General features: G+C 45.8%; 1 protein-coding gene across 1 annotated transcript; it reads right to left on the reverse strand.

Annotated features, from left to right (window-relative positions):
• Positions 1-11,825: 11,825 nt before the first annotated feature.
• LOC121838299 (Golgi-associated plant pathogenesis-related protein 1-like) lies at positions 11,826-46,581 on the reverse strand. The gene is made up of 5 exons (XM_042294466.1): positions 46,521-46,581; positions 45,919-45,971; positions 38,103-38,198; positions 32,116-32,245; positions 11,826-12,052 (listed from the first exon to the last, which is right to left on the reverse strand). The coding sequence occupies exons 1-5, from the start codon at positions 46,579-46,581 to the stop codon at positions 11,826-11,828; spliced, it is 567 nt and encodes a 188-aa protein (XP_042150400.1).
• Between the last annotated feature and the right edge of the window lie 25,508 nt (positions 46,582-72,089).

Consider the following 72,089-nt stretch of genomic DNA (forward strand, 5'->3'; position numbering starts at 1 on the left):
TGAACTGTTGCTCAAGCGGTGCTCTGCGTTATCACGCGGATTTCACGCTTCTGTGGTTCGCAGACTCCGCATCTCGACGACCTCGGGCATCGCCGGGCGTCGCTCCTTCGTGGGCTCTGACCGTCATGCTTAAAGTGTAACGCCAATGCAACAGGGACACAAGGATAAAGGCAAACAGGACGAGGCGCCTCGTCCTGTCTGCATTTATCATAGACCCTTTCCGAAATTCAGTCTGGCCACTTCAATAGCTATCATCATTGTCATCTTGACGGTGCTCAAAGGGGCGGCTGGCCACATTGTACGAGGTAGACGCCGCCAACACCGCCATAAGCATGTACGGCATCGCGAGTACGAGCACTGCTGCTGCTGGCAGTCTAGCAGTCTCGTGGACCACATGTTTGTCGCCCATTTCAGACTTTCAGCCCGGTCGAGGACTGCGCCGGTGGCAGCATTAACGCAGTCGTCGATGTTACAATCGTTCACTACGCTGTCTTCAGTTGCGACTGCGTGGCACATGAAGTCAGCGGTGAACTCTTCCATAGCGTTGACAGTGACGATTTCGCCGCTTGCATTCTTCTGGCTCGACGCCCCAGGTTCCGCGTGTCCACCGGTCAAGGCCCATACGCACATTCGCGTTTGAGCGCGGTGCGTTCCGTAGCGGCAAGCGGACGCGTTGCGTTGCGAAGACCGCTTGCGCCAAACTTGTACGCACAGTTGTGTTGACACGCAGTCAACCGGATTTAAGAGCCAATAATAACGCGCTATCGTCGCTAGTGGCTCACCAATAGTAAGCGAAATCGAAGGCAACATGGCGGCGCACAGCGACAGCGTCGAAGTGTTCGATCTTGGGACAATCTCGCCGGCTTCCCCGACGTTTAGTCAAGCTTGAACCATCGCAGCTTTGGAGAATACAGTCCCCACCGCTCCCCAAAAAGAAAAAGCAAGCACTGCGACCGGCGAACCGGATACGTCTCGCCGAGTCGGCCGGGTGGGGCGAGCGAACACGTCACCCCCTCTCTTTTTTCGGCTTCTGATTGGTCGAACGCACCCCAACGCACCGCAACGCTTCGGAAAGTTGAGCGAGTCTACTCGCTTGCGTCGCGCTACCGAGCGTTGCGGGAAGTCGCGCGTCGCTCCGCAAGCGACCGCGCCTGGCCGCAAGGACTCCGCAACGCACTCAAACGCGTTCAAACGCCAATGTGCGTATGGACCTTCAGAATGACGAATGCGTAGCTTGCCCCTTCACTAGCGAGTTCGCTCACCGCGTCTTGACTGCTCGGATCGGCAATTGCGTCATTCGTCACTCCGGCATCAGCTGCGGAAAACTTCGTCGTTGACGGCGGCGCCTGTCGTACTCGTGGTTTCTTCCTGGGCGGCCTTTTCGCGACGTTGAAAGCGAAGATGCTCGGCACTGCTTCCTGTCTGAGGTAGCGACGTTTACTAGCGACGTTCGGAATGTAGTCACCCTCTCCGAAGTGTCCTGAGCAAATCTTAGTGTACTTCGTAATAGAGAAGTGCTTGCCTTCGTCCCCTTTTTATCGCAACAATCCATTTTTCTCGGAGAGCGGGGTCGGATGGGATGGCGAACAAAGATACCTCTAAAGAAAAAAGTATACAAATTCGCGAGAGGTCACACGAAATGCCCGAATGTTAACGTTATCTCAATACCCCAAGCCCAGCAACATCGCTTCTGTTTACAAAAAGAAAAAGGTGCAGGTGCATGCTCCCTTCCGTCACGCTAGCGCTTGAGAAGCAGCACGAGACGGCTTATATCATTGCATGGTACTAATCTGGCGGGATCTCTTCCGTTTCGATCGTCGCAGCGGTCGCGTGCGTGCACCGCCCAACCGCGAGCCAGAGGCATCCTTGAGTCCTTTTTGCTTACACAGCGGCACACAGCAATGAAAAGGCATTGAAGAAGCAGCGTCTGGCAAAGTATCAGCCGCGCAACACCTTCTGTGGCCGCAGTGGTGTCGGTGGTGTAGCGCACGTTGAGCAAGCGCCGATGCGACCATACATGCTTATGGCGGACGCACGCCGCGCCACGCCCACCTGCGAAGCTTCGCAACCGTTCCGGTAGATGGCGCTGAATTTGTAAAAGGGTCTATTGTATTCATGTTGTTTTGGCGCCTAACTTCAAACACGAACAACCATCTAGCCCAACGCCCATCAGTTTTGACAACTTCATCACTCGTAAATCCCACCGAACGACATCGAATTTGATAGTATGCCGCCAACCCGGGCCGACTTTTTTTTTATAACTAGGCTTAAAAAAAATCACGTGATGCCATCCCCCTATTGGCGGCGTGGGTACGTAGGATTGGATTAGATTGAAATAACATTCTGCCTAGTTTACATTAGTAGTATTATTGCTCAAAATATTTTTAAAACATTTAAAATGATAAAAAAATTACCATGGTAAGTTAATTTCTTGTTAAAAAAAATATTGTTTGCCCGGCGTTGGTTGTTATCTTCTAGTCTGACTTGCAGCTACGAAATCCAATCCAATCCGATGTGAAATAGACCGAAACCGAATCTACCGCGGTACAGGGCTCAAAGCTATGCTGATAAGCAAACTCCCGTTTATCTCGGCTTCGCTTCCCATGGATTTGATTTCCGCATTTTATGACTTTATATATCCATGCCATAAAATGGATGAGTTTGATAGCTGAAACAGTTAAATTTGAAATGGCCCAATATGCGATTTTCTGATTCAAATTCTTTATTAAAAAAATGATCACAGTTTAGTTTCGCGGTGCGCGCGTTGCCGTAGAGGTCCGATAATTTCTGATCGAGTTAAATGTTGTATACCGGTAGAGCCAGTACGAGGTTACCGACCGCCGGTTTAAGTTTCGGCGCCGGTAAGTTATTACCGATCGCTCCGATACGTGGTTGCTGGTGACTGCGCATCTATTACTGGCCACCGGTACGTTATTATGGCCCACCAGTGTGGCGTACCGGCTTCGGCTGCACGTGTTCACTCGCCGCCTGTAGATGATATGGGCAGCCGGTACGGCGTATCGGCTTCGCCAGTACGTGGTTACCGGTTACCGGAATGGCGCACCGGCTTTGCCAGTACGTGTTTACCGGCCGTCTGTACACGGCGTGGGCAGCCGGTACGGCGTATCGGCTTCGCCAGTACGTGCGTACAGGTCGCTGGTACAGAGCTACCGGTTGCGGATAAGAGAATACAGGACTCCGGTATGAACCGGTATAGACCGGTATACATTTGTAAAGGATTTTTCAGTAGGGAGATATATCGCAGTGAATCCCCCGTAAGAATTCTGTGCTAAAAAGGGGGGAAAAGGGGACTCTAAATTTCGCGTTTCGATGTTTCTTTTGGGAAGGCCATATTTCCGCTGATTGAAACGAACCTCGTTGGTCGTAATAAAATAAACCAATTTCGCCTATTTCTCCATAGCGAAACGCTGTACTTTCTTTCCTGGCGTTTGATTAGCACGTCCAGCATGCTGAGGCTCAATGTGCTGCCGCATCTGTCGAACGATATATTGTTCAGTCCGTGACCTTTTTTTTTTTGAGGCATTCTGAGACGACCAGATCACTTTCAGCAAGCGTGTATTGTATGTTTGGATGAATTACTGAATTAATGGTATCGGCTATACATTTTGTATCGGGCAGTAGCTTGCGCCACCTTGCCTATAAACATTTACTTCACTCCTCTTGAAATTTTATAATAAATTCTGTATTTCGCTAAATCATCCAGCCTACAAATTTTGGGTGTTCTTTCCCTTTTCTAGGGTCCTTCTAGCAAGCTTAAAAGCTCATTTTGTTAGTGTAAGTTTGTGTTAATTTGTTTTTTAATCCTCACCAGCAAAACCCAGAGTTTTAGTCAAATCCCTTACCCTTTCAGGAAGGACAGAAAAAACCTCCGTGCTCTTCAAAATCACATGATGGACGTTTCACTGTCCCAACGGGATATGGCATATATGCGTCTATTCTTTAAAATTTGGCCTTTATATATTGGACCTTAACACTCCCGTTATCGCCTGAAATAGTAAAGAGATTTCCCGTGAAGTATCACACATCTCTTCTTTTTATGTCCTCTTATTGTAACCTGATTAATAAAGCTGATTTCTCTTGCAATCTCCCTCCCCCCCCCCCTGATTGATTTTACTATATTTGTCGAAAAACTAGTCTGTTCAGCCCCATTACTAGTGTTTAGATGTGTATATGGTTGTTGTCGGATCGGGTTCGTCTATTTCGTGTTCACATTTCTTAAGGTGTGATTGTTTGTATAGATTCCGTTCCTACAACGTATCCTTCATTTAAGTCGCGCCTTCGGTTAAAATTTTAATGCACTAATTGCCTTCCTCCGCCTAAAGGACGAGCCGCCCATGTTCCTTTGTACGACATCATATAGTGCGCCCCCATCTGCTCTCTGGCCTGGTGCAAAATAGCTCTGGCCTCATTCACAGTATCCCATTTACAAAATTTTATCTTGGCACTATCGTTATTTTCGTGCAATCCTGACCACTTTATATTGTCACGAATGACAAGTGATGAGGCGACGAAAACTGAAGTAAACTAAACATTTAATGGGGCGAACTTGTGCCCTAACTAATAAAAGAAAAAGGAAACAGAAGAAAGCAGGAGAGCGTCGCGGGCGTCGATGTCGGCGAAACCGCAGGATCAAGCGCTGGGGTAAGACTGACTGTGGCTCTCTACGCGGAGCCCCTATGTACATGCGTGAGCTTCTGGAATAATTGGCGTAGAATGTTCGACGCGTAGAACATTAGGACCTCGGACAAGCAACAGGATTCTCGAATTTGCCAGAAAAATAAAATTCCAGGAATAACAAAAATGCGTCGCTCCCAGGAATCGAACCCTGACTTTGCGCGTGGGAGGCAGGCGCCATAACCATTAGGCCACGCGCGCACCGCAGCAGTGATGCCAAAGCCACGTGCTGGTTCATAGTGACTGGCACAAGCTGAGAACTACAAGGCATCTCTATAAATCGCCAGGCCTCCAGCACGCGGACGTTGCCTTTCACCGTCCTCTGGAGCCGTGTGCAACCTCGAGGCTCACGAGACGTCGATGCATTATCAGAGATAGAACGTACGCTCTACCTTAGATATCCGATCACAAACATTCAAATAAAGTGGATACCACTTTAATTCACTGGCATTCGTCCCTTCGATTGGTGGTAGTAGTAGTGGTAGTAGTAATGGTCATTTTTTTTTATTTTCGCTTGATTTTACAAACATCTGAATCCGTCTCCCGAAAGAACTTTTGCGCTTGTGTGAGTACGGGCAGTACACCGGAGTAGACTTGACCAAAACAAGAAACTACAACGGCCACATCAAAATAAAATACGCAAAACGGGGCAGCTGCACCGTCGAAATGATACAATCAAGTGTCATTGACACTGAACGGGGCAAAGTATTTCGGAACAAAAACATACATGAAATTTTTATAACATTGCGAAATCAAAAAGAACATGATGGAAGCACTAGGAATTAATGTTTTGGAAAGTCGTAAATAAATTAGCAACAGATTGTTGGTATGTATATGCGCGTGAATTGACAGCATTTGATTATTCATGTTTTTGCTATTTTAAACCACGGAAGGTTCTGCAGATTTTACGGCAGTTCATAAAATAGGTCAGTCGATTCAGCAGTTGACTGTACAGCAGTGTGCAAAGTGTACAAGATAAGTCAAAAAGGTCGATGGCTGTTTGAAGGGACAGCATAGATCTGTTTCTGAACGTATTGAGCTACGATGTTACACACAGGTGACCGAAGAACGCGCATTAAGGGTATACAAGTACTTACTTACCGAGTACAAAGTTGGAAATTAAAAACTTGCAATCTGTAGCTACGACGGCTGTGTGCTAATTGATTGGCGCAACAGGCGAGAGATGGCGGCACGTGAGATGGCATGCGGCCACGACGGGCGCTTCCGATGACCTCGGCAATAGCAGACAACATTTTCTGAACCAAAGGCGATGTTCTCTTTCACTGCACGAATTGTCAGCATATGATTATTTTATTCTACCAGTAAAACACCAAAAATGAAGATTAAACGAAAACAACAGAACATATGTTATTGTGCTTTGGTTTTTTTTCCTAATTTATTTCTGCTGCATGTCGTCGTCTGATTTGCATTTCCTAATTGCTACCTCGCCTCTTTTCTTTTTTTCAACATTTGCCCGTGCTATTATGGCGTGCAAGTCATCTCCATTGTGCACTGAGCTCCCAAAGAGTGAGTGAAGGCTGCTCTCTGGAACGGGGAGTGCCAGACGACGAAAGAGGTCCGCCGTGGTTTTCGGGCGGAGCTTCGAGGGCGACCTCCGGGCTCCCCTACAATTATACTCTGGGTGAGGCTCCTCAACGAGAAGGGAATCATCCAAAAGAAGCCACCGGCAAAAGTGGTGTCATCACCGAAGCTCCCGTAGAAAAAGGCAGCACTCGGTGCCTCCTGTCGACGCGGAGAGCGCTGATGACATCAGTCGACTGTTAAGCCAATCAGACACCTTTGGTTAGCATGGCCGCTGCAGGTGGGAACTTCGAGTTTTTCATTTCTCACTTTTTCCTGGGGTAAAATGGTTCAGTGTAATTTTGATACCTGTAATTCACGTTTGCCGGCCACCTCTGTAAAAAACTTTAGCATGATATATAAAGAAACCGATTTATGCCATATGTTCAAACGGCCATTGATCCCTTTTACTCTCCCTGTATAATAGTGAGGACGCAAAGCGGGATGGACGCTGCGACGCAATCGTCCTGAAAACATTCTATTGGCGCGCCCCTAAGTAGATTCAGCCAACCCCGTAAAAGCGCGTCCAGCTCATTGGAACTAAGAAGCATCTGGGGTTAACGAGTATAGAGCCGTCTACGCACAGACTTGCCCAATCGAGCGCACGGACGTTGTTTATACAAACACACAAAAACGGAGGCACCATACTGAACGGCGAGAACAGCACATGACACAAAGCAGACAGCAATCGCTGAAACAAGCGTCGTGTACACGCTCCGACTAGCCCGAAATGCCGATTCCTGATGGGGTGATGAGGCACCCGCGCGAAGGGTTATCTGAGCAGCACTCAATCACCTTGTTGTGCTAGAAGTACTAGGTTGAATGCGCGCCGGCTGGTTTGGAAGGTTCCGTAAAGGGGAAGCGGGCGGGTCTTGGTTGTCATTTTTTTTTGCTTCTGCACATTTCAAATATATCTTTGTCAATTTTATATTTCTATCCCTCAATAGAAACGATTCCTTTAAAAAATAACGATGGATTAGACTGCATAAAAAGAATCATGACAAAATGGTTAACGGTAACGTCACTGGTCGCGCGTTTTCTACACTTTCTGTCGCCATCGATTATTATTTCGTGGCTGCTATACTCGTTTCCTGATTAGCGCAAAGCACTAATGAGATGATAAAATAAATATTAATAAATAAATAATAAATAAGAAGCTGAAACGTCATTAGAGGGTGCCTTTGAAGGCAGCAAGAAGCAATAGCATTCAGGCGGTCTGGTGTAGAAACATCTAAACCCTGAGACAAGGGCAAATAAAACCGACAAGGGGATCTGAAATCTCGAACAGAGCTGGGTTTATTTGAAACTGAAGAGCTATAAACAAGGTGTTTCAGCTCAGGCTTTAAAACAATTACTAAAGATAGGGGGGTTCACAAAAAAGAAAACTCTCTACGGAAACAAACTGCCCTCGATGGCGGACGTCAGGAATTGCCAAATATTACTAAATAGCTAAACAATCACCTAGAATTTACTAATCAACATTTTAGTTAGGAAAAATAAAGCACTATTGAAAGCTACTAAATTTACTCATTTTATAAATGCAGAAGACAGGGAGACCGTTTTAAGGCGTTTAAAGAAAACGTAAAATTCGGAGGCACATCTGGTTTCCGGTATCCTAACGGAGCTCATCTTTGTTTCAGCGGTCTTGCTCCTTGGCGACCAGGGAGCAAGACCCTGAAACCTTCCTCTGCAGTGAGCCCTGCTTCTGCGAACCAGGAGCCACCACAGAGGCAGTAAAACCTGCCTCTGCAGTGAGTCCGGATTGTGTCCTGGAGGATTTTTGCTCGGCAGGTACCTCCGCCTTAGAGTAGATGGCGCGGCGGCATACGGAAGACGATGGACTCGTGTTTGTTTGAAACTCTTCGAAAGAACGTAACAAGTCAGCGATACTCTTTGATTTTAAGTGTAATTTATTAAATCCTGGAGAAATAAAATTAGCAGACAATAATTTACCGAAATTTTCCTTAACTCTGATGCATTTTGGAGACCGCGTCAGAGGCTGGCAATCTGAATTTCTCTGCGAAACATCTGCTTCATGTTCGTTTTTCGTCGTGTTCGTTTAGCTCTCGAACGCGCTTGGAGCGGACGAATTTGGCGGTAGCAGACGAAATCGGCGTAATTAGTCAAGTTTTGACGCCTGGGGACGGCCAAGACTCTTGAGGTATGGGCGCTAGCTTTGTGTTCCGAAGCGGAGATAATTAACACGGGCGATGTTCAGTTCGGATGTCTCTGTCACCCGAACTCAACATCGCCCGTGTTAAATATCTCCGCTTTTTCCTTCTTCAAACTGCGACCGCAGTGTAGTGTAACGGGGTAGCGCTGGCTTCAAATCACGTCGAAACTAAAACTTACCTTTCTTGGTCCTAAACAGTGGAAACTTAAAAGCTACATCGCCGAACAAATCTTTTCGCGGAATGCAATCGACGCCGTCCAGGCATTTAGGACACCCCTCAGCTTACTTCTCAGGTCGCCTTAGTGTATCTGTGTTGCGTGCACTCTCGGTTGTTTTAACTTGTAATGGAAAACTACAGGCAAAACAGAACCTACATCATGAATATATTGTTACTTTGCTCGACTAAACTTGCGTGGTTTATGCAGAGTTTACAAAATAAATTGCCAGCGGGTCGTGTTGCCTGCAAAATGAATAAAGATATTTTGTATCCCGATTCTTTTTTGCGTGGCGCCATCTATGTGGAGTGTCACAAACCTGCCTGAAGTGGGGACACAATCGGGTCGCCCAATCGGCTGCCGTTTCCCCGCCTGGGGAAACGGCAGCCGATTCCTGCTGATGACTGAGACGCGCAACTCACGTGCGCTACGCACAGAAAAGAGATTAATGTCGTATTTGTTTCTTACAGTAAGCCTATTTGAAAAAAATGGTGTTTGGTATAATTTTTGTATAATTACTTTCTAGTAAATCACTTTTTTAATTCATAAATTTAAAGCTTTTACTTGGGTCTAAACCTTACTAAATACAGCCGAATGCAACTGAAGAAACCACTTTAAAAGCTATATTTACGTAAGTTTGTTTCGTCGTTTATAAAGAAACGCTAAATTTATATGCACTTCCGTTTTCCAATTTGCGCCAGTAGTCACGCTCCCCTTCGTTTATGCGCGCCACTAGCGTTCGTTGCTGCGCATTTTTTGACTGATGGAGGTGAACCGAAGGATCAAAGCTTATTTTTGCAATGCTATTCTAATAGCACATTGCTTCCTTTTGTCGGCAGGCGCCACCTTTTAACCCACTTTCGAGCGAGGCGAGTCGTGTTTCCGTATTTAACAACACGGAGCAGGTCCGCTGGCGCGGAGATAAATTCTGGTAAAAAATCAAAGTTTAAAAACGTCCGAATCGAGCGTTCTTTTTTTTTTTTTTTTTGCTTTTCAAAAAGGCCGGAAAATGTGGTGGGGTCTTATGTTGTGGCATTGATTATTGCCTAGATGTTTTCAGTTTTAGCCATATCTTTCTATGTTCAATATTAAAAGTTAATTATTCAAGTGTAATTTATAACCTAATTATATCAATAGTCTTTAATATTTTAAACCACCACCTTTAGCAGAACCATTAAGAATCCAAATTTTCTGTGTGACATATTCTTTTCGCAGGGACGATTTGGCCAGCGTTTCGAGAAATACCCTGTATATTAAAGATTTAATTAACCATACAATTTATGTTTAAATCGCTGCTATTGCTATCCGGATTCTCGACGACATCTGTTATCATTTAGCGGAGATATTCCGACTCGGCGAGAGATGGAAATTCCAACCTCGCAACGGTGCCCGTACTGTTCTGCTAGAAGAGCCAGTCTGTTCTCTAGGCGCTGGTGGTTTCGCATGCAGTAACCACATTTTCCTTCGATCGCAGCCTGCGTTCCGCATACTGTTGTCTTTGAAGAGACAATCTTTCCTATCGAGTGTCAGCGTCATTTGAAGTGTGAGAAAATTATCTTTCCTTTTTGTAAGAGGGAAAATGGACATAATGAGTGAAAGGGCGGAGCAAAAGAGAGGGGTGGGAACCACGACGCGGCCTCACAAAACCATCCAGTCCAGTCCAATCAACAACCGTCCAAAAGGAAGACGACTGCATGCACAAAGGCAATAAATACAAAGGAATGAAAAATAAACTTGAACTCAATAATTTATTTTTGCTTCGTTTCTTCTTTTAGTACAGCAAGGGTGAATGAAACGCGGCAAAAGTAACAGGTTTATTTTTATATAAGGGCTATTTATTTTTGTGGAAGGGCAATTATAGCCATACCTGATTACAATTTTACCTTGATTTATTGTAAATGCCACTACTTACGTTTTTTAGCAAAGTGTACACGTCTCTGTGGGACGCCATCTTGCAGGAAGCTGCAGTAATTTGCCTCACCCTCTCATTGAGCAGCCATCATGCATCCTGGTATGCATGTACAAATTTGCCAGGCTACAACTGAGCTAAATCTTGAGAAAAAAGGGATTACGTCAACGCGCTCCATAGGTGGACAAGTCCAGGGGTTTACGTTTGCCCTGTACTAATTTTTATTATCACGGGTATTTTGGACGACCTATGATTTACAGCTAACTAGAACTCGTCCTGTTCGTCTTTTTATTAAAAACCGTGATTCAAAGATGAGATGCTTACGGAGATTTTTGAGACTGTTTTTAAAAGTGCACTTTCCATCAATTATCAATAGCATACTCGTGGACTATATAATAATGTCCAGGTGACCGCGTGAATCTGAAGATCTATAATGCTATATAACGAGAAAAAGAGCTGAGCTATAATAGAGATTATTGTGTAAACAAGTGACATTTCAGCGGCTCTTCGAGTTTTGTCTTTATCCCTCACTTGGTCGGGTCGACAGACGATTGCTGAGTCAACTCTTATAATAATTGTGATCGGTGATATAAATAAAAAAATGCTCATCGTCAGTTATTCTGCGAACTTACTACCAAACGCCCGAAAACGGATTGTTCAACCTTCTGTAACAATGGATCCATATTTGCTAGATTTTGCCTTTGGCGGCGTAACGCATCCTTATTCGGCAAAATCAGCATTAAATTAACTGCAGCTTGTCCAGCGGGCGTCGACGTTGAAACCTGAATCGTCGCTGTAGCCTTAATAATGGTTCAGATTTCTTCTGGTAGGTAGCTCAGCAGGCATTGTAAGCCACTCGCTCCACTGGGCGGTTTAATATTGTCTGCGACTGTAGACTAGAAAAACAATGCAGGATTACATATTTCTCATAAATTTCGATTTTGTATTTGTACCTCGGATTAATTCTTGAGATATATGTGCGCTAGTCAACATTAACTGCTGTTTAAAATATATTTTATACTATATATCACTATACCATAATTCTATAGATGCTTTATTTGTACTGTTGTTTCGCGTATATTTTGTTTTACTGAACGATGGGCAAGATGAATATCTGTCTTTAAATATGTCGGGAAAACTCTGAGGAGAATCAAAGAACACACACGCCTGAATGTTAAAACAGATCGCTTCAAGCACATTTATTGTTATAACTGGATATATTACTTGATGACCTGGCGGTGACTCAATATTTTCAAGGCCGGAGGACGTTCCTCTGGTATTCATCAGGGATGTTTCCTTGGGGAGAGTACTTGCAAACGACAAAACATGTTTGGGACCTGGACACGGCGTAGCCACATCCAACATGGGTTGTTGATTTCCACACCAACTGTGTGTAGTGAGCTGTACTTGGGGAAAAACCACCCCTTTGGTAATCGTACAATTTATTTTCATCATACCAGAGTTGTACTGCCTCTGCAGCTGCAAAAGAAATTGAAGGGTATAATAATGTATATATCGAGGACTGTCAGAAAAATAAATTTATGAGGTTCCCCACATACGGTGCAAGTTTTGTGGTAAATGTGCGGGTTACATTTACATTTTATTTAGTCAGGGCGCTCCTATTTGCTGAACGTGAGGGCGTCCGTTCTCCCACGTTCAAGAATGACTTCTTAGGATTCTACTAGCGCTATATAAGTGATATAATTTTATTGTTAGGCCACTGCATTCCGTAACTAAAAGAAAAAGGTCCTGGGTTGTACAGCGGCAGTTGCAAAATGTCTCAACGCTTAATGCTTCCAAGGGATGTCTCCTTTAACGTGAAATCTTTATAGGCTAGGTTTTCAGGTGAAGTGGAGCCTCAAAAGCGTAACTTCGAATTTACCCGCTAAATTTAGCGAGGAAAATCACGTCACATGGCCTAATGTCACGCAAACTATACACAAATTTCGTTTTCTTGCTAAATGTAGCTGAAAAAACGACGTCACGGGCGACGATGTCACGAGACCTCAACGCGAATTTATTTTTCCTCCAAGTTTAGCGGGGAAATGATCTCGTATGACTTTATGTCACGTGACCTAGATACAAATCCAGTTTCCTCAATAAATTTAGCGGGGATATTGACACCATGTGACCTTGACACCAATTAAACTTCCACGCCAGATTTAGCTGGAAATTTACATTACGTGACACCGATTGCATATCCGTGCAGTCACAAGGTGCAGCTGCTCCTAGTGTACAAGCTGGGATAGCAAATTCTGTCACGCATACGTGAAAGTCAGAGTACAACTAAATGTTTCTGTGATCTTGGTATTCCACGTTAAACTGCCGATAACTGCCAAGGCGGTTTATTGGAGTACGAAAAAATTTAAAAACTTTGTATTAGAGCTTCCTTGAAAAACAAACAAGGCTCTATGATAAAAATATTTATGAGCAGTTCTTGTTGACCTATAAAAGAACAAGAACTAAACGTTCTGCAAGACTGGTTTCCTCCGCGAAAACCAAACCCGTTGTTTTTACTAAAGTCAAAATTGATACATTTCACAGGTATTTAGGTCTCGCGTGCTTTATCTGAAAGTTGAGCAAATTCAGTTGTGTGTCTTAATTTCTAAACATAAGCCCCATAAACACTTATTATGTTTCGTATATCAAGGATGACGAAAACACATTTGTGAAAAAATAAATACGAAAAAACATCCCCAAGTTTGAAGCAAAAGCATGAAACATCCCCAAGTTTGAAGCAAAAGTATGAAACATCCCCAAGTTTGAAGCAGATAAAGCATGAAAAGTCTAAAATGAATGAACATTGCAAAAAAAAACTATTCTTTGTGAAATCCAGGGTACTTCAAAACACTTGACTAGGTAATATTGCGTTCATTTGATTTATATGTAGTACCTATTTGATACAATATATATCTGAATTTAATTCTAGACAGAATAAAGTCACCGGGAAAACAAAACTCTTAAAAAAATGCTCACGTTCAATGCTTTTGTTGTGATAACATAGTTCAATTAAAGAATTATTCACAGCGCGAGTAACACGCCAATACAAATATGTAACTACCTATCACTCCTAGGAAAAGCCCATGAGGCTGGCTTATCTTTGAATTGCGGGCCTCGTGGCTATGCACTGAGCGTATAAATTGTACAAAATGCACCAAAATATTGAATAAATGCCTTCACGTGATGTCCGATTTTACATAATTGAGAACAAAAGATACAATGTGTTACAATCTTAAAGGGAAGCTGATGAGCTTCTCGAAAAAAAAAAAAAGAGTTAATAGTTAATTCTGACGTGTTTGTGCCTGCTGAGTCCAAATATCGCAACAATTTGACCCAAAATAACCCAGAAACGCGAAAGAAAAATGAATAAAAGAGAAGCGATCGCCGCAGCGGCACGCCATTGGCTAGTCACGCGTGACGCGCCGACGCGCCACTACGTCATAAAAGGACCATCTCGATTCACGTTTGCTCCGTCGCCTGCGGATGTAGCCGTGCGCCGGTTCTTCTGCTCTTGTAAATCGGGTTCGGCTTCTGATTTTTCGAAATCTTTCGGTGGATCCGAAAGAGGAATGTGTCCAGACGACCCTCGACGGGACATACTACGCGTTTCAGCCATCGGCAAAGTAGGGAAATGACCCCCTGCAGTAATAAACGCAGACACAAGGAACCGCTTGCGCGGACGCGACATGGCCGGCTTTATACCTTCCGAAACGTACTAACTGCTACTTATTGTAACCTAAAACGTTGACAATAAACGGAGTGCTATTGACGGGACGCGGCAAGCCGGAATAGCGTTACCGTCCCCAAAACGGTCGTCAGAGGACAAGATTTCTGCACACATTGGCCTTCGTGCTTGCCAGCTGCTGGACACGTGAGCGTGCAGGCTGCATTGTTCACCAAGGCTGAAGTGGCTTGAATGGATAGTATAATCGGCTTCGGGCGACGGGAGAGCTTTCCCTGAGATGAGACGGGTGATAAGACAGTGTCGCCGTTCTGCTACAGCCATGTCCTTGCGCACTCTGCGAATAACTGCGCAGAAGGTCCATCTTTGTGATAGCGGTACCCTCTGTTTTTTAAGCTTGTTTTCCACCAACTATTACGCCATTATAGCTTTAGGAAAAGTAGAGATATGTGCCCGGCAGCCATTAATTTGATGTCAAATTCGTGAAAGCTTCGTGTGCCTCTACATTCGCATACTTCTACCAAGATTTGTCGACTGCATCACACCACCACTAGGCATTTTCATCGTCCAATCGCATTTGTACACGGTTAGCAAAAATAACACGCCCAGACGTGCAAACCGTTGTCCCATAGCGGACACGTCGAAACGTGTTCGTTTTACACGAGGCCATCTGTGTTTTTCGTCTACACATGAGGTGATGTGTAAACTTAACACGCTACACCGTGTCTGCCTTCCGCAAAACCGTTTCGAGCGTGTTCCTTATGAAACATGGCGGCCAGCGGCCGAGAACAGACGAGAGACGAGCCCAGCGAGCCGCGCGCCTTTCAGCCGAATTGAAAGCACACAGGGCGCGTTAGTTCTCGTTCGATGTCTTTTATACACAGTAAAGTCTCCAAGCGGCGGACGTAGCTACTTGTAAAGGTACGTACGAGCGTTGTCGGCGGTCGGCGGCGTCAATAGCTTCAACAAACCGCTAAACAAAAAAAAAAACAAAAAAACGAATGCCGAATTTATATGGATAAATATCTTGAGCAAACTATTTAGAATCGGGCGGTAACTTGCGCCACCTATCGAGATTTCTAGCAGCCTGCTTTTAAAGCAAAAGACGAGTCTGTTAACACTGCGAACGACCACGACTACACAGCAACCCTACATACAACGCAGGCAACACAGCACACAGCTACACAGCACCGATATGTACACAAACACAACAACCGACACTACGCCCGACACTTCCTACTCGATATCCGTTTCTCCCCGCGGCGCATATAAGCTTGACATGTGCGGGTGAGCTCTTTGGTCGCTGACCCTTACAGGTTTATAGAAGAATACACAAAACACGGCGCAATGGACAGCCGTGTGTTAGAACTGTTTGCATTTAAAAAGTATGGAGGCAAAATCTATATTGTTAGTCCGTTGCGATAAATAACGATATGTTAACAATAAATCTTAAACCGGTCATGAAAAAGTTCAATATTTTGTTATTTTCTTGCTTGACCAGTGTTATGAGCAGTCCGACTAGCTTGAATCAGATAGGAAAACAAATTATTGGGATTTTGTCATTACGTATACAATAATAAATGAAAATGATCCTTGCGCAAAGCATTTTTTTATATATTTTTGTGAAGGACATCCGGACATCCGCCCAACACTTCACTTCCGCTAGTTGCAGCAGTTGCAGTACGGGAGCAGACGCCTTCACTTTTGGGGCGTTTTGATGCAGTTTGTTGTCGTATGTCGTGTCGGTGTCGAGAAGAGCGGTGGAACTTGGGAGTTTGTGACCGGTGTTATTCGTGAACACTGGTGTGGGGCGCTGATGCGTCTTTTCTTTATACTGCCACCACCCCGAACTCTGAAGATACACGGGCCCGTCGCAGTGTATTATGCTGAATCGCGAGCTCCTTCTCTGTTGACGTCGCTTTCCTGGTACCACTCGTGGATACTGCAAGCGTTTAAACAGTGTGCACCGTCTCGCCTACATCCCCGGTGACGTACTCGACCTGTTGAAACTTATTGCTTCCGTCATTTTAGAGTACGCAAGGCAGTTATCTCGTTGGTCAGGTTTCGGTTATAAAAGCAAGGCAAAACGCTCGTAGTTCCCGCCCTTAGTACACGTTGGACATCTTTCACACTTTGACACCGGATAACTGAATGAACGAGGATTTACATTCACTTCCGAGGTTACTCTCGCCGCTTCCTCACCGTTGAGCAGCAGGATGAGCTGGCGACAAACCGCGGATGAAAGACTTGAGCATCAACAGCCCAAGCGCACTCGGTGCCGATGCGGGCGACGCGGGTTTCTGTCAACCGGGAGGCCAGCACAAACCGTGACCGTTCCAGCTCTTCGTCATGACACGGTGTTGCAGAGAGCAGGGTAAAATACAGCTACACGGATCATCCCAGTAGCTGTAGTAGTTGTAGTAGATCATCTTATTCGTTTTGCTGGAGAGACGCAAACGACGGGCATAACAAAATCGTTTGCATATTCCGCATATCTCACAAAAGCATTTACCCTGTCACCTTGCGAAAAGCGCGAAATACAGAGTCCGCACCGTCCTAAGCTTCCCGTTTTTTACCTGCTTTAGAGCAGTTTGTACCTGCTAGTAGATATGCCTACTGAAACCGAAACAGGGCAGTGCCAGAGAGAAAGAGACAAAGTTGGGAAAGCTTGCTCGCTCTCCAAATTCTCAACTCTCAAGTGATTGTACCATAATAAATGCACCAACGCGTCTTCCAAAATAAAGAAAGAGCACTACGTTCACGACATTAAAAATGGTCTGAGTACATGCATCTATGGGCAGGTAGGAAACCTTGCCCTGATTTATTCACGCCGCATGATTGGCGCAACAAACTCGTTGCAGGACCGAATCATCTACTCGAGCGGTGTGCGTCGCTATGCAAACACAGTCCAACACGAAGCATAAAAAACGGCAGATTTAAGACAACAATCCGGAGTCCATTATTCAATTAAAACAACGTAATTTTGTTGAAAACGCCCGTGCTTCTTACTCACGGTATGTGTCGGGATACTTCCACAGTTTGAAACGGAACGAAGGAAGATTTACTTTTAAAAACGCTCGCTGCGTCCTCCCGGACCAGCTGGACCAGATCAGCTGACGACGACGGGACTGTACCCGTTGAACCTCCACCACACAACAAACAATTTGCGCTCCGTGTTAAAAGCGTGGTTCAAACAGACCCGGAATACAAAGCACCGCACCACACACGACGAATGTTTTAGCTCTTATTCGCATCGCCGGGTTGCACCAAACAGAACGAGATCGCCGAAGTCAACGCCGCGCTGTCGTGAACCTTGGCTTGTGGTTGCGAACTCGTGGACCCTGTGACTCCCTTTGCTTTCAAAACACACACGACGATTACGAATGCTGATTTCCGTCTTCCAGGAACATCACAGGGGCACTTCTCTGGTCACGTCTTCACTACGTGCTCGCAATCTCCGAAGCTCTATCAGCTCTATGCGAAGCTTCTCGCGTCCCGTCAAACCAAAACAGTAGCGGCGCCATGCGTACTTGCCAGATTTTCTCCGGTCAAACAAAAACAACGAAAGCCAACCGGCGCTTGCTTCCAGCGTACATCGGCGTTGCGCTTGCGCCGTGGCCAGATCGCTTGCAGTTGAAGGTTGAAGCAAAAACGAAACCAACTGCAATGTCACGTGTTCACATCGAGGACACGCTTTTTATATCCATTTTAACTGTTTGGAACGAATGATTAGACCCGTGACTTTATTTGTGGTGTCTAAGAAACTTATCAGGATCCCTAAACTAAATACAAACATGGGCGACATGAGGGAAGCCGCGTTGCCATCGACCAGAAGATGGCGGCGAGCACGGTAAGCGCGGGTTTCGCCAACGTCCTGCGACATGGCGCAATTGCTTTTGGTGCATATCTGTCTCCGAGACATGTTTCTTTCCACGGCATTTGTCTCGACGGTCCTTTCTAACTGTGTCCCCAAGCATTCCGGTGCTTCGATAGCCGGCAATGCCGCGGTCGTCGCCGGGGGCGATGCGTGTTATTGAGGTCGGCTACACGGTTATGCGTGTATGACCGAACCAAAACACGTTTTTTACAACCTCGCATGATTTCCGAACGAATTAGCCGTTACTCATCGTGTAAATTTATGGTAATTTGTGTAAATAGCGTGTTTTTCACCCCAAATATTCGCCAAATACACGGGACTTGCTAACAGTGTACGGCACGAAGAACCATTGCATGACACAAACGTTATACGGAAAACACTGTGTAACTCGTAAAAAAAAAAAACTCAATTCAGAATAAAAGGTTACATGCTTTGTATTTCTAAAAAGCTCTCCTGAAGAGAATATGAACCTATGGAAGGAAAATTTAACAAAATTTATGTTTACGTTTAAGAAATATATAACCTCAAATATTATCAGCAACTGTAAAAAAAATGTTTATGCTAAGAAAAGGGTCACCGTGAAAGTCTCTTTATGAACTGCATAACCACTTATTAGAGAAAGCCTTCCTCTCCCAAGTGACTGGGTAGCGGAGTAGATTAAAAGCAGAAGAAAATAATCTTGGGCTACCCAAGATTTGTTTCTTTGTTTCCCAGATTCCCCGGACCGAAGTCGGTCTGGAAAATAGGGTCACTTCAACAATATAAGAAACCAACACTAAAACACTAATATAAGGTGGTTGACTCAAGAGAGCCAGTGGAGACCCGCTATTTTGCTACATGATTGCGGCTTTTCTAGTACACTGCACAGCTCTAATAACGTAATAGCTTTTTTCTAGAACAGTCGGCCTAAAAATCCTACCCAGTTACGTTTCTTCTTTGCTCGTGACTTTTAATGCGCTGAATTGCCTTCTTACGTTCAAAGATTGTCGGCAGAGCGTCGGGTTCGCATTCTTTCGACCCAAACCCATACGTACATAGTTTTCATATGCGCCGTCCGAAACACGTTTCGGCGAAAGAACGGTGTACTTGCTCAAACCCAGCCACCCCTTTAAAATTTTGGTGTCGGAGTGGAAACGACGGTAAGCGGGAAGAACTGCGACGAGCGCTGTTGGTGCAAGCTGGCGGCTACACATGAGTACGGCATCGTGCAACAGCATGAGTCAGTTGGTTCGGTGCCACGAGAACTCTACAAACACGTGAACAAACAAGAGAACAATCAACACGTCAGGCGATTGAGTCAATAGCACGACCGCTCAACGCAAAAAAAAAGCAAGCGCTTTCCGGCGGTAGAACGACGACGGCTCGAAATTTACCAGTAGAGCAGCCTTTGAGGGAAGCGCGGCCGGCCTCGGCGAGGTCCCCCAGCCGGTCCTTTTGTGACGTCGGCTGGCGGGCTTCCTCCTCTCTCCCCTTTCTCTTTGCTTCGGAGGGGCGTGGCTTCGGCGCTACTTTGAATGCGCTTTTCCGGTTAATCCGTGCAGAAAATGACCAAACGAATTGGATATTCGTGATGGTTGATGACTAATTAACCAGGCTCGGGCGTTTTTTCTCACATATAAAACCGCTTCAGCTTCCCTTTAAGTTGAGGTAGCTGGTGCATGTTAAGTACAGACGTCATCTCGAACATAAACAGGAAAATACAAATGATAGAAAGGGGGCGAACACACCTCTGACTACCGACTAGGTTAAGTTTCCTCTTTTTCGTCCTTAACCCTATGTACTCCTCTTGAAGGAGCTTTCACGGGATCGACATTATTGTAAATAAGTTCGAAGTTCAAACTAATTCGAACTGCGCATTCGAAATACAACTCACGAAGGCTTGAAGCACTGCATTTATTGTTTTTCTTGGTATTGGATGCAATCGAGGTTTTCCTTACACATTATTCAGCTTTTTCTTCTATCGCAAGTGCCTCACGCATCTCGCGTGCATTCGGATTCTTGATTCGTGCAAGCACTGTTATGTTGTTGAGTACTGGTCTGTATTTACACTCAGGGCCATGAACGTATAACTGCCCTGTTGCTATGGTCTTCACAGATGCTGCGTAGTCTCCTGTCCTTTCATTAATGCAGCCGCCCGTCTTGCGAATATGGCAGCTACCGAACGATAAGGGCAGTAAATGTTATAGCGACAAACTCACCCTGGTACAAACCATCGCATCCCAATATCTGGATAAAAAGGCTTCGCGGATGCTATTGACTGCCTCGCGGGCCAAAGAAGTTCAGCTACAACAAGGATGAGTTTCTGCTCTGCTGTGCAAGAGCTACGAAGCAAAGATCTCAAGCTCTGCGTATAAACTAAAAAATGTGGTTTTGCTATTGATTATGGCACCTAGTGAGAAAAAGCTTCTGCTGCGATGGCAATGAAAAGTTGGTAATCGCACCTTTCAACCTTTTTGCCAAACCAACTGGCCCTGGGAGCGTCGAAAGAACACTTGGTAAAAAAGCAATCCACTAGAATTATATATGGCATACTAAAAGTATGATTTTAACAGTGCCACCTACTAAGTGCATATTTTCAGCATACAAAGTGTCTACTTGCATGCAGTACTAACAGTACACTCGTCAATACAAAATTATCAGATGTACTTGAGCATACTTGAAATGCATTGAAATTGTATTATCAATGTAATAGGAATGAGTGCGAAGGTATATTTATAGTATACATTTGTAAGGATTCAGTAAATAAATTTATGTTCACTTTAATATTATGCTAAGTTAATTTATAGCGCATAGAGTATGTATACGAACTCCAGTAAGTCACTTGACAATTACTGAAGGTACATACCGCGTCGACAAACAGTGAATCCTGTATTTGTGCTGTTCTGTTGTTTTTTTAATGCGAAAAGGCGAGTCTGCAGAGGTTTGGGTCTGCACCAAGTGTATCCAAATTAGTTAATTACATGTGTGATTTCAACGTTTCTTTAAAAATAGAGCAGCAAAATATAACTCATTTACAATACACCATTTTTTTACAGAACCCACTGCAACAAAACAAGTTTTATATTTGTATTGGCATTTCTGAACAGTAATGACGAGCAGATCGCAAAGCCCAGTTATAAAAAAAACATTTGTTTTATTTTGTACCGCATCTGCCTTCTATGGGTTGTGATCACTTTGTATCACAAAGTGATAAAAAAAGGTTTACATATTATGGGGCAGTTTTCCAGAGATTATAGAGTTTTCCAGAGACATAAAAAGGGGGGACCGGCAGTTAGCGGCACAAACTGTAAGGCTTTGAGATTACTTTGCGGCGCATTTGAGCTCACTGGGTGGCTCTCCCCATGTGTTTCCGAGGTTTGTGTTTACGCCGGCAACTGTAAAGGGGGGGGGGGGACGGGAAGGGGGTATATCTGTGTGCTGTGCTTGTACGATTCGTCGGCGGGGGTCAAGGAAGCGTTACGAGGGAGTGGGAGATTAGCAGTGGTGACAGTGGAGGGTGAGAAGTCAACTGCGTGGACGTTCTCATCGACTCTGTGGCGCCTAGGGCATGTGGATGGCTGTGTGTGCGAGAAGGGCTGCTGACGTGGACTGGATGGGAGGAAGCGGCTTGACCTTCGGGACTGTGGATGTCGGGTGGGGGCACCCGGGGGGGCTCGCCTTTTTAAACGAGGGTCTGAAAAATAAACGTTCAGCTGTGTTTGAGACGTTGTGTTGTGTTCGTCCCCCTCTGTGTTCCTGAGTCTCGGGTTTTATTACCATGAATCATCACCAGCTCGCTTGTTTTTTAAGTATTATTTCAATTATAAGCCTGGTTTGTCCGCGGCGTTTTTTTTTTTTAAATGGCGATATTCATGGCCGGCATTACGCAACGTGTGGGACCGAGTAAAACAAAAGGCGATTAAAAAAAGGTAAAACAAGAGCTTATAAAATGCCAATATCCGAGGAAGTTAGCACAGTACAGATTAGAGCAATCATACAAGGCGTCGTGTGTACTGAGAGTTCGTTGTGTTCAAGGAATAAGCGTGGTTCGTGAAGCCCTTCTGAGCAGCCGTGCCCGTTACGACAGTAAAAGAGGTCTCCATTGGACCAGCCAGGTTTAGCCGCCTGGCCACTGGGTTGGCAGGCTGTTAACGCGCCTGCCAAAGTGGCCGCGAACTCGTATACAAGTGGTTCGTACTGCTGCCTTTTTCGGAGTGATAACAGACAGGGTCCAAGCGGGTGCTCAGCACGTAGTAGCGTTCCAGGAGCAACGGAAGTGCTCGCGGAGCCGACGAAGCAGCGCTGAACTTGGTCTGCGGAAGTGGTGTGGGGCGATAACGAGGAAGCGTCAATTCGGCTGACCCAGAGTGCAGGTCCGGTGTCGGAGGTGATGGCGGGCCCAGCTGCCTTCAGACTGTGAAGTCACCTACAGCCTTTCTGGTCCTTGTTTGCGAGAGACACTGACAGACGTTGGGTTCGCGACTCGGGAGCTGCGAGATGGGTAGTCTATATGAATTCTACCTCGCTTCGTCTCAAGCTTTGTCGAGTTATATTCCAAAGAGTTGACTTTGATTGTGTTATGCGAAGCCTGCATTAGGAGTTCGCTGATTTCACCGCAAGTACGCCACCGGGTTTTATTTGCGATTCACAGTCGTCTGCTTATTGTGGGACGAAACGCTTTGCGATGAGTGGGATCACAAGGCAAGTTCTTTAAATTAAATTGGTTTCTTAGTTTTGCTCGCTGGTTACACTGGTTGTTAAAATAAATTGATTTTTTCTTCCGCTATTTTGCCGCTTTAGCACATTTGTTACTCGGAGGAGTTCAAGTGGCCCATATTAACGCGAGACATGAAAGGCATATGAAGGCTGGACTAATGTAATTGGATCCTGGGAAAGTAGCTCGAAACTATCCTTATGGCTGTCATTTGGGTTCATGAGATTAGCAGTTTCTACGTGACCTCTTTATACTTGGTGAGCCAATCTAAATTCGCTGTTGACGGGTAGCTTTATAGATACGTTTCTTTGAATACCGAGATTGTCTGATCCACACCCCTGCAGGGCGCACCTTCGTCAGTAGGTGTTTGATGAGCGGCGTCGCTACGGTTCCCGAGAGAGCCATATGGGTTCACCCACCCAGGTCTGGCTGTGCGTGGCATTCCAGCGTCCGGCGGAAAGGGCATCCTCGTGGTTGAGTCGAGCAGTCGAGCGCGGAATAGGTTTGGACCCTTCGTTACCCCCCAGGTGAGGTAATACACCATTTTGGCCATGGCTTCTCGTAGATGGGATTCCTGGTATGGCCCAGCCAGAATGATCCAGCCAGTCGCCAATTCTTTTACTGTCGCCTCTTGTCTTTCAGATTTCTTTCACCCGTTTCCGAGTTTAGCGGCGTCGATGTTGCCGTCGGCGTAACTGTGCTAAATATAACGGGAAAATGAAAGAGGTTTACAATCCTTAGTAGCGCCGAATTAAAGCGCAGCTCTTGAGGAGGGGGAAGGGGAGGTAGGGAGAGGAGGGTATGCCCGTCCTCATCCGTACCCTTCCCTCCTCTTCTCCTCGCCTTCCCTTTTGGGGGTAAATTTCCGCTAAATTGAGCGTAGAATTTTTCCCGGGGAAATGTTTTCCGCTAAACTTAGCGGGAAAAGTTTCTCGCTAAATTTAGCGGGGAAATTTTTTCGCTAAATTTGGCGGGGGAAATTTTCCGCTAAATATAGCGGGAAATTTTTTCTGTTGAATTTAAATTCAGCGGGGAGAGATTTTCGGCAAATTTAGCGTGGAATTTTTTCCGCTAAATGTAGCGCATAATTTTGTCCGATAAATTTAGTGGGGAAACTTTTCTGCTAAATTTAGAGGAGTAAAATTTCCGATAAATTTAGCGGCGAATTTTTTTTTTCTAAATTTAACAGGGAAATTTTTCCTCTAAATTTAGCTCGAAAAATTTCCTCTAACTGTAGCGAGGAATCTTTTGCGCTAAATATAGCGGGGACCTTTTCCCATTAAATTTAGCGGGAAAATATTCCCGCCAAATTTAGCGTGGAAATTTACCCATAATGCAACGCACGGTGACGTCACGAATGACGTCACTGGTTACCTTCGTGACGTCTCGTGTGACGTCATGCTGAATAACGTCCAATAATGCACCACGCGATTACGCTCACGGCAACGGCGACGCCACTCAGGCCGGAAACGGGCGCCAAAGAGCTGCGCTCTAAAATTGACATCACACTAGAATTTCTCCGCAAGATTTAGCGGACAAATTCAGTTTCTCCGCTAGAGTTAGCGGGAAAGGTGACGTCACGTGACCTCAACACCAATTCATGAACGAAATGTTTTTATAGGTGACGTGACACCAAGTAATGTGATGTCATTTTCCCCACTAAATTTAATGGAAAAACTGAATTGAAGAAAAAGAGGAGAAAAGGGGACGGCGGAGGATGAGGAGAAGAGGAGGGGAGGAAGAACGTAGAAGAAAATACGGAAGAGAAGGAGGGGCATATACTCCCCCTCCGTACCCTCCCCTCCTCTTCCGCAATGCTGCGCTCAAATTTCGCATTACAGAGATTTGTAAAGGTCTTACATTTGTTCCCCTTCCTTTACTTTCTTCTTTAGTAGCTAGGGCCAACCTTGGCTGGCAGTCGATTTTTTTAATCTAGAGCCAAATTTGGATATAATATGCAGGCAAGCGCTGGGAGAGTAGCATTGTCTTGTGAGGTACTACCTATCCACTCGTTCGGCTCAATGAGGGATGGCGCATCGCAGACACTGAAGATCTTCCAATTTCTTATAGGTTCCAAGCAAAATAAAAACCTGATCGGCCCTTTAAGAGGGGCTGGACAGAAGCAACAATACCTGATTTGTCATCTCCAGTCCAGAATAGTTTTACTCGTTTCTTCGTGATGCATTCCTAACAAGCTGGAAAACACTTGACAAAGCTCTCAACATTCCTTATTTCAAAGACTCTTGAAAGCCTAATCGGCAAGAACGTAAAAGCCAAAAACTGTCATCTTGTGACTTGCTAGTGGAGGTTGAAAACGACGTCCAAAATGATGTCCTCCTTCAGCTGAACAAAATCTCAGACTGCAAGGTGTCTGTCACCCCGCACCGTACGTTGAATTCTTGTCAGGAAATTATCTCTGTGAACGACCTACTTGAGTCCATTGACCAGGAAATCTTGAAAGGCCTGTCTAATTAAGAAGTCACTGGAGAGCGCCAAATTTCGTTCCTGAGAGATGAAACCGAGAGACCTACGAAGCAGGTGATCCTCATACTTTCTTCTACCGTGTAATCCCAGAGCATGAAGGCTGACTATCACCACTGTAAGGTTAGTCCCTACATACCAAACACTGAACTTTGCTTTAAATGACAACAATATGCCGATAGTTCGGTTGCCTGCCGAAGAAAACATGTGCAAAGTGTAGAAGCAGAGAGCACTCAGCTAACACGTGCGGAAGTACTTGACTCAAGTGTGTCAACTGTTCCGATGCCTATTCTACCTACTCTTGATCTTGCCTGAAGTTTCAGGAAGAGAAGATTTGAACCTTAAAATTATTGAGAACCTGTCGTGCCCGTAAGGACGAAGACGCTTTTCACTCCTCGAAGGAGGCGCGTATGCCGAGGCGGCTGCCAGGGGGGCTTCACCGCCATCCAAGGCATTAGTGGGCACTGAATACAGTCCTCAAGATTTTAAATTCTCACTCAGCCCCCAACCGCCAGCGAGGTTTCTGTGGGTTCTCAAGCTCCAGTGGCCCCGGCTAAACACCCACATGTCAAGACGACATCCCATCGTCTTGGCCCTAATCCTCGAGTGGTGCTGGACACCACACGGTTCCAGAGCACCATGGGGTACCCTCCTTCCACTTCCAGCGAACGGAGGAGGCCATGAAGGTGTACGTCGACCCGACAGAACCGCCTCTAACTGCCAACGGCAAGAAAAGACAGACCCTTGAAAAGGGCCATCAGAAGAAAAAAGCTCCAAAGCACCGACCCATGTGATTTAGCTTGCGAGCAGTTAGTTACTCCACTGAACCCCACATTTCTGAATTTATTTGAACTCAGCTGTACTATGGCCATCTCGGTTTCATGCAATGAAACGGTTAGGCTCGCCTACATGATATTGGTAATATCAATTACTTTCTCAGTGAATGACATCCAATAACTCTATCATTACAGAAGTTTCATTTGATTTCCAGAAATGAACAGGTTTTACGGAACTATCGTATTTTCTGTAAAGATCGAGCGTCACCTCACTCATCCGGTGGCGTGTGAGCTGCGGCGAAGAGGGGAGTGGCGTGTTCTGAGGTCCCTCTTGACACGCCGCTCGAGGCTGTGGCTGCGCAAGTTCTTACTGACTGTCTAAACATTGTTGTATCGCTGTATTTCCAACCGCATTACCCCATACACATCAATATTTAACCTACAGAAGCTCATCGCCCAACTTTCACAACCTTTCTTAATATTGGGCGATTTTAATGCTCATACACACTGTGGGGAGTGCATGGGTTGATTCTCGTGGAGGAGTCATTGAACAGATTTCTTTATCATCTAATTCATGTATTTTAAACACCAAGAAATTCACATTTTTTGTTGAGCACATAACACATTTACCAGCATTGATTTTATTAACCATGTTGAATTAACCTGAGAGTGAGTTAGAGAAGAAAATGAAAGCCGTTTACAATTCCCTGTAACGCCGGTTAGAGCGCAGCTCTTGAAGAGGAAGATGGAAGCGTACTGAGGGATTGGTGACTCCTTGAGGTCACGCGACCTCAAGGGGGTCACGTGACCTCCGGGGGTCACGTGACCTCCGGGGGTCACGTGACCTGAAGGGGTCACATGACCTTATTGGGTCACGTGACCTCAAGGGGGTCACGTGACTTCAGGGGGTCACGTGACCTCAGGGAATCACGTGACAGGGGTGTGACGTGACCTCAGGGGGTCACGTGACCCGTCACGTGACCTCGGGGGTCACGTGACCTCAAGGGGGTCACGTGACTTCAGGGGTCACGTGACCTCAGGGGGTCACGTGACTTCTGGGGGTCACGTGACCTAGGGGTGTCACGTGACCATCTTGAGGTCACGTGACCCACCTGATTGCACGTGACCCCCGGAAGTCACGTGACTTCAGGGGGTCACGTGACCTTAGGGGGGCACGTGGCCTCAAGGGGGTGTCGTGACCAGGGGGTCACGTGACCTCAAGAGGTCACGTGACCTCGGGGTGTCACGTGACCTCGCGGTTACGGCGACGCCGACGGCGACGGCGACGCCGCTCAAGCCGGAAGCGGGCCCCTAAGAGCTGCGCTCTAAAAAATCAAAACGTGGAAGAGGGAGAAAACAGACAGCACGACATGTCAAATTTGGCTAATTCAATTATTTAGTGCGTATCCTTACATCGTCTCACCACCAACAGAAAGGACAAAGTCCATACAGAACAAGCGGATGTAAAACCGTACAGGTCGACGCTATAAAGCAACATCCATCTTCGAAACTATTCTCCAGAGAAGGTGAACAATATGAGAAAGGACAAATACCAATCTCCAAACACAGCTAGGTGACTGTTGCGCGACCGTAAAAATCCGCCTGGTCCGGGTACCGAACCCGAGACCTCTCCATTTTCAGTAACGCGCTCTACCAACTGATCCAATCAGGGGTTAGACGTCAGTAGAGCAAACAGGTTTTATCAGCTTCCATTGGTCTAACACCAAGAAGGGTGAAAGGCGTGCATTTTAAGGTTATGAAGATGATGCAATTAATTTTCGTCATTCCTGTCCAGCTCGCTTGCACCTTTGCAATTATTTGCATTATAATCGATCCTCCTTCAAACTTACACAATATGATCTCTCTCCTCTTTCATTCTAAACACAATCACCACTTTCGATTTAAAAGACGCCCCTCTCCACCTACTAGCCCCAATAAACACCGAAAGGAGCTTCGGGCAAACACAAGGCAAAAACAAACAAACAAGAACAGCAAGAAAAAAAAGTGCTCAAGCGTCATTTGGGACAATTACAACTGGAAGTTCCCATTTAGCACTTAAGACATTAACATTCCATTTAAAAGAAAGCTTTTTGATTGAGTAATTTGTAAACATGAAGTAGAGCAGTTTAAGTAGTAGAAACATGTACCAGTTTGCACAGCGACCAATCACAGCGCCGGAGGGCGGGGCCACACCCAATCGGACCAATCACGGCGCAGTAGGGTGGGGCCCTTTCCCTCTCTCCCATCACAGTGACCATTGTCATGCCGTGGGCATTGATGGCCACGCCCACGGTGGTCGCCGACAGAGGAGGCCCAGCCCATAGGGTGTTGGCCTGTGACCAATCGGAGCTCGCCCGGGCCCGCCCCCCGAGGTACGCGGTACAGGTGTGAGGTCACGTACCTCAAACCTCACACCTCAAACCTCAAACCTCAGACCTCAAACAACAAGCGTGGTTGACCAAGTGTTGACAGCTGTGGTCATCATCTGATAACAACCACGTGATGTCACAGGGTGCGAGCTTCGTCTGACAGAGGGCGCTATATGACTTGAATTGTGGCGCTCAGGGCGTCTAATGTGTGATGTCACAGGGTTCGAGCTGCGTCCGACAGAGGGCGCTCACGTGATGTCGCACAGGGTTTGTGCGGCATCCGAAAGAGGGCGCTCCGCTGCGGTCACATGATGGTCACGTGACATCATTTGAATCGCTGCGCTGTAAATGCATTTTAATCGCTCAAAAAGGCTCTGCGGCCGTATGGGAGTCGACTTCTCTAGCTTGGGCACAGCAGCTCGACACCCTACCCCCTAAGCTACGAGCACAATTCTTCCGAGACCGCTTAACTCGTCTTAGTTGTGTCACGTGACCGTCATGTGAGCGCGGCGCAGCGCCCTCTGTCGGATTCAACAGAAATCCTGTGTGACATCACGTGAGCTTCCTCTGTCGGACGCAACTCGAACCCGGGGAAAATCACGTGGTTAACATCACGTGATGGGAGCCGTGGTGACGACATCTCTGATACGCGTCTTTCCCACGCTTCTGACACGCGTCGCGTACGTGACTGATAACATCGGCTGTTAACACCTGGTGATTACAGGCTAAATGTCGCGTACGTGACCTCACACCTATACCGCGTACGTGACTCGAGGGCGGGACTTCGATGAGCTCCGATGGGTCACTGGCTAATGCCCTGTGGGCGGGGCCATCCATGCGAACGGCCTGTCATTGGTCACTGCGATGAGAGAGAGGGAGAGGCCCCGTCCTACTGCTCTGTGATTGGTCGGATTGGGCTTGGCCCCGCCCTGCTGTGCTGTGATTGGTCGGATTTGGGTTTGGATCCGCCCTCCTGGGCTTTGAACATGTGACAGTAATCGGAGAAGTTTTTTCTGCTAAATGTAGCAAAAAGACATTCCTCGCTAATTTTAGCACGGAAATTTTTCCTCGAAATTTAGCATGAATTTTTTTACGCTAAATTTAGCGGTGAAATTTTCTGATAAATCTAACTTGTAATTTTTGCGCATAAATTTAGCGAGAATATTTTTCCTGTAGATTTATAGAGAATTTTTTCCACTAAACTTAGCGGGCAAATGTTTCCACTAAATCTAGCGGGGAATTTTTTCCGCTAAATTTAGCGGATAATATTTTCCGCTAAATTTAGCCGGGACATTTTTCACTAAATTTAGCAGGGAAACATTTCCGCTAAATCTAGCGGAGATTTTTTTTGCATTCAATTTAGCGGAAAACATTCCCTTCTCCTACTCCTCCCTCGTGACGTCACACGTGACATCACATGTGACGTCGTTATGGGAAACGTTCCATAATGAAAAGCGCGGTTACGCCGACGGCGACGGTGACGCCGTTCAACACGGAAACTGCCGCCTAAGAGCTGCGCTCTCCGACATTCTGACTTTACACATTTTTATACTGATGATTCCAAAGTTAAATCCTTCGCCAAATGCGCTATGCCCCCTGGGAAGTTTACTAGAATGAAGCGCCTTAATTCCATCACCAGCATTTTTATCTCGGACCTTTACGCAGTGCCGTTGACGGTTGAACACAACATATTGAAGAGATTAGCGAGGTTAATTTTTTTACTAGACCCGCAGAGTATGGTGACTGCAATCTGCTCTCTCAAAGACATCAGGAATACGCTTGTGCAGCTTGTGCAGTTAAAGGTTAACTGGGCACTGCATCATGGATACCACACAATGTTTCGCTGCGTACAAGCTACATGAGTATAGCGTGTAATGAATCCGATAGGCTTGCTTTCTCCTCTAGAAATCTGCTGCAGTTACCAACCTCGTTACCTTACCAGGACATAAGCCATATCGTAAAGGCAGTAATTTCCTATATATAGCAGGCGGAATGGGACAAAAATTGTGATAATAAACTTCACTTTAATAGGCCTATTATTTGATTGTTAGAGAGTTCTTCTTCAATTAACCGATTCTATGAGGTATTACTATGCCCGCTCCGCATACGTCATTTCCATCTGACTCATAGATGTCTCCTTTGTAGAGAAGACCCACGCCGCTGCCTACTTTGGGGAGACACTGTAATCATTTTGAATTTTTATGGGTTTGTCCCGCACTGGACGACAATCGACGGAATATTTTTTTCCGAACATTTAGGTACCACATACCATTCCATCCTGCTCGTTTTCTGGGATAGGGCCCCCTGATCTTATTTGAACGTGCGTTCCGTTTTATTTCAGACACTGGCCTTTTACACCAGTTGTAGTACCAAATTTTTAATGTCACATCGCATACCCTAGACAATAGATGAACATTTAACATAGTGTCGCGCAGAATGGATTTTCGAAGCTTTTGCGCCAAAAAGCCCGTAATCACCATCTTGTTATCTGCACAACAGTGAAATAACCGAACATCTTCACACCACCACCACCTGCCCTGTCGGTGCTAGGCTGGTGGCATTGAGAAATAGTTTTCCTGTCTTTAAATGAGCAAGTAAAAAAAATACCATTGTAAGAGATATGTGGAAATAAGCATGATTAATAGGTGGAATGCATGCTTAGCGCCAAAGACGCTTATATTTGCAAGGAACGCTTTCAGTACTATGATGATGCTCCATAACGATTTTGGTGCGACTGGTTCAGAGTGACCCTTTCGAAGCTTCGAAGATTTAATTGAACCGCAATGGCGATTGCCGTGGCAACTGATACCGATCGTCGAATCACCTTGCAAGGTTTGGTATAGTCTGTTTGTTAGTATCTGCTTGTTTCCGTCTAGAAGGCAGGGAAGCCAATGGCGCTACTTGCCCACGATCCAGTGACTTTAGAGTTCCAGTAAGGCCTAATTTACTTTTGAGTTCACCTGGGACCAGGCGTCACTGAGGAAGCGAATCATCACCGCCTTCTGCGTGATCGTGATCTTCCGGAGCAGGCGGCGATGTTCCGTTCCCGCTTGGTCTCACCGTGTAGATTACGCTACACGAAAAAGGTATACATATAGCCCACGCGAAGTACACATAAAGTATATTTCTTCCCCTGCTATAGGTTTACTACAAGTGTGCTTTTAATATACATCACACAGCTAAATGCGTATTTTTGTCGTATTACAGCTGCTCAAAAAGTGTGTTCCTACCCTACTATCAGTACATTTGTTAGATACTTATTTGTTTTCAGTTAGTGCATTAAGTGCACAATTAGTATACTTTTTGTGTATGGTTTATACCAAGAGAAAGGGGATAGAGTATTGCGGCTTCTAAATATCTCATGGAAACAAATCTTGTGGCAGAATTATTTGTGCCTCTCTCAGATTAGATACCCGGAATGTAAATAAGGTGTTAGGCTGAAAACTAGGCAGTTCGTGAGTTCAGAAATATACTGATAATATAGCCTGACCCTAAAATATACGCGGGCTTATAATAAATAAAATCTAAAAAACCCCAATTCTACCTTTATAAAGTCGTATCCAGCTAGCATTGCCATACTTTAGTTCTGGCTGATTAACGGGTAGCGAAGTCACGTAGCTACAGTTTAAAAGTTTATTATTGTCAGTGCTTCAATGAAACTTACCATACTGAGAATATGGCTGCTGGGCTAAGGTCATCCAATATATATTTTCTCCTATGCCTCTGAGCGTTTCATGTCGAACGTCACCTGTTCTTGCAAGACGGTTTGCCCAGGCTCGAGCCTTCAGGTACAGCTAAACCAGCAGAGATAAATAAGACAGACGTTGTTGGTGATGACATGATCACTGTAATGTTTCTATTATTACTCTCACGCATATCTACCTATAGTTTGACACCTACGAATGTATTAAAATGGCGTCCTAAGAATATACACCCAGTAAGCTCTTCTACCTTCTTGCCTAACGTGTTTTAGTGACGTAACGTCGCCGAGCGTTGATCGGAAGGATACTTTGTACATACAATGCTAGCTACCATTGCTTCTACCCACTGACTACCTCCAGTCAGAGTGAGGAAAACTGTTTATTGCTCGTCGCATAGAGATAGTGGGATAGTGACAGTGTGCGCGGTGCGTGATATAGTCAGGTGATCAGTCACCGAACGCAGTCGTCGACTAAAAGTTCTAGTAATATTTGGAGAAAAAAATTGCTTGCATTTTGGCCATTCTGCCAACGCGCTTAAATGCGGTGGCTATAGGGTGGGTGGTGCCTAGGGCAGGATGATCCTTAGTCTTTTTAGTGTTAGCGGTGCTCTTAGTACATGTGGCGCCTAAAGCAGGAATTTGTATAAAAATAATTCCGTCAAACCATTTCTTTCGTGAAGCTGCGCACGTCTCCCCTCAGCACCACACGATACAAAGTCTTTGCGCAGAATTTTATGGGTCACCAAAAGCGGGGGGGGGGGGGGGGGGGGGGGGCATTTCTTGCCTTTTTTACTCTCTTTCCGCGCGCTTTTTCTACACAACCTGTTTCTCCTTCTCTCTTTCTTGCCCTTTCAAAACCCTCTCCCCTACTTGCCATTTCTCAGACCACCTGCTTCTGCTCCTCCCGTTCGGGCGGGCTGGGCGCGTAGCTCAGTCAGCAGCGCACTCGGCTTCTACGCCAGTGACCGCAGTTTGATTACTGGCACCGATTACCGTTTATTTTTCAACATCGTTTAGGGGTTACGGACAGACGGACCTACACGTTCCGCGCTTTCCAAACTACACATTTCCCCTCAGTCATCTGCAGGGTCTAGGTTATGTGAGGCATGCATAATTATTTTTTTTTATTTCAGCTTTATAGACCAGTATGCAAGCTGCCGAAGTGATACGTACTTGTAATCAAGTTGTCTAACCGAACCCGAGCCCTAATCGAAAACAGGAACAAAAACGAAACATCATTTTAAAGTAAACCGGAGTAATATATATATCCACTCGCGTTCATAAATAAATGGAAAACACTGGCTACGGTGTCTAGTAAGTGTCAGATAAATTTAGATACCTAAGCAAGAGGTGCTGACGTTTGACGGGCGCAGCGGACAGTGGTATTTGTTCTAGGACATATTTACCAACACCGTCCACGAACAAAGTGCCTGTAGGAAACGGGTACAAGTTCCAGTACCTATGAACACTTCTCACCGGAAAGGCTTCTAAGGCTATCGCCGGTATTCAAATTAAAAACTCCTGCTTCTCCGACACAGTAGAATTCTTAAAGGAACTATTTCGCGACTCCAAATAGTACAGGACCACCTAGCAAAGCCAAGGTGTCTACCGAAGGCCAGGTTCATTAGCGACACCTTCAACTATCGAAACACACTGGGCACTGTACAAATGTCTAGGAAGTGACTATGTTTTTTACTCCTCCATGATGCACGAGATGCTGCTGAAGTTTCTGGCGAACATCGCTACGGATTACTATGGTAAAATGAGCTTCGGCGGCCAAAGTACGTCTTCTACAGCGAAATCAGGGAGCGCACACGTGGCGAAATGTTTGGAGTTTTTAAATATTGAGGTATAATGAAAGAAAAAATTATGGTTCGAACCAATTCACCGAAAACCGATGTCGGTCTCCCGAACCCATTGCAGAATGAGTCGCAGACCCAGCAGTAGTAGTGCTCCAAAGTGGAGTAAGCATATCTGAAACATATTGCTTTTTCTGCGGCTCGCGTACACATAAAACAGAGGTGTGGGTCACCGCCGAATTATTAAAAGAAATAAAGAAACTATGAGAAGACAGGCGTTGTTACAAGTTCATTATGCGAGCTCAAAAACCACGATAATGCAGACGCCGTATTTTGTGCGGTATATACAGCGGAAGACACGAGGGACCTATGTGTCACTCCAACAAAGGAAAACTAAAGAATGATGCCGACGTGATACCAAGGCGCTGCATGCTTTTCAGCGGAAAGGAAAGTAATAAAAAAAGACAGATCCATGTACAGGCATTCATGTCATGGCTCCCGACAAGGAAATCTAGTCCTATGCAAAATGAATAAGGGATAGCGGAAGCCAACATGCATTTACTCCTTCGTGGAAACGTTTCTAGTCGCTGCAAAATGAGAGTACTCGCGGAGGTCACACTCTACATCGACTTCTTCGGGTCAGCCCAGCGGCCGGAGCAAGAAAGGAGGTTGTTTCATATAAGACTCAAGAGCCAATTGCACCTTACAGAGTGCGTGGCAGAAGTGGTAGAGGTGCCACAGATATGCAAGGACATCGAGTATCTGCCGATAGACCACGGGTTTGTGCAACACCTTCAATAACAAAAAAAAAAACCGATAACGCATACTTTAACTAAAGACACACAATGCGTGCTATATCAGCTTACTAATTGACGTCTATCAGCTATGAAAGATTGTCAAGGAAGAATTCATCTGAATCGAAGATCTATCAATGATGCTTCTGAACACATATCTTGGGTGGACTTTGCAAGGACACACGGAATCATCCTGCCCTCTGACTGATAACTTCAGTTTCGCGGCCGTGCGCATTTCGTGTTTACGCACAATATTGATTGCGCTTTAATCTGATGGATAGCGCCGCAAACTTTCTGAGTAACGCATTCGTCCGTTTTTTTTTTTTTATATTGTCCGCAAATGCAAAAATAATATTGCGCAAATTATACAAAAACGAGAGTCTATAAACTGCATCCTTGTCCTTGCACCTTTTGCGCTGTTTTATTTGCTGGTTATAATGTGACGACTATAGTCGTGACATTAATACCTAATCAAGTAAGTCTGGGCTATAGCTCAGCAATTTACTTCATTAGGTAAATGCTTAAACAGATAAAGCCAGTAATATGATTTAGTAATATTTCTACCCCTAAGTTTAATGTCTTAAGGTTATAGTAACCTCAGTACTACCTAGGAGAGCTTTAGTAAGCGGTACTTAGAAGTTTTAAAAAGCTTTAGAATCCACAAAGTAAGTTGCTTGTTTTGCTTTTCTGAACATCTACAAATACCATCTATACCAACTTACATATTCCCCTGACTATTCGGAAAACAACAAGCAGAAAAGAAGCTGCATTGGCGCCTTTCCACTGTGACTTGCACACGAAATGAACTCTAATTTAAAATTATGGTAATGGTGCAGGTGAGCTGATGAATATTAACCATGTTGAATTAACCTGAGACTGGGTAGAAAAGAAACATCAAAACGTAGACGAGACAGAAAATAGAGAGGAGGACGTCTCAAACTGATTTAACATGGTTAACTTTGACACAGAGCGCATTCAAAACTAATTCCCCTGAAAACACTCAAAATGATTCAAGAACATTAAAATGAAAATAGGTCTTAATATTTAAACTACATTTGGGATCCATATATTTGGCCACATGCTGTCATAGTTATGTAGCCTTCGTGCTTCGCGTTGTGATCTGCAAAAATATATATATATATATATTTTGTTTTTTACAGGCTATATTTTTTGGAAAGCGGCTTGTGTTCAATAAATATTGGCGGATCGATAAACGTTTTTTTTTTTTCAATCCAATAAAAAATATTCTGGGTTATTTTCGTTTTTGAGTTTCTAAGATATTTCAAAGGACGCGTTCTTTTATTTTGTTCAACGGGCAACTACCAGCCACGCTTTAACAAACCAAGAAGTTATACGGTGTAAATGTTGCATTCCCAACCACCGCCACCGCCGATGAGCCGGGGGCGGAGCTACGTCGCAATCTTCACACAAGTAATGGTCCTCTCTTGTATGGGCGAAAAGTCGCCTTTCGGGGGGCTTACTACACTTCGTCTCACCCTACAATGGAGTAAAGACTACAGCTGCGGACTGCCAGATCCAATCACAAGTCACTAAAACATTCTGAGGTATTTTGCGTCAATACAAGAATTGATGGTCGCGTCTCGGATCACTGATGGGGATGTGCGGACAGTGGTTCTAATCGAATAGCACTGAGTGACTCAACGATTGTACATTGCAAAGAAAGCCACGACATAAACTCTTTTCGGTGTCGAAACTATAGAAATGACGCAGCGCTTTTGGATTCTGAGCGTGATTTAACCGCCCCTAATCAATGTTAAGCATGTCATAGTTCAGCGTGGAACTTGATTGGACCTGGCGGCCCCTGGTTTTGGCCTTTGGTCAATCGTAGGATGAGACAAAGTATAGCCACAATGTTGGTTTTGATTATCTAAACTTCAAATATTTATGTGGGCCCTATTTTACTCTTTAGTTGCATTATTTGTTCCCGGGGAATAACCCTTATGTGGCTATTACCGCTGCAAATTCAAAATATTCAGAATTATTTCTATGAAGAATATTTGAAAAAATATGCGGCATCTTTGCGATTCTGTCAATCGCGTTTAAACGCGGTGGCTATAGGGTGGGCGGTGCCTAGAGCAGGATGATCCTTAATCTTTCTAGGGTTGGTCGTGCTCTTAGTACAGGTGGCGCCTAGGGCAGTGATTTTTTTTTAATGATTACGTGAAACCACTGTCTTTTCTTGAGGCTGCGATCGCCTTCCATCAGCACCAGAAGGATACGAAATGCTCATGCCGAATTTTATGGGTCACCAAAAGAAGGAAAGCGGGCTTTTCTGTCCTTCCCCCCCCCCCCCCCCCCCCCGCCCCCCCCTCGTTCCGCGCGCTCTTTCTACACGACCAGTTTCTGCTCCTCTCTTTCTTGCCTTTTCAAAACTCTCTCCGCTCATAGCGCTTTCTCAAGCCATCTCTTTCTGCTCCTCCCGTTCGGGCGTACAGAGCCCGTAGCTCAATCAGCAGCGCACTCGGCTCCCGATGACCGGGGTGCGACCCCTGGAACCGATCACCGTTTTTTCGTTTGTTTTTTCCAGGATCGTTTAGCGGTTAGGGACTGACGGACCTAGACATTTTGCGCGTTTGGACCTACACGTTTCGTCTCAACCATCCGCAGGGTCTAGGTTATGTTAGGCATGTATGATTGATTTTTAAGTTGTATTTTCATCGAGCAGTATACAAGCTGCCGAAGTTGTACGTACTTGTACTCAGGTCGTCTAACCAAATACTAACTCTAACCAAAAACAGGAAAAAATGTATCTTTAAACCGAACCGGATGACTATATATTTCGCTCGCTTACATAGATAAATGTTGAACACTTGGTATGGTTCCTAGTAGCCGCCAGAGAAACATGCATTGAAAGAAAATCTGGGACTAGAAGGAATATTTAGTTGAATTATAATATTGCGTTACTCACATTTTTATTGGTAACACTAGTGATTTACGCCCGGCTAATAGCGTTGTTTTTCATAAAAGAGAACAATTACCCTTTACGAAATATTTTTTATGATAAGCCCCTACACTTCAAGAGTAGAAAGGCCAATTTCTCTGCATCGTAGATGAGCCATGTCGCTACCGTTGCGTGACTGCTAACATGCAATGTTTCAGCCGTAACGCAGTGGAAATACAATATGGCAGGGGGGCACAGCGCAAGTAAAAATTACATTTAACTGGAGTGTAAGTTAATCTGAATGAATCAACTGGCCAAAATCTAAGCTTTTCCTTAAGTGGTTTCGTTAGCTCGGTTATCTGCATTATTTCATTCAAACAAATTTAAAAATGTAAAGAAAAACAAACATTAACACAGATCTATAGCCCGGTACTGTAAATAACGTGTACACTTTACCGTTGAGTCGCTCTTCAAAGGTGGAACATGATGTCTCTTTCTGTATTTATTGTGTTCTTCAATGCACAACTTGTTGAAAATTTGATATTCATCTTTCTGAAAAAATGTAACATATTAATTTTGCACATTACTTTCATGCCTCGCAACTTTCCTTACGCTATGCAAGTTTTTTTTTTTTTTTTGCTAAAGTGTTTGCACGATCGTCTGCTTTTTGCTTACCTCGTGCGTTTGTTTTTCCCCCAAACTTGCCCACGTGCTTTCGTTTATTCCCTACCACAACCAATGACGGCGTGGGCTTGGCTGCCTCGTCACCGAGCGATCTCGGTGCGTTCTCTCTGTCGTGCATTGATTGCCGTACTCCTTGTTATTTTACAATGCGCCGAAGACGCATTTTAGAACACTTGCTCGCCGTCTGCTTACATGTGTCGTTTGCTATCCTGGCGTCCTTCCCAAGCATATCGACGGTTCACCAGTTTTTGCACGCCTCTTCCGAGTCGTAAAAGCCCTGTGTCTCGTTCGCCTTTCCGCTCCCTCCGTTCGCAATCGTGTTCTTTGGGGCATATAATCCTTTTTTGTGGTTTTCTTCCTCTACAGGTGTGTTATAGCTTTACAGCCTCGCCTAATTCTTGTTGTGGTGGATTCACAATGCCGTCTTTGTCTCGGGTAAAGGGGGCACGCGCTCGGATATACACTGAGTGCATGACGAAGCTATGCATACGTACTCATAAATTCTTGAAAATCGACATGGAGAGTTGCAAGCATAGCCTGTCGACTGGTTAACACGTTAAAAGGCGCGAACAAAACAGGGCGAAAAAAGACTCAAATACGACACGGACAGGCGACACGAACAGGCGGACGGGGGAATGACGTGGAGCGTTCGCGCAAAGGTAACTTTGGCTGTGTTTGTTATTTTGGACACGAGCAGAACCATGTGGTAACTTTGTCCGGTCGTGCGTGAACTTCGAGCACCCCTGTTTTGATTCTTTCTTTCCCGCATTTTTTAAATATTTTCCGGTTAGTCAGTTGTTATATTCGAATTGACGGAGTAAAGTGCGCTAGAGCTAAATAAGTACTGAAGAACTTCGCAGCTATCAGTCATGGGTTTTTATCCTTAATGGGTAATTTTAGTGCATTTGTAAATTGCTTATGTGATAAAAAATACCAAAAATATAAAACTTGTGCGGCATTGTGATGCAATAGAATGTTTTCAAGAAAAAAGTGAAAGCCGTTTACAACTCCCTGTAACACCGAATTAGAGCGCAGCTCTTGAGGAGGAGGAGGAGGGAAGGGTACTGGGGGTGTGGGTGAAGTGACCTGGGGGGGTCACGTGACCTTGGGGGTCACGTGACGATGCCGATGCTGTCATCAGTGACGTCACTGATGACATCATCAGTGACGATGACGATGCGGACTCCGATGACGTCATCAACGACGATGACGATGACGATGCGGATGCCGGTGACGTCATCAGTGACGTCACTGATGACGTCAATCGCGATGATGACCATGACGATGCGGATGCCGGTGAGGTAATCAGTGACGTCACTGATGACGTCATCAGCGATGGACGATGACGATGCGGATGCCGGTGAGGTAATCAGTGATGTCACTGATGACGTCATCAGTGATGATGACGATGACGATGCGGATGCCGGTGACGTCATCAGTGAGGTCACTGATGACGTCATCAGTGATGATGACGATGACGATGCGGATGCCGGTGACGTCATCAGTGAGGTCACTGATGACGTCATCAGTGATGATGACGATGACGATGCGGATGCCGGTGAGGTAATCAGTGACGTCACTGATGACGTCATCGGTGATGATGACGATGCGGATGCCGGTGAGGTAATCAGTGACGTCACTGATGACGCCATCAGTGATGATGACGATGACGATGCGGATGCTGGTGAGGTAGTCAGTGGCGTCACTGATGACGTCATCAGCGATGATGACATGACGATGCGGATGCCGGTGAGGTAATCAGTGACGTCGCTGATGACGTCATCAGTAATGACGACGATGGCGATGCGGATGCCGGTGACGTCATCAGTGACGTCACTGATGACATCATCAGCGATGATGACGATGACGATGCGGATGCCGGTGAGGTAATCAGTGACGTCACTGATGACGTCATCAGTGATGATGATGATGATGACGATGCGGATGCCGGTGACGTCATCAGTAACATCATTGATGACGTCATCACTGATGATGACGATGACAATGCGTATGCCGGTGACGTCATCAGTGACGTCACTGATGACATCATCAGCGATTATGACAATGACGATGCGGATGCCGGTGAGGTAACCAGTGACGTCACTGATGACGTCATCGGTGATGATGACGATGACGATGCGGATGTCGGTGATGTCATCAGTGACGTCACTGATGACATCATCAGCGATGATGACGATGCGGATGCCGGTGAGGTAATGAGTGACGTCACTGATGACGTCATCAGTGATGATGACGATGCGGACGCCGGTGACGTCATCAGTGACGATGTCATCGGGGAGGTTACGCCGACGGCGACGCCGCTCAAGCCGGGAACGGGCCCGTAAGAGCTGCGCTCTAAAAAAAAAAAGTTAAAGCCGTTTACAAATCCCTGTAACGCCGAATTGGAGCGCAGCTCTTGAGGAGGAGGAGGGAAGGGTACTGAGGGGAGGGTAGACCCCTCCTCCTCCTCCTCCCCTCATTCTTTATTATGCTCCGGGGGGGGGGTCACGTGACCTCGGGGGGGGGGGGTGTCACGTGACTTCGGGGAGGGGGGTCACGTGACCTCGGGGAGGCGTGACCTCGGGGTCACGTGACCTTGGGTGTCACATGGGGGCCACCTCAAGGTCACGGGACCCCCAAGGTGACCCCCACGTGACCTCAGGGGGTCACGTGACCTGGAGGGGTCACGTGACCTTGGGGGGTCACGTGGGGGTCACCTTGGGGTCACGTGACCTTGAGATGACCTTGGGAGGGGTCACGTGACCTTGGGGAGAAGACCACGTGACCTCGGGGGTCACGTGACCTCAGAGGGGTCCGTGACCTTGGGGAGGAGACCACGTGACCTCGGGGTCACGTGACCTCAGAGGGGTCACGTGACTTGGGGGTCACGTGACCTTTAAAGTGTCACGTGGGGTCACGTGACCTTGAACTGACTTTGTTAGGGGTCACGTGACCTTGAGGGGTCACGTGACCTAGGGGTCACGTGATCCCAAGATGACCCCACGTGACCTTGAGATGACCTTGGCAGGGGTCACGTGACCTGGAGGGGTCACGTGACCTTGGGGGTCACGTGACCTTGGGATGACCTTGGTAACGCCGACGGCGACGGCGACGCCGACGGCGACGGCGACACCGACGCCGCTCAAGCCGGGAACGGGCCCCTAAGAGCTGCGCTCTAAAAGTGAAAGCCGTTTACGAACCCCCTGTAACACCGAATTAGAGCGCAGCTCTTGAGGAGAAGGAGGGAAGGGTACTGGGGGGGGGGGGGGTCAAGTGACCTGGGGGTCACGTGACCTGGGGGGTTACGTGACCTTGGGGGGTCACGTGACGATGCCGATGATGCCATCAGTGACGTCACCGCTGACGTCATCAGTGACGATGACGATGCGGGTTCCGATGACGTCATCAGTGACGTCACTGATGACGTCATCCGTGATGATGACGATGACGATGCGGATGCCGGTGACGTCACTGATGACGTCATCAGTGATGATGGCGATGACGATGCGGATGCCGGGGACGTCATCATTGATGATGATGATGACGATGAGGATGCCGGTGACGTCATCAGTGACGTCACTGATGACATCAGTGATGATGGCGATGACGATGCGGATGCCGGGGACGTCATCAGTGATGATGACGTCACCGGCATCCTCATCGTCATCATCATCCGTGATGATGACGATGACAATGAGGATGCCGGTGACGTCATCAGTGACGTCACTGATGACGTCATCAGCGATGATGGCGATGACGATGCGGATGCCGGGGACGTCATCAGTGATGATGACAATGAGGATGCCGGTGACGTCATCAGTGACGTCACTGGTGACGTCACCAGTGATGATGATGATGACGATGCGGATGCCGGTGACGTCATCAGTGACGATGACGTCATCGGGGAGGTCACGTGACCTCGGTGGGGGGTCACGTGACCTTGGGGGGGTCACGTGACCTCGGGGGTGTCACGTGACTTCGGGGAGGGGGTTCACGTGACCTTGAAGGAGGGGTCACGTGACCTCGGGGGGGGGTCACGTGACCTTAGGGTGACCTTGGGATGACCTTGGCGGGTCACGTGACCTTTGGGTGACCTTGGTTACGCCGACGCCGCTCAAGCCGGGAACGGGCCCCTAAGAGCTGCGCTCTAAAAATGAAAGCCGTTTACAATTCCCTGTAATGCCGGTTAGAGCGCAGCTCTTGAGGAGGAAGATGGAAGCGTACTGAGGGACAGGTGACTCCTTGAGGTCACGTGACCTCCAGAAGTCACGTGACCCCCTGAAGTCACGTGACCCCCTTGAGGTCACGTGACCCCCTTAGGTCACGTGATCTCCTTAGGTCACGTGACCCCTTAGGTCACCTGACCCCTTGAGGTCACGTGACCCCCTGAAGTCAGGTGACTTCTGGGGATCACGTGACCCCCTGAGGTCACGTGACCTCATGGGGTCACGTGACCTCAGGGGTTCACGTTACCTTTGGGGGTCACGTTACCTCGGGGGTCACGTGACCTGAAGGGTCGCATGACCTTAGGGGGTCACGTGACTTCTGGGGGTTACGTGACCTCAAGGGGTCAGGTGACCTCAGGGGGTCACGTGACCTAAGGAGATCACATGACCTAAGGGGGTCACGTGACTTCAGGGGGTCACGTGACTTCTGGGGGTCACGTGACTTCTGGGGTCGTCACCTAAGGGGGTCACGTGACCTCGGGGGTCACGTGACCTAGGGGTGTCACGTGACCTGGGTGGGTCACGTGACCTCGAGGGGGGGGTCACGTGACCTCGCGGTTACGCCGACGCCGACGGCGACGCCGACGCCGCTTAAGCCGGAAACGGGCCCCTAAGAGCTGCGCTCTAAAAGTGAAAGCCGTTTACAACTCCCTGTAACGCCCAATTAGGGTGCAGCTCTTGAGGAGGAAGAGGGAAGGGTACTGAGGGGGGTCAAGTGACCTTGGGTGGGGGTCACGGACCTAGGGGGGCACGTGGCGATGCCGATGCCAATGACGTCATCAGTAACGATGACGATGCGGATATCGATGACGTCATCAGTGATGATGACGATGACGATGCGGAAGCCGGTGACGTCATCAGTGATGATGACGATGGCGATGCAGAAGCCGGTGACGTCATCAGTGACGTCACTGATGACGTCATCAGCGACGATGACGATGACGATGCGGATGCCAGTGACATCATCAGTGATGATGACGATGACGATGCGGATGCCGGTGACGTCATCAGACGTCACTGATGACGTCATCTGTGATGATGACAATGACGATGCAGATGCCGGTGACGTCATCACTGATGATGACGATGACGATGCGGATGCCGGTGACGCATCAGTGACATCACTGATGACGTCATCGTGGGTCACGTGACCCTGGGTGTCACGTGATGGGGAGCCACGTGACCTTGGGTGTCACGTGACCTTGGGGGTCACGTGACCTTTGGGTGATTTTGGGTGTCACGTGACCTTGGGGTCACGTGACCCTTGGAGAGGGGTCACGTGACCTTGGGGTGACCTTGGAGTCACGTGACCTTGGGATGACCTCGGGGGTCAAGTGACCTTGGGATGACCTTGGTTACGCCGACGGCGACGCCGCTCAAGCCGCGAACGGGCCCCTAAGAGCTGCGCTCTAATAAGACATGAGAGTTTTATAATAAATAAGCAGAGCTTATTCTAAGGGATGGTGTTAGTTATTGGTCTTTAGTAACTGGCAGATTAAAACACTCGGGTCGGGGCTTGTTATGTTCAAGATTCTCCATTTGTAATTTTTTTGCTCGTAGTTGTTATCGGGCATGCCCAATCATTCGCTGCTGATCGATAATAATAAATTCGGGACTCACCATATCCTGAGTTTCGCAGGCTGGCAGTAACTATATAGTCGTGTGCATCGACTCAATTTCGACACCTCATGTTCTCAAACGATAACCGCGGAAAAAAGTAACACTGTTTTTTATATGGGTGGAACCTAAGGGAGTAAATGAGAGCGCGCGGGCCGTTAGAACACCAAGATAAAGAATATAGTATATTGAGATCATCAAGGACGACTTCGGGTGTTCACCCGGGGGAGGGGGTCCCTATGTCCGGGGTCCCATTGGCCTTGCTCGCCTAATCGGCTAGTGTAACCAGCTGGCGCTGATCTTTCGCGTCCGAGGCTCTGATGACCGAAGCTTTGGTTGAAATGATTGATGCGTAAACAGAAAGCTAGCTGCCTTTGTGTCCACATGATCTTCAAACGCGTTCGAACGCAGAATGCCTGCATCCGTTGTTTGGCGTTCGCGTTTGAACGCTTTTAAACAGCGAGTAGAACCAAAGGCAGCAAGCATTGCTAATCACAATAAACATCCCGGTCAGTGCTCTGGCGTCCGCGCGCGCTTTTATATCTACCTTTCTGTCCATTTCAGCCCGCACATTCCATTTGTTAAAATGCCTTCTGGCAGCTACCACTTTGGTGGAACGGTTTCTAGCGATGAAGCAAATACTAGGAACCCATGTGCTCACGCACACTCAGCGTCCATTAATTATGTCCCCTTCATTTTTAAAAGTAGAGCTAGGTGCGTCGCTGCAAGAGACACATGTAACGTGCAGCGTTTGGCAAGATCAGGGCAGCACAACACAGCATTGTGTTAGATTTCGGACACCATAATCACCCCAGAAATGGCGCGCGCATGTGTCTCGAGTATTTCCAAAATACTGAATGGCGGAACATTTTCAAAGACAGAGGGGCTTTACCATTAATGCTGAACACGCGTCATCTTCGCTCCTGTAATTCCGGAAAACGTTGTTCTCGAATTTACATTATTGCAACGTTTACAAGTGCTCAATTCAGCGTGCGATCTCCTCAGCCCTTCACGCGCATGTTCGTTGCTCAGAAATTGAGCAAATCACTGGCCATACTCCCAAACACTGAAAATAGAACCGGCCTGGAGCCCTTTTTTTGAAAGGTCTATATATGTTGGTGCATTCGGTGCGTACTCCCCCGTTTGCCATAATGGATGTCACGCACCACTGCACTGTTATAGTTTAACACTGGGCTGTTTTTTTGTTTTTTTTTAACGGAATGGTGTCTACACGATTCGTGCATTTACAGAAAGCAACACCACAAACGTAAAACTGCTACAAGCTGAAAAATTCTCCCTGGAAACGCACGAACGCGACAATCAACGTGTCCTGCAGCATTGTTTTATAAGATGTATAGTCGGTTGCTGCAATAAATCTAAAGTTCAAACTGCCTTTAGCGCGAGCTTTTATTGTAGGAGTTCTAATTACTGATTTTTGTATTTCTATGCAGGTTAACCGAAAATAAATCTTGACAGAGGAAATATGAAACGCATAATATCATTTCCTTCTTTGGTGGGAGATTTTTTAGCTCTTATAATTGCATTTATTAATTTTCTAAAACGAAACTACAATAGGACAAACTCATAGTTGGGCTAGTTGGTCAATGTTGGAAATCATGGTTTAAGACGCAAAAAACAGCGGACACAAGAGAGAAATCAGAAAAAAAAGGCGCCTGTATGTCTGATTTCTTTCTTGTGTCCGCTGTTTTTGGCGCATTACACCATTATTATTGAAAGTTGTTTACCGGACGGGGGGTCTTTTGGTGGCTCTTTTTTTTAGGTGGTTTATCACCAGCACCTGTAGATGAGGCAACGGTATCGTTTAGTCCATGTTCACTTTAGTTTCTACGTGAAGTAATTTAAACTGCGGCTTTTAGCACCCAGATTTTAATGACCAAGCAAACAGAAATGCATGAAGTGAAACGATCCCCGATGGACGCACCAAGCGCAAGAATAGTTCAATAGGAATTTTTGTTTCACAACTTAAGAGAATGAGCTTAATCCATATAAAACAGAAGTCATATTGCAATTTAGAATCTAATTTTTCCACTCACACTGACGGTACTTGACCTAATTTAAGTTTTCGCTATATCACACCTTGAGGCAAAGGTGCAAATTAGGATTTATGATACGCGGTTTTGTATTTCGTAATAGGTCTGCTCTGAACGTTTAAATAAAAAAAAATTCCTTAGGATTTCAGTTAGGAATTTGCGTTCTAGAATATATATTTTATACATATATATTATCTTAGTCAAGAGATACGTTACTGCAGCTTAGCAAGTCTTCAATTTTACAGTGTATTCTGCGTCTCCAAACAGATAAAAATAAAAAGAAATTAATACCATACCTTCAGAAATGATGAACAGCATAATCGCGGCAAAGATGAAAATGTGCAAAGTCGTGCTCATTGCGGCGGCCGTAGTTTTCTTCTTTTTGAGTAAATAGCGCTCTGCCGGCGCTTATATTGGGTGCAAAAAATATAAATGACAACATAACGAAAGCGTGTGACATAGGGCAGCTCCCTGACTTCAGAGAAATAAGAAAAAAAGGTCAAATATGACAGAAGGAACAGTACAGCTGCACTTAGATGTTTGTGACATTTAAGGTTTTCACAATTTGTTTTCTTCCAGTCTGTGATATAGACTCTTACAGACCACAATAATATTTTTCTCGAGCATACGTTTTGAGGTGCAGAAACATTATGATGGTGATTTAATTGCAAAATCGAACAGGCGTGTCGGTGTCAGTATTTTGATTTGCCTCAAAAATATATATTGACCTCAGTCCCGCAATAAAAAAACACTTTAATTTTTTGAGAAGCGTTGCTTCGCTCTAAACAGGGATGGGCAAAATACATAGAAATATGTATCGAAATACAAATACAAAATACTTCGTCAAAAATATATTTTAATTACAAACCTAATTACATTCCCAAAAAAGCATTTAAGTAGAAGATACAAATACAACCAAAGGTATTTGGTCTCCTCCAAATACTTTTCCAAATACATTCCTCAAAATTTGCGTCAGCGACTTCAGGGCACCTGTAACGGGTTTCTGGGTATCTCATTTTATTTTTGCATCACACACTCGGGAGTTAGTGTGCGAGGCTCTAGTAACGTAACAGAAATATAATCACAAAAAAATGTAATCAGGTTGGACGTAATAGGTGAAAAAAGTACAGAGCTTCAAGCAGCTCTTTTCGTCGATTACATCCCAGGTAGCACGCCAGAGGAACGCCCAACTTCGGCAAAGATCTGGCAAACATAAGGGCCCAAATTATGCGCAGTTAGGTTTTCGCACCATGGCACTCATCAGTGCCAAAGTACGGTGCCTAACTATAGCCTTAGTTGGGCGATCATAGGGGATGCCAAAGTTTGACTCTTCTCTGGTACGCAAGAGGAGTGCCAAAGTTGGTGCCATACTTGAGCCCTAACTGCCACAGAAATCCTAATCTGAGAATTCGGGGCATGCCAAGATTTGGGGTTTCTCTGGTCCGCCAGAGAAGCGCCAAAGTTGGTGCCATACTTCAACCATAACTGCCAAAGCAACGCCTAATTTCGGTATTTGAGACGTGCCAAAATTTGGCTTTTCTCCGGTCCGCCACAGGAGTGCCGAAGTAGTGCCATACTAGAGACATAACTGCCAGAGCACTGCCTAATTTCAGTATTTTGGACATGTTAAAGTTTGACTTTTCTCTGGTCCGCCACAGGAGTGCCGAAGTAGTGCCATACTAGAGCCATAACTGGCAGAGCAACACCTAATTTGAGTATTTGGGACGTGCCAAAGTTTGGCTTTTCTCTGGTCCGACACAGGAGCACCGAAGTAGTGCCATACTAGAGCCATAACTGCCACAGCAGAGCCGTAAATGTAGAGAGTTTGGCCATTCGTTGGGAAGTATGAGAGACAAATGAGGCGGCGCCACTGGCCGAAAGCGGGCTGGGCGTGTTCCAGGGCTTGTTCAGAAATTTGAATGTGACCAACCAGAAGCCGCAAATATTACCCTGAAGGTGGTCGCGATAAACAAACCTCATAACTGCATTGGAGTAACTCTCAATGGCTGAAAGTATGGTACACGTGTTGTTTCAATCACGTTAATCCAGAATGATGGTGGAAGAGTGCGACTAGCGGAACGATCGACATGGTCCGCACACCAAGCGCCCAGGGCCGGGAATTTGAAGTCGGAACGGTCACAGTCTGTCCGCGCAAAACAGAGTTGCGCGGCGCATTCGTTTCTTACATCTTTCTGCATGATCATGATCAAAACAACACGTGAACCCTATTTGCAACCACGAAGGGTTACTACACTTCACTCTTACGGGCTTATTAAAACCATATACGAACATAGACTTTTGATCAGAACTGTTTGCCGCTTCCACCACTAGGGAATTCTTTTCGCCTTCTGGTTGGTCAAGAGAGCATGCCAAGCCCCTTTCCCAACTCTGCCGCACGCCCTGACTCTCCCTGTGCCTCCCATTGACCAAACTCTCTACATATACGGCTCTGTGCCAGAGCAACGCCTAATTTGAGTATTTTGGACATGTTAAAGTTTGGCTTTTCTCTGGTCCGCCACAGGAGTGCCAAAGTAGTGCCATACCTGAGCCATAACTGCCAGAACAACGGCAAATTGGGGTATTTCGGACATGCCAAAGTTTGGCTTTGCTCTGGCCCGCCAGAGGAGCGCCAATGTTGGTGCCAAATTTGAGCCATAACTGCCATAGTAAATCCTAATCTGGGAATTCGGGGCATGCCAAGATTTGGCGTTTCTTTGGTCCGCCAGAGGAGAGCCAAAGTTGGTGCCATACTTCAGCCATAACTGCCAAAGCAAGGCCTAATTTCGGTATTTGGGACGTGCCAAAGTTTGGCTTTTCTCTGGTCCGCCACAGGAGTGCCGAAGTAGTGCCATACTAGAGACATAACTGCCAGAGCACTGCCTAATTTCAGTATTTTGGACATGTTAAAGTTTGACTTTTCTCTGGTCCGCCACAGGAGTGCCGAAGTAGTGCCATACTAGAGCCATAACTGGCAGAGCAACACCTAATTTGAGTATTTGGGACGTGCCAAAGTTTGGCTTTTCTCTGGTCCGACACAGGAGTGCCGAAGTAGTGCCATACTAGAGACATAACTGCCAGAGCACTGCCTAATTTCAGTATTTTGGACATGTTAAAGCTTGGCTTTTCTCTGGTCCGCCACAGGACTGCCGAAGTAGTGCCATACTATAGTCAGTTGCAGGTTAAGAAGGTAGCGGCAAATGCCCCTCAAAGGAAATCAGATATCCCTCCGCTACCTCCACATCCAATAGAGTCCCACCGTTTCCGTGACGCCGCGGCCAACGCGTGAGGAGGGTGTTGCCTTTCTGTACATATTTGCTTTATCTTTCGACTTGGACTTAGCATTGTGGAAGCCACGAGAGGGAGATTAGAGTTCTCCCCACCGACGGAAACAAATACGACTTTCGGGGATTAGCTTCCCCCCCGATGGATACAAAGGCTGCTTTCAGGGGCTTGGTTTCCTCTCCGATGAATACAAAGGCCGCTTTCTTAAAAAAGTGGGATCGGAGACAAGTTAGAATCCATTGAAGCGGAACAAGGGGCGTTCCCAGTGAACTCTTCTTTCGACTGCGGAGAGATTTGAAACGGGCGCATCACACTTGTGGGAGGAGCTTCTCCTACCTTCTTGACTTGTAACCGACTATAGAGCCATAACTGGCAGAGCAACACCTAATTTGAGTATATGGGACGTGCCGAAGTTTGGCTTTTCTCTGGTCCGCCGCAGGAGTGCCGAAGTGGTGCCATACTAGAGACATAACTGCCAGAGCACCGCCCAAATAGAGTATTCTGGACATGTTAAAGTTTGGCTTTTCTCTGGTCCGCCACAGGAGTGCCGAAGTAGTGCCATACCTGAGCCATAACTGCCATAGTAAATCCTAATCTGGGAACTTGGTGCATGCCAAGGTTTGGCATTGTTCTCGTGCGCCAGAGGAGCGCCAAAGTTGGTGCCATATTTCAGCCATAACTGCCAGAGCAACGCCTCATTTGGGTGTTTCAGACACGCCAAAGTTTGGCTTTTCTCTGGTCCACCACAGTTGTGCCAAAGTAAGTGCCAGACTTGAGCTATAACTGCCAATGCAACGCCCAATTTGGGTATTTCGGACATGCCAAGTTTGGCTTTACTCTGGTGCGCCACAGTTCTGCCAAAACAAGTGCCAGACTTGAGCCATAACTGCCGCAGTATATCTTAATTTGGCAATTCGGGGCATGTCGAAGTTTGGCTCTTCTTTGGCTACCCACTGAAGTGCCAAATAAGTGCGAAAAGTGGCAAAGAAAGCCGAGAGCCTGCCCAAGTTTTGAATATCTCTGGTGTGTCACAGAAGTGCTCTTTCAAGCTTCCCAGAAGAGAAATAAATTAAATAAGCGTTGGAAACACGATGGTAAGATGTCATCACATCCGTTCCCAAGCAGCACGGCAATACTTTGCAGGATCGTGCCAGTGCCGGCCGAAAGTCGGTTCCAATATCGCTCAATTGTCCAGTTTTGCACCACCGTTTGATATCCGGCAGGTATTGCCGTACAGCTGTTTTGCCCTGGCCTAGCGTTCGCGCAATGTTGTGTGAATACTATACGATGCGTCTGCTCCGTATTGGCCGAAAGTCGTGCAAGTATGTGTACGTTGCATATCATTTGTTGCATATCCAATCATATATACGGACAAACAAATTTTTTTCGATCAGTCCCAGAAGTTTATTAAACCACTATCATTACACAAAGTGTATTCTCGACATATTTAGAAAGATCTCACTTCTCTGTAAAACGAAAAGCAAATAATAAAATAAAATTAACACTGTCCTCATGCAAGCAAACTCATCACACAAAAAACCGCAGAGATTGAGAGGAAAGCAGAACTACAATCAGGAGCATGCTGGCAGTGTACTTACCAATAAAAGAGCGATATCATGTAATCCTTGATAGATGCATAATTCAACTCAGGCACCCCACAAACACACTCGAGAAAGAAGGTTGCGCCCTCTCAACTGACGTCTCGTCGTCGGCGAAGAGCAGTTTTTGTCGAAGCGTGTCCAACAAACACATCACAAGAATTGCACAAACTCCGGTGAAAAAACAAAATGGTTGTTACCGAAAAATTGGCATGGACATATTCCGGCCGTTTACGTCGAAAAAAGACGGCCGCGTCTGCAACGCACGAAAGCAACAGAACACTGAAGAGCGCAGTTCGAAAACCTTACCTACGTGGCCCGCCTATTTCTATAGCTAGGCAAACGGCGAAAACAATAGCCCCAGAGATCCCATCAGCGTGACAGAGAAAGTCACGTGACAAATTTTCGTCCAAACGTTTTTGTCCAACGCGCCCTATGTAGAGAGGTCACGCCGGGTCAGGCGTTTCGCTCCACCCCTTTGATTTGCCTAAAGCGGCTGTCGCGCTCGCTGACAGCCACACGAAGACATAAAAGCAGGTGGGGAGGATTTGCAAAAGGCGAGGTCGAAGGGGAATCAACAACGCATACAAAGAAAGGCCGCTTCTGCCGGTGAGCTTGTCGCCTTGCCTAGTCTGTCAGCGTTCGGCTTCCATTGTGGGCATCAGAAGGATAATCTCCGTGCTTGAGACCGAAATGGAAGTGGTGCTTATTTTTTGCGGGCTTGTCGCCATCCGATAGGCCTCAATTATTTCTCTCCCAACTCGCTCGCAGTGGCATCCCCTGGCTGTCGTGCCGGCGAAATTAGGAGCGCAGCCGGGACATTTTCACTCGTGAATGACGATCGGGTGCTTAGAATCCGAAGCAGCTCTTTCAGCGTTAATTTGATGCTCTCGGAGTTGGTCGTGGAGGCATCGCCCCGTTTGCCCGATGTACCTGGCCCCGCAGGATAGGGGGATTGCGTACACTCCCTTCGCTTCGTCTCCTTCCCGCAAGATTTTCCTTTCCGGTACTCCCACGGAGCGGGCGGGCTTTGAGCTTGAAGCCGAAAATAAATGTTGTTGAACTTGAAAGATCTGTATCGTGCCTTCTGTCTCCATTTTCTAAACGTCTAAAAAGTACCAACACGCTAAAATAGTACAAGTTCCGGGATTTCATTTTCGTTCCCGAAGTGTAAGGCGGGAACCGCGCCACGGAGCCCCGGACTTTTCCACTGTTTGTCATCACCAGGATTTGACAGTGCTCAGTCACAATGCAAGACACGCACAGAGCCACGCTTGCTTTTGGTATGCGCCGCCTAATAATGATATCTCTTGTGGAGACGTGCGCACATCAGTCTCGCGCTGTGCTAGCTCAATGGCAACACTTTCTCTAAAGGCGGATTCACACCGGAGATGTAAGCAGTCGCGCGATCGCATCGCAAAAAAAAAAACTAATTAGATGGTCAATCTGGCGTGCGCGATGAGCGAGTCCAACGCCTTCGTTGGCGAGTCGCTTCTCAAAAACTCTCGCTCCGAACGCCGTTGATTGGCTCAGCCTCTCCGCGACTAGATCGCATCGGAAAAAGTCGGGTCAGCAAGCGACTGCTCAAATCCCGTCGCTTTTTGCCGGCGATGGTCGCTTTTGCGATGAAAGCTATCGCGCGACTAAATCGCATCGCCGGTGTGAACGCGCTTTAATGTCGAACCAGTCTCACGGCGCGTCCTAATATTGGCATGTGTACCTACGCGCGAGTACAACATGCTACACAATTTGCGTTTGCAAAGCCTGGTCCAGACGCGTCAAAACATTCAGCCAACCTTTGGACTGGAGAAATCAAGAGACACCCAACGATAAGCTAAAGTTGTCAGCCGCATAAAACATGATTTCTATTTAATTCAGATGAAGACCACCCGCCTACATCAAATACCCCATCAGCCGAACTCCAAGGCAGTAAGCCTAGCTCTAGCACTTGTTTGGCAACTTTGGCCCGTAGCTGCCAGATGACAGCCGAACTATCGGGAAGCGAAGCCTAACTTTGGCACTTGTTTGGCGACTTTGGACCGTAGCTGCCAGATGACAGTCGAACTATCGGGAAGCAAAGCCTAACTTGGGCATTCGTTTGGCGACTTCGGGCCAAAGATGCCAGATGTCAACCGAACTACAAGGTAGTAAGCCTAACTCTGGCACATCTGTGGCGATTTTGGCCCGAATGTGCCAGATGACAGCCGAACTATCAAACAGTTAAGCCTAACTTTGGCATTGGTTTGGCGACTTTGGCCCAAAAATGCCAAAGATCTGCCGAACTACCGGGCAGTAATCCTAAATCTGGCATTTGTTAGGCGATTTAGGCCCAAATATGCCAAATGACAGCCGAACTACGAGGCAGTGAAGCCTAAGTTTGGCACTTGTTTGGCGAATTAGGTCCAAAATACCCAGACTGTTGCCAAGGGAGGTCAGGTTTGGCTCTACTTTGGCTTCTTCGGGCTTTTCAGTGTCCTAAACTCCCAGACGCAAGCCAAGTTTTGGCCCAGAACTCGGTGCTACATGGGATGTTGGTATAGACCAACAAAGAACCGAGACGACCAAGACGCGCAGCACTAGCTTGAGAATGTTTTATTATTGCAACTCGTACCATTTACGAAAATCTGGACGACCCGCGCATTTAGAATGTTCCAGGCAAAAATGTGGATGGAGATCAGGCTGGAAAGCATCACAAGTTGTCACAGACACTTATTATCCAGTATGCCTGTGAAGGTCGATTTCGTCACTACTCTTGCCCTGGACTAGCACCGGAGGGGGGGGGGGGGGAGGGGAGGGGGAAGGGCTTGTTCCAGGCCCGAATGTTCTACGCGTCGAACCTTCTGCGCCGATTATTCCAGAAGCCTACGCGTGTAAAAGGGGCTTCGCGTGGTGAGTCAAAGTCAGTCTTGCCCCTGCTCTCGATCCTGCGGTTTCGCCGACATCGACGCCCGCGACGCTCTGCTGTTTTCTTCTGTTTCCTTTTTGTTTTGGGCCCAAGTTCGCCCCATTAAACGTTTAGTTTCTTCAGTTATTTTTGCCTCATTAATCGTCATTCGTGACAGTATCAGTTTAATTAGGACACTTGAATCGGTCTCCACATTCTTTTTTTTCAGTCTTTATATCTAATATATCTTATAAATCTCTCATCTGGTCTGTATTTCTTTGTTGTTAAAAGTCATGAGACGAGACTTGACATCGGCAGTCTTTCGTTGCAGTATTCATTTCAGTCCTCTGCTCGAGCTTTTTACATTCGAAGTTACTTGTGTCAAGTTTTATCAATAGCTGTCGTTCACAAAATTGACAGTCCCCTTACGGTGATCGACATAAAGAGGAAGATATATTGAAATCTAACCTTTCGCTCTTAGAAAAGCCCCTCGACGTGGATCTGGTGACGACAGCCTTGCCCCTTCACAGCGTTGCTGCAATCAGGTACACTAACGTGCTTTGGCAAGAATTGGTTCGCACGCCTAGCTGAAAATTCTGCTGGTGTACCAGTAAGTTGAGCTCAAGTTTGCGTTCAATTATAGTTTCTAATTCTAATATGTTCAGAGACGTTAAGGAACGAATATCTGGAGGCGGACTAAACACGACACACAAGGAGATTATCGTCGTCGTGTAGACCACGGGTCTCCAAACATTTTGTCTAAGGGGCAGGATTAGCGATCGGTCGCAGTTTCGAGGGCCAGAGGATAAAAAAAAAGAAACTATAAAAAAAAAAAAAAAAAAGAAAACAAAAACAACAAAAACATCGATACGCTTTTAAACGCCGAAATGAATGTTCGAGTAAGTGTTAAAACGAAAGCTGAGGTGGATGAAAACATATAGTTTAAATTAAAATTCAGTATTTAGCTAATTATGCCATTACACAAAACATGCGACCAAAGAACTCACCATGCATCAACCAAAGCGCATGGGACGTTCGGCACATTCGTGCAGTGAAAAAGACTCATAAGAATGATAAGACTAATGCTGATAATACGCAACAGTTCTGAAAGAGGACACTAAATGCAATGTACATGAGAATGAATTGGAATTTTAACACAGTTACGCGGACATAAAGCAGGGGAGTAAGAATGGTAATGCTATGGCAATGCTCAAATAATAATCGGCGAAAAGTCCCGTGTTAAGTAGCAGTTTCTCTCGCTATTTTTGGTATCTTAGCTTGCTAATTCAAGCAATTCTTTTGGCGCTGCTAGTACCGGGCCTGCTGGAAACTGGCCACGGGCCGGACTTCGTTTGAAAGACCGCGGCCATCCACCGGCCGGTCGGAAGGCATCCGAGAGAAGGGGATTTAAAGACCTCTGGTATAGACAAACCCGATTCCCTGACGTCACGCCACTGCAGTGCGCTGCTATTTGCAGGGCGAAATTTCGCGTGAAGTGGAGCGTACGCTCCACTTCACAACAATCTTGTTCCTGCACACGCCCAGCGCCCACACCTCGCGAGGAAGCTGTCGCGCGTTAAGGGTGCTCGTTTGAGATAGACATGAGGCGACCAGCTCTCTCGTGATGATGGTTTATTAGACTGCTTCAGTATTTTCAAGCCCCGGAAAGCCGACGCTCTTCTCCTCCCCCGATCTTCTGTCCGCTTGATGGAGGGAGTCGCCCCGTCTGGGAACGGACGCACATAACTTCATCGTTGCCCAGATTCCGATTCCCGCGGCTACGGCACGCGACCCAGCTGGCGGTTCTGTGGGCGCCGCAGGATCTGAGACGCACGCACAGACACGCAGTGATAGGGGGCGAAGCCTAGTTCACATCGCCGCTTGTTTTCCAACAGAAGCGCCGCGTTTGCTCGCAACTCGTGCGTGCTTATTTCCAAGGATCGAGTTGGTCTACAAAGAAAATTTCAATAGTCAGAGCTGAAAAGAAAGTATGACAAACTAGAAGTCGCATTATGTTGAAATGCTTTTTTAGGGAATTATTTACTCTCTATAAAGCCCCACCAACCACATGAGGTTTTTGAAGTGCCTTAGCTGCTTCGGCGTTTCACAGCGTCGGAGCGCGTCGCTCGACGCAACACCCAGGAGTGCGACGCGCGCGAGCTCCCATGTCTGCCCCGGCTACACTCTAAAAAGAAAAGGTGTCAAGGTAGAGTAAGTGCCCTAACTTACCCTCCTTTAACTCTATCTGCATGGAAGTTACTCTTTCCCGACCGCTTCTTTCGATGATACTCTCCCTTAACCCTCCCTCGACCTCGAGAGTAACTGTAACGAGAGTTAGTTTCTCCTCGCGATATCACGGGCTGTCGATAGATGGCGCCGCTATGGGTTCGGCGCAAGTTCGACGCTGTTCGGCGCAGGTATTTTTTTCGTTTTCTCGGGGAAACCTTTATTTCCTATCCGCTTTTCTTTTTTTCTTTTTCTTTTTCTTCTTTTTTTCTTTTTCTTTTTGGGGGGGGGGGGGGGGGGAGATGGGCAAGGATGTTTTAATAAATGAGTTGGTACAGCCTGCCTTGACGGGTTTATATTTCAGTATTTATTAACTTAATTATTACCTGCGGCAGGAAGATCATTGGAGCGGGGGACACTCCTTTATCCAAGCAATAGGCAATTAATGTTTTTGCTACACAGATATATTAAACAATAAACATATAGATCAGTGTGTAAACGGGTGTATGAGCCGATGCTGACGCGCGTGTGCGATTATGTTTCGTTACGTAAGTGCCTAGGGTTGTTATGTAGCCCAGAGATGTTTTTGGGGCATTGTTATATTTTTGGGGGGGTCGTGTCAAGTTACTGCTGAGCCCGACCTCACTGATCGTAGGAACAGGTATATGTATAAAAAAGTATTTTTTCCACATTCGCATTAAAAGCAAGCAAAGAGGAAAACCTCCCTCCGTGACAGAAGAGGTCGGCTTCGCGCGATCTATTGCATACGCCACGTGACGACCATTTCATAAAGCGTCGCCCTAAACACGGCGTTCGTTTCGAAGCCTTGTATAGGTTCAAAAAACCTATACATGGCGGCAAGCCAGGTTTATGGTACGTGACTCCCTTATTTTCACCGCCGTGGAGAAAATAAACGACGGAGCCAGAGCGTTTGGAAAAGTTGTTAGCGATGATTTCCAAACTTGTTATGCGGTCTTTGTTTTGAGTCTTTAAATAAACTTGGCTTGACTACTACCTTTTTTTTCAATATTTACATTTTACTTTCCGAAGCGCGGGAGTCGATCAGTCTTCTGCTCTGTTCAAGAAAAGCTCTGGGGGGTTAAACCTTTAACTCTGCACAGTTTGCTACATCCTTTAACTGTTTTAACCTCGCTCTCCGAAGCTCCCTTGACAGGAAGGTTTTCGATATAAGAGAACATTCAAGCTCACTGCTCTTTTCCGCTGTTCATCAAACAGTTCCTAATGTACAGCTGAAGCACCGTGTAGCATTCCGGATATCGATATTTGTACGGATCTCACTGGCTTTAAATATAGATACATTAGTGTGTATTACAGAAGTCTTATTTCGCTGTCCAGCAGAGCCACATTTAAACTGCCATTGACGAGTTCACCTTACGTTCAGTTGATTCTACACAGCAAGCGATAGCTCAATTATTTTGGGAAGAACGTAGACTGCTCTATGTCGCCCTACGATATGTTAAAAAGTATGCTAAGCTTCTTATGTTCAATGTCCCCGAGGTACAAAACACGAACGACAGAAGCTCAGTTAAAATGAATGAGCGAAAATGTCTATATGTTCTGTAACTAGCGGTAGCTTCCTCCATCTAGCATGGCCTTTGAAAAAGCCTGTGTCTAGAGTGCCGTGGTACTCTTGCCAAGCGTTCAAGCGCCCACGTCCGATGACACTCTAAGCACGCATTGGAGTGCCGTCCGAATGCCCTAAATGGGCTGTACAGAAGACGTGGGTCAACGCGTCCCGAGAAGCATAGCCTGCCGCATCCGTGAGCTAAAGAAATGCGATTCACAAAATATTTTTCACCATCGAAGTGCTTCGGAAGTGAGGGAAGTGTCGCAAGCGGAAATTTAGAGGACCCAGAGGAAATTAGAGAGTAAATAAATTTAGAGGAATTTAGAAGATAAATAAATCTGTCTTTTAGAGACAGCCAAATTTACTTATAAGCTCGGTCTTGGTAGTAATTAAAGCCAGCTGAAAGTCATGATGTGGAAAGATTGTGAACTTTAATTTGGTCTCCTGTGTTTGTTAGTTACCGAATCGACAACAAACCAGCACCGACCAACCAGCTCTTTTACGACGCAAATATTTTCACAAAAAAACTTCAAAAAAAAAAAAAAAAAACTTCGAAAAAACAAATAAATAAACACAAAAAAGATAACGTGGAATGGGCATGCTGCGGACACTAAAGTTCGTTAATATTTTTTCTTTTTTTTGTATGGAGCATTAGTGCAAGCTGGGTGCAAGGTGCGCAAGGAACGAGCGAGGCGCCCGTTGAGTCCGGATTCCCTGGATTACCGCCTTCGGAAGCACACGCTGTCCTCAGTTGCCACACAAAGCCTTTAGTCATGGATCGGGGACTTTATCCCCCGTAAGCTGACAGCGCGGTGGAAACTGCGTGCTTGTTAGACCGTTTGACTGTCAGTCTCGCACCACGTGATCACCCCTTCTCCGCATACACACGCGAGGCGAGCGAAATCAAGAGATAGGAGTCAGGCCACTGAATGGTTGGCCAACGCTTAGCTTCACCGCATTGTCAACTTAGAGATGAACGAAATAAGAGCTCACCTCTACAATCAATTTCCGGCCTGTTATCGCCTGACATCACTTTCTGCGCGCGAAACCTCCAACCTTGAAAGCAACAAGATCGTTTTGCCCACGAGCAAGCTTCCCGGAACTTTAGAACGGATGCCTTGCGAACGATGGGGCCTAGGAAGAATAACGCTGCCATAATTTTTTTTTTTTTTTTAATTCTGTTTTTGATTTTACGAACGGTTTCGGAATATATGACTGAATACCGTTTTGGCATCGCCACAGAACTAAGATTTAGTGACACTATGAATGTGTCATTGATAGTAGGTATTCCATGCGCAATTATGCATAAATATATAGGACAACGATAATTTATTTGTTATGTTTGTGAACACGGAAACTACATAAATGAATTAATTAATATATTTATAAAAGTATCCGTTTCACATTTTTTCTCAAGAAGGTCTTTCTCGCGCGCTTCATGGGTAACAACACAATCATTTAAGTACTGACGTGTGCACTTATATGGCAGAATTTAGTTTTTTTTTTTATACAAAAGAACCTTACGTTAATTTACCTTAATTACTTGTCTCGATTAAATTTTCCCTATAATAAGGGACGTGCTTAAATGCATAAATGCTTCTGTGCAACCCTGCTGTCATTGCTGCCAAAAAAAGCAAACATCTTTTTGATAGGACAGGTCAGGAGTGCTTATATTATAAATTTGAAATAAACACCCGTGCCAAAGTCACCGGTGCATTTCCAATGAGAGGGGCCGCCATCCCGTGCTCGCCTGGCGTATAAATGATCAGTGACTCGTCATTCGTAATCTATAGATAGTATTTCAGATGAAAACATTATTTCAAAGCAAATGAGGGCGAAATTACAGTCGATGTGCCATAGTGAATCGTTAATTAAACAAGAGTCCCACCTACACCAAATCTATGACGTCGCGCTCAGGCGGTGGTGCAGCCTGTTGAACGGAGCATGGCCGAACGCTTCACTTTTCGGAAAATGGGTACATGCAGCGCGTCGTGCGCGGAGCTCTTGTGTGCAAACGCGTGCTTGTTTACACGCAATGAGTTGGTGTACACTCGATTCAAAGGTCAAACTGTTCGTGAGAGATTATTCGGCGTGAAGTCGGTCTGCCTTTCAAGATTTGCGACACTGGTTCACGCTGTACATGAGACACGCGTAGCTAGTGCAGCACGACCGCTAACCTGAGGTCGTTAACGTGCATCACGCGCTATACTTAGTTTCACCTCCGAATGAACCGCAGATGCTGTTTCAGTGCTTGTGCACCCGCGAGCGCTCGTGTGCCCGCCGAGGCGTCATCCAAAACAATTAGCTCTTGCTTTTAGCACGTGTGACCAACAATGGTCCATGCTGAGTTGAGACGAAGTATTCCTGGTGTTCATAGCGCGTTCTGTAGAATGAGCTTGCGCTCCTCGTGCTCCTAGCTCCAACCAGTCAGCGACACGCGCGGGCTAGCGCGAAATCCTCCCTTTGAAACAGAAATTTCTAGCGCAAGCGGTCATTCCGCGAAAACACCTCTGAAGGCTGCACTGTTTAAGGACAAGCCTCGGGCACGTGCAGCATTCGCGCGGAAATATATTTTGGTGTTGTAGTAGTATTTTGAAGTGCAGGAGAAAAGCTGGAAGCCACCCGCATCTATTTCACGAGCAGAGTGCTCGCGAAAGTAGCGTAAGTACTTTTAACGTAAGCTACCACTTTTATAAACAGATTGTAATTGTTTGAATAATCTTCTATTTGTTCTTTTTTCCCCAAAAATTGATTCGTGATTGGAGTGATCTCCGAGAATACCGGTCACCAGTGATACCTGTATAGTGCCATATTGGCGTGACATTTGAGTGCTGTGCTCTTGATGCATCGTGTTCCTTTTTATTATTCCTGTTTTTTTTTTTTGTTTTTTTTTTTGCAATTTGACAACTGGACTTTTATGTAGTCGGACGCTGTGTTTCTCTGTCTGTGACAACTTGATAGTTTATGTACGAAATTAATCCCTAAATAATGCCCTCTGCACACTGTAGACATTTTATAAATAAATAGAACAAATAAATATCCATTCAAATATTAAGCTGAGATCTGTTTTTGTGGTGAAGGCAACGTGGAACCGTTCGCGGGTTTTAGAGATTCGAAGAGCTATCGTTGTAAGACGCCAAATACTCTCCAATGTAATTTTTTTTTTCGGACATGTTGGTTTGAATATATTTACTGTGGCGGATGCTTTCAACGCGTGAGCTCTTGTTTAGTAGGGGCAAACCTCAGCACTTTTTTTTCCAGAGACCCGGATAAAAAATTAAAAATACATCATTTTACGACTACACATGAGCAAAGGGTAATGAAGAATTTCTTTCATTTCATTGCCGATCTTGATATGAGGACCGTATGTTTGTTTCTGGAAACCGAAAACTACGATAAGAAATGTCTCGATATGGGCTCAACCGGGCCGCCAAATGGGGCTGCCGATGTCCGCGTCAATGCCTCGTAATTCCGTCGCGACCAAATGCATGAGACCTTTCGCTCCAGATTATTATGTTGACCTTATGACCTCGAGAGAAAAGCTCCGTGCTCTAACTACGGGTTTATGAACTCTATTTCGTGTCCAGTGAAGAACCCCGTTGCGATTGACAGGACAAGACTATATTCTGAAACGTGGTTATACAAGGACGGCTCTATGACTTTACGGCACTACTGCTGCCACAATAACACGCCGAATGCCTCCAACATGGCACCAAGGCACTGATAGCAGACGATAACGTCGTGTTTGATTTAGAGTTTAGCTGGAAATAACGTCAGCTGCAAAACGCAAAACGCAAAAAAAAAAAAAAGAGCGAGCACAAAGAAGTACGAGTGCACACTCGGAGCGCTACTGGCTACTGAATTTTATTTGGAAAACACGAACATATATACACACATTATTATACCTCACCCCAAATGAATCTGAATTTCTTATTTGATGAAACCAGTGACGACGCACTAATGCAACCGTCATCCTTCTTTGACACTGATTTTGAATTCCTCGAAAATTTTCCCCTCTGTTTTCGGTACATACTTGCCCGGAATAGGTATTTTATCTAGCAAAAAATCATACGAACACTTATCACAGTGGACTGCCAAGTTCCACAAGGGAGACCGCTTTACAGGAAGTTCATGCCCTGTGTACGATCTGGTGGTGCACGAAAGCACCCAATGTCAAAAGCCCGTGCCAAATGCCCCACGACTGACACCCCACCATTTAGCCCCGCCTTTAAAAGACTAGCTTGATCAGAAGCCCATGACTCGAATCCCCAGATCATACGGCCGGGTCCACACCGTGACGGTTGAGCCTTCTGCTTTTAATTAAGAGACAGCAAGTGTGCACGCGAGCGTGTGTAACGTAATCATGCCGTCATTTGTAGACCCTCAACATATTAGGTTAAGACATGGAACAATGCTGGTTGAAGCTCGCACAGTGATTCTGCACGTGAGGCTATAATGCTACACCCCTACGATCGCCCACATGTGGTTAATATTTTAGACTACCAATCTGGCGCAATCCACATGTTTGCGTGCATGATTTTTTTTTTTTTTTTTTGGTGCGCATGTTTTGTTGTTTTGTTTATTTTGAGGCATAACCTAGTTAGCTTCGCTGGTGCTCCGAGGCAACGCGAAAGTGGCTGACGATTTTCTTGAAAATCATATTGCCTCTTTTTTTTTTTTCGTTGGGAGACATTTGATTTATTATTTTCTTTTTTTTAATTTTGACATTAGGCTTCAAGCTGAGTTCGGAGCGTCGTGTCTGCCAGACTCTTTTTGTCTTCTTGCTAGAGGAGTCATGCCTAAGCAATCTCTACCACATTGGCTTTTTGCATACCCGGCAAGCAAATACCAGCAGAGAAAAACGAAAGAATTCGACGCGCCCTTCCGCCGCACGGGGGGAAAGGCGCACACACCGACGGCCTCGAAACGGAATGCTTACAAGGTCGCTCGGCCAGGTGCAAGACCTCTATCTTTCCCTGGTAAAGGGCGAGAGAGGGTGATGAGAGAACAGTACCCTTCCCGTTTTCCCCACACTGCCCTACACCATCACCAATCTCCAAATCTCTTCGTAAGCGGACTCGGCGTCCTTGAGGGAAGACTCCTTTCATTCTTAAGCTGATAGTGCCGGACGAGCTAAGCGCCCACCGGACCAGTTACCACCTACCCCGCTCTTTGCGTGTGGTTACAGGAAGGAGCGTGATCACGTGACTAAAGACAGACGTGCGATTAGTTCACCGGGCACCCCATAGCTTCCTCTACACTTTCAGCTTAGGAGTGACGGAGTCCAGCCTGCAAGACACACGCTGCAAACAAACAAAACAAAACAGAAAAAAAAAGAAAAAAAGAGAGAAGAAGGCGCTGAGAGGCGCGCGGCCAAAACGCCGTCGAGGCAAGATCTCTTTGCTTTGGCGCATTTCGCCATCGGAGCGGCAGGGGGAGACGAAAGCCGGCGCACTCAGCTCGCGGACGAAGACGTCCGCCACGTGATGTTTACTGGCTCGCGCGGGAACAACCACCAGCTCTTCCATGACTTTGTTGTCGCCGCTTTCACCTGTCAACATTCAACCGCACTTAAAAGGTAAGTAGATCATTTTCGCATGCGGCTGTTAGAGATAATCGAAGTGCAGAAGGAATGAAAGACGCGTAACTTAACGCGATAGCGCGTGTTGTGTCAGAAAACCAACGCAGAAAACGCGCTCAACCTTGTTGCTTCCGCTTTCCCCACTCAGTCGCACGAGGGCAACGCATCCTCGCATCAGACTCGACTCGATTGACGTGTGCAGGACAAGGGCTCATTGCCATGGGAGTTTGGTTTGCTCTGGTTTCTTCCGAACACTTCCTGTTCGTACCTTTTCGCTTTCCGGCGCCGTAAGAACGGAAGAAATCAAAAACACTGAACCGTGCTCGTTGAATCATTATAATGGGCGCTCTCGCGTTCTGAAATTTAAGAGAGCCTGTCATGTTTTCTTTAGTCTATATATCTATATATAAAAAACAGTCCTTGTCTTAGGCAGTGGTGTGTTCGTTTCACGTCGCGCATCTTCGTTCCGCGAATGCGGCCACCGGACGGCCATGTCACATGTCGAAAAATTGCCTTTTTGGAGCGTTGCGGATGCTCGGCGGCAGCGTGCTGATGATACGTGTTCTACTAGTTCGTCAATATTCACCGAAGAATTTATTTAAAACCCTGTGTAAGCCGTGAGACTTGCCGTTGATAGCACCTGAAAAGTTTTACGGAATCGCAGTGCCGCAGGAAAAAGCCGCAACTCGTCGAAATCAAGTTTACCGCGGCGTGATGAAAGCTTCCTTGGCACGCCGAAGCGCTGCGTGTCTCTGCCTTCGCGCGCTTGGATACCGATCAAGAATCGGCGCCGCGGCAAAGTTTTGAAGGTGTGTCGCGCGTAGATGTCTTTGCATCATATATCGGGCACGGAGTTCTAGGTCGTCCAGCTGTTCCGGCGAGTTGCTATGAATAAAGGGGGAAAAGAATCTGCTCTAATGGATCACATGGCAGCACAAATAGAGCAACGGTGTGGAGCAAGTTTGGTTTTTGAAGGCAAAACTAAAAGACAGCGAGAATTTTTTAAGCGTGACCCATACGGTCGTGTGCAGTCCCTTGGCCAATCCCAATTAGGCGAGTCGCGCTCAAACGTCAAGTGCAATAAAGTAGGTTTATAATGAGTCAGCACTGGTCAGTGATGAGGAGCTGTTGTGCACAATATTCTGTAAACCGTCTAACGGTGAAAAAAAGACTTACTGAGTGCGACACAGTTAGTGCGAACAAGTGATCCCTGGTTTTTCCAGTTTTTCTGTTTGGAACCAAGGGATGTCATTCAAGTTATTATTGCTATGGAAAGAGCTCATATAATGTAAGCAAAAACATTTCGTGTTCGCTAATACTGTTTGGAAGTAAAATGTGCCGATGTCGTGTTCGCGCTAACAGTGTCGTGATGTGTACCTTCCCCTCCTCGTTCGTTGCCACTGGACACTGGATCAAGCTCTTTCTGGACCGCGAGTGCTGGAAGTTACAAATCGAGTCGTCGGAATAAAGTAAAACGCTGCTCCAGAAGCACACATGTCCTCACGCACATTGCACTCGCAAAACACATTTACACGTCGATTCTTGAATGTTATCTGAGCATGCAAAGGCACAAAGACGCAGCGCTTTTGTGGACCAGGAAAGCTTTGATCACGCCGCTAGACCGGTACAACTTGCTTTCGACAAGTTGTGCCTTTTTCCTGTGGCACCCTGCTGCCGTAAAAATTTCCACGTTTTCTCAACGGCAAGTTTCACGGCTTACATGGGGTTTTAAAGCACTTTTTTGGCAAATGACGACAAACAAGTAGAAAACTTGTCTTCAGCTCGCTGCCGCCAGCCTAAGCCACGTTCCAAAAACAATTTTTCGACGTGCAAGATGGTTGTTCGGTGGCCGCACTCGCGCTGCAGCGAGCAAGCGGGAATGCGTGATCCGGCAATTGTCATAGAGACCAGTGGTTCGTTCGTTTTGCGGTAGGCCTACCGGGCGAACGACGACCGTGCTTGCATAACAAAACCGCAGGATGGCGCCACCGACATCATTAGATGCTGGCTGGAAGCAGACGAAGACGTGCCATCTGCTTTTGCCGCTATGATTTATTAAATACTCTCAGCGGATATGATGTGTTACCGCTCGATAATAAATAGGACTGAGGTAAACGAACCACTGCTGTCCCACGGTGAGCTGAGCAAGCACTCTGCCATACACGGAAACAATTTTGTCCTTTCATGAAATTAAGGAACCCCAAGTTACTCGCTTATATTTCCCTACGTAAAGGCAACTATTAAAATATGTGCTCGAGCGAAAAGTAGCCACTTTCCGAGAAAAGATTTCAACTTTTACTTTCCCTTTATGGTTGCTTCCCTTTGGCTGGAACGATTATTGATGCCTTGCGTGGGAGGAAGTGAGGTGTCAATCATTGTTTCAGTGGCCCCGATTACTTGAGGAACACTCGTACGATTCTTCCTCGCTATATTTGCATTTTAAAGGGATGCTGAACCGAAATCTGGATTCCACAAAACACGGCGGCAAAAGCTTGCAACGGGATACTACAAACACCATAACATCACCCGTATAGCAATATCTCGACCATATTTTCTAAAAAAGGAGGCACACATGACAGATGTGTTGACGTCTTGTTTCTCCAAGAGTCGAGAAGGAGAGGGAACGGTCTCGTGTCTTCCCCGCCTCGCCGCCTTGCTAGGGCGAAGCGAAGAGAGGAGAAAGCCAGATACATTGACGCCACGTCCCTCGTCGGCCTCGTTCAATCTTGACCTCTTTTTCCAAAAATACGGCCGTCCATTCGAAATATCACCTTACGAGTAGTGTTGTAGGGATTGTAGCGTCCCACCTACAGCTCCTGCATTGTTTTCTGAAATCCAAATTTCGGTTCACCATTCCCTTTAAGGAAAAATGCATGTTGTGACGTGTGGTTCATTCGCTCTGTTAAAATAGTTGTACTGCCCTGCAGTTGTTGAAGACTGAACTGATTTAGTAAATGGATCGAGATTTAAAGGCGTTTTGCATTTTTACTTTCTATCCCCTTCTGTTACAACACTTCCAACAACAATCTTTTTGCTGCAAATATTTGTCTCTGTTATAATCTCAGTTAAAATAGTTCTTATGGTACTTTGAGGAACTGGGGGGTTTTCTATAGTACTTGCATCGGTTTTTACAAGGTGATGAACCAGAATCACCTGCTCCAAAAGCTGAAATAGGAGGGTGGGGGGGGGGACACGCTACCACAGCCATCATGGAGCACTCACACATATTTTTGTTGCAGACTATACATCTGAGCATCGCCAGCAATGACGGGGCCCATGTGCTGGACGGACCATGGGATGCCACTGAACCGATCATTCTCGAGCCAACCACGGGAAAACAGCAGCTCCCAGAACCCGTCCTGGTGTATTTCAAGTTAGGAGCATTAGGAGCCTGCCAACATTGGTCGTCAGCTGCGATGCCTCTACGAAAGCCGCTATCCCATGCCGGTCATTCGGGGCACGCTACCACAGCCGTGATGGAGCACTCAAACATCTTTTTGCTGCAGGTTGGTTATTTGAAAACTTCAGCTTGCTGTCATTCTAGCAACTAATGTCTGCTAGTGGTATTGTGGCCCAGTGATGGCCAAATTTAACACAGCTCTCTCGAAATTTTCTGGCAATTATGTTGTAAATTTTTTTTTGTTTTACTTACATGTTTTACTCAATGCTGCATCTTGTGTGCACTTGCTTGAAATTTCTTACTAACACAGTTTTCGAACACCTATCTCTGGGAGGTGCACTTGGCAGTAACCTCTGAAATTAACTTGTGACAGCAGGCTTCAAGAAACTCATTGAATGTGGAAATTTCATTTTGAAAGGTATTTTTCGAACTTGCCTTGTTAAAATGGTTTCATAGCATAAGTCACACGTTGGTTTCACTGATTAGTGCCTGCCAGAATGAATCTGAGTCACCTGCACTGCGCTTATGTATAACTCATAGATTGCAGAAATCGGGAGGTTTAGTTTGTCATTGCATTCTGTTCAGAACCTAATCACATTCCACTTTTTTTTTCCAGGTTCTGTAGTTTTGCGTATGGACTTGATTGCTCTAAAAGTTGGAGATTACCTTCCACATAAAAGCTGGACATGGCCCACTAATTATTTCTCAAGAATAAAGGTATGAACAGGTTTTACTCCGTACTGCATCTTATGTGCGCTTGCTTGAAATTTCTTACTAACACAGTGTGTAATTATCTCTGAGAGACACAGTTGGCAGTAACTTCTGAAAGTAACTCGGGACAGCATGCTTGCAGAAACTCATTGATTGCAGCAATTTTGTCTTCGAAGGCATTTTCGGACTTCCTTTGTTAATTCGTAGCATAGGTCTCAAGTTGGTTTTGCTGTCTAGTTCCCGCGAGAGCTCTTGCAATGCTCTTACGCCTAACTCAAAGTTCGCAGAAATTGGGAAATTTATTCTGTCATCGCACTCTGTTAATAATCTAATCACATTCCATATTTTCTGTTTTGCTTTTCCAGGATCTGTAGTTCTTCATATGGACTTTATTGCTTTGAAAATCAGAGATTGCATTGTACATGAAAGATGGAAATGGCCCACTAATTATTTCTTGAGAAAAAAAGGTATGAACATGTTTTACATACTGTATCTTGTGTGCACTTGCTTCAAATTTCTAACAGTGTTTAAGCACCTGCTAACCGCTGGGATGCACAGCTGGCGTTAACTCCTGAAAGTAACTTGGGCCCACAACCTAATCACATTTTATGGTCGCTAGATATTTACTTTGAATTGTTCCCGCATCAAAAATTAGTTGGCGTGTTGTCTGTAACTTGCAGCAGCAAAAAGCTGCAACTCTCAATCACTGAGCTGCACGTCATGCGTGACAACGGGAATCATTCAGACATTAACAATTAGCTGCCGTGTTGTCCATACTTTGCAGTAACGGCTAGAGCCTGTTGAACTGCTAGCTGCAATGATCTAATAAGACGGACGTCTCAGTGAACAATAATTATATTAGTAAAATGCTATATTTATTGTTCACTGAGACGTCCATTTTGTTAAGTTACTGCAGCTAGCAGTTCAACAGGCTCTGGCCGTTGCTTCAAGGTGCGAACAACACGCCAGCTCATTTAAACGATTCCCGTCGTCGTGCGTCACGTGCAACTCTGTGATTGAGAGTTGCGGTTTTTTGCCGTCGTAAGTTACAGACAACATGGCAGCTAATTTTTGATTCCGGGACAATACCCGTATCCGTGCATCACGTGCAGTACAGTGACTGAGAGTTACAGTTTTCTGCCATGCTTCTACCAGGTCAAGTTACGGGGAAAACCGTGGGGCCTCATTACTGTCATGCACGTAATACATAGTTAATGCTGTGACCGTGATGGAAGACAACACTAATTGTATCGGCATCAAAAATTAGCTGGCAATTTTTATTAATTTGACGGAATTTGTTTTTACAGTGAATGTACTTTTTGTCAGGATCCGATGAGCTTGGATTGTGTCTAACTCTTGACCGGGAATCTCCGACGAGTCCAGCGTGTAATCCACGGCGAAATGCCCTGTACAGCGCTATTTGTAAGTGCTTTTCATTCTAATAGTCCGTAAGAGACGTTATGATTGTTATTTTTGTGTTCGAAGTCATGTTTATTTCATTTTTGCTGTTAAAATATGGCTGTCTTCTTGGCGGTAGATGTGTGCTGTAGTAAAGTCCTCCCAGTAGGTCCAAAGCCGAATGCCACAGAGTGTTGAGTTAGTCCTTATTTGCCAAGATTCGGCTTGTTGGGTGCGAGTGGAGTGTCAGTTACGTCACTGCGATATGTGAATGTATTTGCCAGGAATTATCTTTTACTCAACGAGTTGTTTTGTTATGTGACTGATTTATTTTAAATTCTTGATTCATTCAAATGTCATGTTCTGTTCAACTGTCATGCTCTTTCGTATAACAGGGTATTTATTGGACTGTTAATGTAGTAGTACATTTGACACTGGTTAGCTGAAGAGGGAGGCTAGCGGTTTGATTTTTAACTTGTAAATAATATGGAGGTAATATGGGTACATTTATGACTACATATTTCTGTGCCGCAAATACCGTAAGTCTTAAAACATTCTTTTTTTTTGTTTTCAAATCAACACAGAAATATAGGTGTGAACTTAAATGGCAAGTTTGTAATTATCAGTTCTTAAAAACACCTGAAAAAAAAAGTTTTTTTTTGAAGTCTTGTGGGGGCACGCGTGTCAAAGAAAATTGAAGCAAAAAAAACATTTTATTTTAGAGAAATATTGATGGCGCGAGGTGCCTTGCAATTAAGTCAGTAGTCACTTCCTTTCAACTGCTTTTCTCTTGGCATTCAGGCGTGTGGAGGAGAGGTGGATCGGCTTCGCCTTCACGTTGAGGTGGAAAGAGCAAATGACCATTCTGTGATGTCATGGACTTTGCCCGCATAATTTCAAATCGGTCCTTTGCCGTCAATATTGCTCTAAACATTTTTTTCGCATAAAATTAATTCTTTTGACACGCGCGTCCCAACCAAACTGCTTAAAATAAATTTTTTTTTAGAGGCCCTTTAAAGCTAGAGGAAGGGTTGAGGGTCACTATGATGTTGCAAGAGTAGGCATAAGCAATTTATAAATTCACCTTCCTACTATTTGAAAAAAAGAAAAAAAGAGCTCTAAATTCGACCTTGCAATGCATGTGCCTGCACCTGCATTCAGAGTGGCGCAACCAGTTCATTCACATGCACCAAGAAATTTAGAGCACACATCTATTGTGCAGCTAGCTGCATGATGAAGTGGCACACATTAACAGCTTGCTGACTATCTAGTAGGGTCGGTTGTGGCGGAGCTTAAGCAGGCCACAATGCATTCTTTGTTTTGACATGTGGCACATTTATCAATTATTTTAACTCTTGCGAATCACAACCTGTGTGTTCTTGGGTTGGGCTACTTTTATATATATATATGTATATATATATATATATTTTATAGAATTTGTGCATTTTAGTATGTATAATTTTTTATTTTTTTTATTAAGGTTAAATGGTACTTTATAGCAAAATTAGCTCCTTGTAGAGCTGAAATTACATTTAGTCAATGGTCTCCCCAAACTGAGATGTTACATGCATTAGCTAGCTTTTTTTTGTAAAGGTGTAAAATGGACTATAGTATACGGCAGCCAGCACTGAAACACATTAGAGTGTTCACACTAATTAATCTATAAAAACTTGGACGATTCCACTTGGACAAATCCAGTTGTTAAGAAATTGCATTCATCCTACCCTTCGGGAAAGTCTGTATAAATATAGAGCTATGTCTTTCGCCACTGTGGGCAGAGGCCAGCTAAATTGCTACCGTTTGGAAGGTGGAGGGGTGGTGTGCAGGAAAGCTAAGCCCTATCCCTCTCTCCCATATTGTCTGCTATAATTGTTTCAAATGTCAGAGAAAAGGGGGGGGGGCAACTGCCCCCTCCCCTTGCACCCTTGTCCCGATGCCACTGTCAGGGGGTAATAACTTGGGGATTCCATAAATAAATGCAACCACTTACGGCTGCCATTGCATCCAAAGGAGAAAATAGAGAGAGAGGGAGAGCGATGTGGATTATCTTTCTCTTAGGTATTCATGTCAGAAGGGGTACTAATGGTTTTGGATGGTTGCGGCTGAGCGAGATAGCCATGAGTGCTGCCTAAGTGTTCGGTTCGGACTCTTGTTCAATCGGCAAAAAAGCAAGTCCCAGTCAAGTGTTCAAGTATATCCTATGAATGGCTTCTGGGATTTTCGAAAATGGTCTATTGTCTTGCAAATTAGTGTGCTGGTATTAACTAAGGGCACTTAGCAAGCTGTTTACTCATTTTTAATATTGCTGACTACATTAAAGCTGGTGAACTTTCAGCTTTCTGCAATGCATAGTTTTTTTTATTAGGTCCAAAAAAGTTGGGTATATCTTTCTTTATTGGATTCTGCATTATTGTGATCATTCAGCTTTGTTGAATGAAACATGGGTTTCTTATCCCAGCGTTGACATTTATTTTTATGCAGTCGGAGGTGGTGGTCATTGCCTTGATTTTATAGTGTTTTGGCATAGAATTTTAGGAATTATTGCCATATAAGAATACACTTTCCATCAGAAAACTAAGCAACCTCATTCTTTGCAGCTCCTGCCATGGAGGTGGGAAAGAGCCTGGCAGCCCTGCTGAAGGATTCAACAGCTTCTCTCATTGAGAAGGTATGGTATTCCATTCTGATATAATTTCTAACCTCTTAAACGAAGTGAAAACTGGCTCACATATCAATTTCAGTATGCATGGTAACTCAGAACCCTGCTCGCAGGTACCTGTGAAGCAAAAGCAGCCAGGGAGGCTGTTCTAAGAGCAGCCTCTCTGGCATCTCGTAGAAAAAAAGAAAGCTGCAGTTTAACAGAGATTCATCATCACCAACTCGAAGAACACACAAAAAGCATAGAAAGAAATCAGAAGAGTAGCTTTAAAAAGATGAAGTTGTTTAAAAACTTGGTTTGCCAAAAAAAATTTAAGAAATATTAGAATGTGACTAAGTATGGTGAAGGAGATGTTCAAACACTTGCTCTGCACCTGTTGCTGGGCTGACAGGCAGTATTGGTCTTATGCCTTCAGCCTCTATAAAAGATGCTCTAATAAAGCAACAAGCAACAGTGTTTTATATAGGCATGTACTACCTCAGCAGACTCCGAGCATACCGAGATATCGGTATGCTCGGAGTCGTGCTTATTTGGTAAT

The sequence above is a fragment of the Ixodes scapularis genome, unplaced genomic scaffold (genome assembly GCF_016920785.2).
Source record: "Ixodes scapularis isolate PalLabHiFi unplaced genomic scaffold, ASM1692078v2 PGA_scaffold6__148_contigs__length_123643588, whole genome shotgun sequence".
Classification (NCBI taxonomy): domain Eukaryota; kingdom Metazoa; phylum Arthropoda; class Arachnida; order Ixodida; family Ixodidae; genus Ixodes; species Ixodes scapularis.

Coding starts and splice junctions, on each gene's coding strand:
- LOC121838299 (XM_042294466.1), bottom strand. CDS start 46,581: ATGAGCACGACTTTGCACATTTTCATCTTTGCCGCGATTATGCTGTTC. Junction 45,972..46,520: donor GCTGTTCATCATTTCTGAAG/GTATGGTATTAA, acceptor CCTCATCTACAG/GTGCTGGTGATAAACCACCT. Junction 12,053..32,115: donor GCAGCCATATTCTCAGTATG/GTAAGTTTCATT, acceptor TTTCTTTTGCAG/CTGCAGAGGCAGTACAACTC.